We start from the raw sequence: 72,089 nt of genomic DNA, 5'->3' as shown, positions 1-72,089 counted from the left end.
TCGGATACCAACGGTTTTATATGCCTACAAGACTGCAGAGTACGTATAAATGGCTCGATATATAGAGCAAATAGTAATGGGGAAAGGGGGCAACCCTGCCTAGTCCCACATAGAATTCGAAATGGTGTTAAGCGAGACCACATATACGTAAGTTTAGTTTGAGGGTTAAAATATAGAGCCTGTACCCAGGACCTAAACTGCCCTCCAAGGCCAGCATTAGCCAATACAGCCCATAAAAAATCCCACCTGAACCGGTCAAAGGCCTTCTCGGCGTCCAAAAGGATCATACCGAAATCAATTGATTTCTTCTCAGCAAAATCAAAAGCTCCAGTAGCCATATTAACATGGGCAGTAATGTCCCTGACCACAATAAACCCATGCTGATTTTCAGATACTATTCTCGGCATTAGCGGGGCGAGGCGGCTGGCCAAGATTTGAGAGAAAATCTTGGTGTCCGCGTTTATTAAAGAAATAGGCCGATATGATCCGCATTCTGTCGGTGGTTTACCCTTTTTTAGAAAGAATATAATCTGGGTCATACACCATGACTCAGGTGGCTGCCTGCAAATTGTATTACTTTGCTGAGAGGTATAATCATTATATTCCTGCCCCTGCTCTGTCCTAACACTTATCATCAGGTACAAAGCTTGTCATGCTTACCCACTTGCCCCCGCTCTGTCCTAACACTTATCATCAGGTTCAAAGCTCGCCATGCTTACCCCCTCTGCCCTCGCTCTGTCCTAACATTAATCATCAGGTTCAAAGCTCGCCTTGCTTACCTCACTGCCCCAGCTCTGTCCTAACACTAATCAGGTTCAAAGCTCTCCATGCTTATCCCCCTGCTCTGTCCTAACACTTCTCATCAGGTTCAAAGCTCGCCGTGCTTACCCCCCTGAACCCCGCTCTGCCCTAAATTAATCATCAGGTTCAAAGCTCGCCGTGCTTATCCCCCTGCCCCTGCTCTGTCCTAACACTTATCATCAGGTTCAAAGCTTGCCAGGCTTACTCCCTTGCCCCCCACTTTGTCCTAACACTGATCATCCGGTTCAAACCTCGCCGTGCTTACCCCCTCTGCCCCCCGCTCTGTCCTAACACTTATCATCAGGTTCAAAGCTCGCCGGGCTCACCCCTCTGCTCCCCTCTCTGTCCTAAAACTGCTCATCCGGTTCAAAGCTCGCCGTGCTTACCCCCTCTGCCCCCGCTCTGACCTAACACTTATCAGGTTCAAAGCGCGCCGTGCTTACCCCCCTGCCCCCGCTCTGTCCTAACACTTATCATCAGGTTCAAAGCTCGATGTGCTTACCCCCCTGCCCTACGCACTGTCCTAACACTTATCAGGTGCACAGCTCGCCGTTATGCAGCACAATATCCTTGGTGCAACAACATCAACTGTTGCATGGCTAAACACTTATAAGGTCCCAAAAGTGAGCTCTATTGACAATGCCAATGCTTGTTTTCTCTTGCTATTCTCCCAACTGCACTGGCAGATCGAGAACTCCTACCAGCATTATACTTAAGTCATGACTGACATCACTGATGTAATGGAAACACTTTATTTATGTAACGATCATATGATGGAAATGCTGTGTTGCTTTTGGTGAAAAAAATGGGTTTAAAAAGAAGAAAAAAAATGTATAAATAACATTTGAACGTAATTTTAAAAATAGTTAAACTATTTCTATACATAACTTTCAGTAACTGTAATACATAATAAATAAATGTTTTGCGTTAGTTGGAAATGTTTTAATACGCATTTAAAATATATCAAGTTGTTTATTTCGTTCTTTATCTCAAATATATAAAATGTACATTATTAACCATGAAAATAATTTTACATATTTTGTAAAGTTTAATATACTTTTTAAATGTTTTCTACACTTTACCATAGAGAGATTGCCACCCCTCTTTCAGAGACCACCACCTATGAGCGAAAAGGTAATAATACAAACTTGACATTTGTAAATTTGGATCCAACCCCTTTTCCTACTTGAGACATACAAGTCTAAACGTAGTATTTAGGTCACACATGGAAATGTTGAATAGCTGGAAGTAGTAACTTTACTTTACTATGTGTACATTTACCTTTGTTAATAGGCCCCTGAAAGTATGACGCTGTTGTTATGGTATTCAAATGAAACAACAGTATTTTATGAATTGTGAGAGGCAGGAAGAGGCTGAACCATGGCATGCTGCATGATCAAAACATTAGTGGGCGTCTACCTAATAATGTCCAAACCCTTATTCTTCTTCCCAGAAAAGGTTTGGCTGACAACTAGGAACTCTGGATGTTAACCTCCAATAAACTGTAGCAACATGAATTTCTCCTATTTCTTAACAAATCATAATTTATTGTTAAATAATTGTTGAGTGCAATTCTAAGATTTTTAGCTGCTTAGATAGAATATAATAAGGGAAGGCCTAGCCTGGCAGTTCAAGCTGGATTGTTTCCATGGGGAACAGGGTCAAGACTGATTTGCAAATGGCTGGGTCTGAACTAGAATGTCATGGGGAGCAAACAAACGATGGATTTAGGCCCATATCTCTGTACTGGGTTGAATGCTTGACATTGTGCAGCATTCTTTCCATCAACTGTTCTTTTTCATTGATAATTTTGATCACACGTTTTATGTTATATTTTGCACTTTTTTCCATTACAGTGGTTGTTTATAGGCAATGTTATCAAGTGAGTGCTGCCTAGATATGGAACCCACCACTCTTTTCTGCAAACTCTACTAATCTTTCCTCACTTTGTACTAGAGCGCGACACCATATTTAGAGTATGGATGCCCACAAGGGCATGTAGTTTAGTGCTGAATATGAAGGTTATTCACAGGTCAGACTACTTGCACAGGGATATTGTGAGTCCGTAGGCAAGCCCATTTGGGCCAAACAGGGCATTATTCTGGTTTCCACCAGAACAAACACATTTTTACCTGGCATACTCAGCAGTAGAACTGCCTCAAGCTCTGATTTCTTTCACTGACAGATGTTTTTTGTACAATTATTTCACTGAACATTTTGGCTAGCCACTTTTTGTAATATACTCAAACTCTTTAACCTTTACTTTTGCCTTTCCTGTCCCACTCAGGCTCCCAGCTTGGCACCTAAAGTCAACTGTAATTTAATTAATGCAATCTCTTGGCCGAAGCATGTTACACACATTTTCAATCTATTGGAATTCACAGCTATGATAGATTATGCATTACCGAGACCTGGCTAAAAGAGGAAATAGAAACCGAAATCTTAGATTTCATTCCACAAGTCAATTATTTTCTAAAACATGATCACCCATAAACAAAGAGGGGAGTAATACCACCCGTGCATTCATTTAAAAAAAATATTTGCATCCTCTGATACTGTTGACCATATCACACTGATTTCTAGACTAAAGAATTGCAGCATCAATGCACTGCCCTAGCATGGTTCACTTTTTTTCCTATAAAATAGATCACAAAGAGTTTTCTTAGATAAATACGCATCACCATAGGTCTTGATAAACACTGGTGTCCCCCAGGTTACCTTTACTTCATATTTATTCAAAGGGTTATGTTGTTTCGATTTGTAGAGCACAGCTAATCACCCATCAGGAGTAAACAGGAGAGTGGGCTTTATGGAACTCCTAGCTGAAGAGACAGGTGTTTACCTTCCTATGACAGTCGGGAAGGGATGGGATATCCTTATGTGTTGTGGGAGGTCATCGCAGGACATTTCTGTGATGTAGGAGAAAGACTGTCACCGGATTTTGTGGATGCAGGAACTTGTGCGAGGGAAAGAGATGCTGAGCGTAGTGGTCTGGAAGGCTGGCAGAAGTAAAGACGGTTGCTGAGGTACGCAGGTCCGGCGTTGTTTAGGGTTTTGTAAGCTTGGGCGAGTATCTTAAATGACATTATTTATATGTGGGTAGCCAGTGGAACACTCTGAGGTGTGGAGTGATGAGTACCGCAGGGGTTATCCACAATGAGTATGGTGGTGGCATTCTAGATCGTTAAGATCCTTTGAATGGGGGGCATTGGAGATTCCAGCGCAGAGTGCTTTGCTGTAGTCCAGTCTTCTGGTTGTGAAGGCCTGGGTGACTGTTCATCTTGAGTGTGTGATGAGCCACTTGAAGATCTTGTGGAGCATTCTTAGTATGAGGAAACTAATGAGGACACAGCATTCACCTGCTTAGTCATTACGAGTTTGCGGTCTGGGATGATTCTGAGATTTCTTGCGCGGTCTGTAAGTGTGTCATAGTCCGCTTGCCACCAGAAGGACTCCCCAAGGGGAGCTCTTGCTTACGAATATCAGGATTTCAGTCTTCTCAATGTTGAGTATCAGGCAGTTTTCCTTCATCCAGCTGGCCATGATTATAATACAAGTTGTGAAGTTGGTACCGGGGGTGCTGTTTCTGTCAGTGAGGGAGAGGATAAGCTGAATGTCATAGGCTTAGGAGACCATGTTGATCTTGTGGGCTCAAATGATGTATGCGAGGTACACCCTGTAGATGCTGAAGAGGGCTCAGTGGTGTATGGGGTGGCGCTGACCCGTTGGGTTCTGTTGGAGTGGAAGGAGACAATCAGTCTGAAGGCAGGGCTTTGGATTCCTAAACCTTGAGATGAGGGTGGCGTTAGATACGGTGTTGAATGCAGCTGAGAGTTCAAGGAGGAGGAGGGCTGTTTCTCTTCTGTCTATGATGGTCCTGATGTCGTTATTAGCTGCTATGAGGGGAATATCTGTGCTGTGGTTGCAGCGGAATCCCAACTGAGTGGTGTCTAGGAGGTGGCTCTGTTCCTTTTGAGTGGAGAGTGGCATGTTGATCGCTTCCTCCATTTCCTTGGACAGGAAAGGCAGGAGATTGGTCAAAAGTTGCTGAGTTCTGGGCCAGCTGATGGTTTCTTCAGGAGGGCTTTGACCTCAATGTGTTTCCAGTTGTTCGAGAAGGTGCAGCTGTGGATAGATGTGTTGATGATGGAAGTGAGAAAGTTGCTGATGGAAGTTCTACCCAGGTTGTTGATGTGGTGTGGGCAAGGGTCGGTGAGTGCTTCAGAGTGGATGGTTTTCATGATTTTGTTGGTGTCTTCCGTCGTGAGGGGGTTCCAACCATGAGTAGATGTGTTGCGGTGGTGGGTGGTAGAATTTTGATATGGTCTTCTGTGGAGGATTGGGATTTGAAGTTGCTATAAATTTTGAGTATTTTGTTGAAGAAAACATTGAAGGGGTTTTGCAGGAGGTTCTGTGATGGCGGCAGAGGTGGGGTTGGAAAATTCTCTGATGATGTTGAGTTCTCTGGCAGTGATGGATCTGGATTCCAGTCCCTGAGCAAGGGCTAACATCCAGGATTCTTTGATCTGGGCATAGAATTTCCTGAGAGCTGCTTTGTAGGCGGTCCTGGTGTGGCTGTCATGGCTAGTTTTCCATCTTCTCTCCAGCTGTTTGCAGTGGCGTTTAGAGTTTCTCAGGTCCTCCGTGTACCAGTGAGCTTGAGCATGTGTTCTTGCGTTTGTGACTGACCTTGGGGGAGCTAGTGTGCCAGTACAGTCAGAGATCCAGCTGATGAAGACTCTTACTTCGATCTATAGGTTACCGGTCGGGTCGGACTAATTGGATCCGAAAGATGGGGTCCAGTCATTTTCTACTAACTTGTTCCCCCGGAGTATGAGGTTGTTGGCATATTGGGTTTTGTGGGGTGGCGTGTGTTGATGTGAAGTGTAAGATTGAGTCTTTAGTCCTGGGTTAAGGAGAGGAATATGCTGTTGCAGGTACAGTGTGGTTTCTGGGAGGGGCAGGGCAAGGTGGAGCAATGTCTAAATGTACTCTTGCTCATCAGCAAGTATACTATCGCAAAGCAGGACTCCATCTGCCTAGGCTTCATGAATCTGTCTAGTGCCTTTGACAGCATGGTAAGATCTAAATTGTGGGTCTTGTTGTGTGACCTCGGGGTGGACCCAGGGCATGCCCAATTCCTGCAAGCTTTGTACTTCGATCTTTCAGAGTCCGTTAGGTATGGCCCTTCTGGCGAGTGCACCCGCTGTGAAAGGGCGTACGCAAGGGATGTGTATTGGCCCAAATTCCATTTCTGTTGTACATTAAAGCTCTTGAGGCTGCACCCTCTGTCTGTGCTGTGGATGTCTCGCAGGTGGGCAAGAAAAAAGTCCACACATTTCTCTATGCGGCTGACGTTGTCCTATTGGGGAGAACACACAAGTGTCTAAACATCCTTTCCAGGAGTTTGTCAGCTTCATGGATCTCCTGGTTATAGTGACGAATCGTTCAAAAATGTACACTATATTCTGTGGCCCCAGATCTGTGAAGTCAAAAAGCATATTCCTCCAAGGCTTGGTGTGTGGTCTTCGATGCCAGGGGAAACTGGGGTCCCTGCAAATATAAAGCTACCCATTGGTTTGCTAATGCCGCTTGCTGCATTTACAGCTTAGCCTCACATATTGTCAGAAAGCCCATGGCCACCCAGTTGGAGGTCTTCAGGAGCAAATGCCTCCCCATTCTTACGTATGGCAACGGCATTTGGGGGTATTCCAACATCACCGTCCTGCAGACTGAAGAGAACAGTGTCCTGCAACGTCTTCTAGGCGTACCCCGGCTTGTGGCTCCTATGTTGTTCATCAAGAGTTGGGGGTTAAGCATGTTGAAGACTGCATTAAATTGGCCCTCTTGGTGCTATGGTGTGCTGTCTGGGCGGACCCGCAGGCAGGTCTCATGCGAAAGATGATCACGGATTGCCTTGCTTGTGATGAAGGATCAGCCATAGCCTGGTTGCAATACATTACGCATGACCAAAACTCTTTTCTACCCCCTCTGCTAGAACTAAGGTTGACTTAACCTGGGTTACAAAAGCCTTCCAAACAAGGAAAAGGCGTCTTAAAGAAGAAGATAAATTTGAAAAGATTTCTGCAAGGGAGTATGCGAATCTTCAAACCACCTCCAATATGGAGCTGTATTTGTCATGGGTGGATGCTACCTGGGACAGAGTCCTTTTAACCAGGCTAAGTTTGGTATTGTGAAGTGGCACTTGAGCTTCCCTCTGGGCTAATTTGATTCCAGTAACTTGCTACTCTTTCCTTGTGATGCGTCCTCGCACCAGAGTTTGCTCCACTTCACTTTTTTTGCTGCAAATACCACTTGGCACACTCAAAGTTGTTCAGTCCCATTAATTAGAATATGTGACATTAGAAGATGTGCTGGGGCACTGCTGTACCTGCAAGGGTTAAATTCCCCCACACTCTGCAGCAGCATTCGTTCATTTTTAAGTACGGTATCGCCAAAAGGAAAACAACTATTATTTTAACAGATAGATGCTGTTAGAGGGGCAATTGCCTGATGGGTTCACCCTAGGTGTTAACCCACGCAGTATGACTCCCTTTCCTTTTTAACCATAGACCTTTCAAATGTTTTAATATTGTCCGTTTTTACCATGTCATTATTTGCGGTTTTAAAATGTTAAACTGATGAGGTGTGTTTACTGCCGAAATAGAGTATTATCTGATCTGAGTGGTTAATCCAGGCGAGTGAAGTGACTGAAAGCAACTTTGTCACTGGCAGTGAAGATGGGGTCGAGGGTGTGTCCTGCATTTTGAATAGGCCCTTTGACGATTTGGTTGAGTCTTATGTTGGCGAGGCCCTCGAGGATGGTGGAGGAGTTTGGTCGTCAAGATGAAAGTTGAGGTCGCTGAGCAAAAGGAAGTTGTTGGATTTAACGACAGAGACTATGAAGTCTACATTCCTCCTTCCACTCAGCTGATCAGTACTTTCAGTGGTAGCTTTTCATCTGTGCTGATGCCATCCAGCCGATTTTTCACCTCAAAGTAATCAACATCAACCCTTCTATCTTAAAAAATTGCCTGTGCAGTTGGAGCTGCATGAACCAAAATTGGTTAAAAGTTAACATGGAAAAAATAGAAACTCTAATAATTGGAAATGACCTCTCTGCTTGGTTTTCTCTGCTTTGGTTTGATACCCTTATTCTAGGCCAACTGTCAAAAGCCACGGTATCAAATGTCATTATAAAAAGATAATGAACAGTCAAGTTCCTGCAATCATCTAATCGTGTACCTACTATGGGAGCAAACTAAGAGCTATTATATCCCTTCTCCTAATGGCAGTAAGGATCGCAGCAATATTAGAATCAAGATTAGACTGCTGCGATTCTCTTTAACTCAGGATATTTTTTACAAAAAAATGAAACAATACAAATTTAAGCAGCTAGGCTGATGACCCTATAACCTCGTTTCACCTCAGTTAAACTACCCTAGATTAGCTACTCTGGCTTCCAATTGAGAGTAGGAAAGCTTTCAGGACTTTTGTCCCCAAGTGCCTTTCCAGGAATGCCCCAGAATTTTTAAAGGCAAAAATATCCAGATAAACTCCTACCTGGTCTATCCGTTCATAGACTACAAATTTACTTGTACAACTCTCTTTCTCAAAAACATCATACTCAGCTGTGGTGGCTAGTATTCAGCACGGTGGGAGGCTGGAGGGGGCAGGTCGCCGGGGGAGATGGGGGGCGAGGGGGGTTGAGGGAATGGAAAAAAAAAAAAAAAAAACGACGACTTCTGGCGCCTCCTCCTCCTCCCAGTTTTCTTTGCTCGCTTCTAGGGCAGGCAGCCTCTCGATAGCCAATAAAAACTCTGCAGAGCAGCATTATGACTGGTCTCAGCACCGTGGATCGGCGCTCAGCCAGAGAATGGGAGGCTGGGCATGTGCACTTTGTATGAAGGGTGTAATGCAGCCTGCATGGAGAACATACAAAGTGCACATGACTGACCAGCCAGAGACGACCGGCCAAAGCATCATGCGACCTAGGAGTGGGCAAACTACTCCTCCCTTGCCCTTCTCTGTGAGCAAGGCTGTCATGCCCCTACCCAGCTGTGCAAGGGTAAAAGGATAATAATAACGAGTTTTGATTTTATTTTTTCCTTTGACCTGGTCAGTGGAGCGAAGATCCTCCACCTTAGCGGAGGAGCCGACACTGCTACCGAGGACAGGGTCTCACCACCCTTATCCCACATCTTTGTAGCAAGCTACCTTTCTAGCGGAGGATTATATCCTCGCACCTACTCTTTAGATAGAAGCCCAAAACCTCTCTTTTTGCTTAACTTCCTTCTTTTATTGACTACGTTTTTCTCTTACCTTATTTCATTGTAGCACCCAGAGACCTTATGGTGTATGTTGTGCATTGCAAATATTCCAACTCAAACTGTGTGACATAATATGTATGTCCTAAAAACAGCTTAAATATATTTTTTTACTGAGTGTATAAATTAATTAACCTCGACGGAGCTACATTTTTGTTAAACATATTTTAGACATAATATGTATTTCATAAAATGTTCCGAGACGATATTTAATACCCTGCCAATTGAGTTAAGTGATTCCACCAATGGCAGTACTATAGAGGTCCGTCTGGCTTAGTGTTAGCTGTGGCTGAAAGAAAAGTGTTGCTTATTTTGACCCTCCAATGCGCAGACACACGTGTATGTGCCCTAGCTCAAAACGTGTTCACTGATTCAGTGTTGTGTGGGGGCTTAGAGTGGTGGACCAATGCATTGGAGCGGAGGTCCCAAACCAGAACTCCACCATTCGCTGCCACAATGCCCACTGATGCGACTGAATGAGGTCAGTACTGGATACTGGGAGATTTCATGGATACACACCATGGATCCATAACCACTGCATGCCAATAAGACATAAACCTCTCAGCCAGCAGCTGCCAGGGATATGACTGGTTGTTGGGTTCAGCAGGCAGACAGCAGCAGGGGCCACGTACTGAAGTTCTGGCACAGCCCCCTATGTAGTCAGAGAAAGAGTGTGGGTGACATCCACGCTGCAGTGTACGGCCTCTACAAAATCTTTGGCGAGTTTGGAGAATGCCAGCGAGCCACCGACACAAGAAATGGTCTCGATGCCTCCAGGCCACTGGGAAAATTACCTACTGTCCAGAATGGCCATCTGGTTCTGCCCACCACTGTCCAATTAGCATACTCTAACAATAGTCCTTCCGACCTAATGTCATTCGGATGTGTTAGAACAAACTAGTTACATAAACAACAGAGACACTTGTGAATGAATCCATGCAATATAGTGTGCTAGCAAGATGAATCTTGAAATTAACTAATGGCTTCTTCCAGCGAGTTATTGGAGTATAATATGCAATAAAAATAAACACTGCACCTCTTAGTGCCTGCGTTGTCAAAGGAGGAAATGTACACACGGAATGAGCATCATGATTCAGCAGCCATTTTAACAAAGATGGAGGCGAGGATATCGAACTAGTTAGTGTAAGCCAGAAAAAACACACCAGTCATAATGGTTTCAATTGCAATAACTTAAGTTAATGCTATGCACGTATATATTTCAAATGATGAAAACTTTCACAAAAACGTTTAAAAAAAGTTGTTCGTTCAACAGAAATATTTTGTATTTTCTATGCACCCGTATTATTATTATCGAATCCGATTCCTGCTTGCCTCTTGATCTCTTTTCTCCTACTTCCCGCCTGCGCCTTTGCTACCATGGCCCCTCCAGTTTACTCCTCTTTTATAAACGTTCCTCCCCCCCCCCCCCCCCCCTTTATTTTCCTGTCTCTCCCGTCAGTCTTTTCCAACTCCCTTAGCGTAAAATCTCAAACTTGGCAATTCTTTTGCAGCATCAGAAATTAGCTTTCTGGAATATATGTTTGCGTTATTTATACACATGCATGAAACCGCCATGGTTCAAAGTGCTTTTGACTGTGGCAGGGTTTGACTAAAAAGAGTCTCAGGTTACATGGTGTCCTTTGGGTCCACATTTTTCCACTGGTCATCTCGATTTGTGATTACATCACCTTTACTCTACTTATTAAGCCACGCCATTTTATTTCATTTATTCTCGTGGTCTTTTCTCTTATTATGGTTTCCTCCCCTCTCTTCCCCACCATTTCTTCCTTTGCTCTCAACCCCCTTCCCCTTCTTACTCCGACCCAGACTCTCTGGGGCAGATTTACAAGGCCCTTGCGCCACTTTTGCGTCATTTTTCCCATGCTAAAAGGGACGCTAAAGTGGCGCAAGAAGCTTGTAAGTCTGCCCCTCAGTTTCTAAGAAGATGCAGTGCTTTGTGAACAGGACGCAATAAAGTTAAGTACCCCTTTAACATTTTGCCAGTTAGTCTTCGTATTCCATACACTGAATCCATTTAAACCCCGTCCCACTCTATGAAATGTACACAACGGTTCGGCTTGAATGCCAATCGAAAAGTTTCACAAGTTGTACACATTAATTCAATCCTGGCGCCTTTCCGACGGATGAGCTTTTAGTTTTCAAACCTCCGGTTGCAGTCCTCCCAGCACGTGACACAACCTAGCATTACTTAAGCTGCTACACACGTGCTGCTTTCAAACAGCCCCGACTCACCTCTCGGACGCTGGTTTTATACCCCAACGGATGTCCCCGGTAACCGGATTTTTGTTCTCCCTGGGAACAACGACCACTGAGCCTTAACCTTCAACCCCAGGCTCACTACAGCCAGTCCCCTTTCAGAGAGGCCCAGACCTGCCTTCTGATTGGCCAGAGTAATGTTCTGTGTTCCAGGATTGTTTAGCATGGAAGCATTCTTATTTGACAGCACCAATCAACGAGGCTGGGGCAACGGATTTCAGCTTGGCTAGAGCGCCCCCTTACTTTCCTTTTTAGGTAATCATCATAGATGCTTTTAAATTGAGTGGGTCAAGTCCTTCAAGCGTTGTGCATACTCAACATATAGGAAAGAGGAAGAAAAATGAGTACTGCAGTCTAGAATAACGCACCAGGGAATAATATCCTGAGCCCTTCGATGAGGGGGCAGGGGATGCAGCTTTAGTGTAAACCTCCATAGGTAGGGTGACCAGACAGCTCATGTCATTAGGACACCATTTGGTTTTGCATATCAGTGCATTGTGGGAGTTGTAGTCTTGGTTTAGTTTAATTGAGCCAATGAACTAACAAACCTGATGACAAGTATATGTCAGACAGTTTACCATTTTAAAATAACTAGTTTGATTACTTTACTTCGAGGTATAAAGAAAAATATCTATTAGATTCAGCAAACACTTTAGCCATTTAATGTGCATAGGCCTGGTCCGTGTGCACAGGTCTCTGTATGCCTGAAAGGTGCTGACAGAATAACTGCACTACACCTTGTGGATAGAAGGCTTGGTCAGAACAATAGTCTTTTTGCTTACTGGCGCAGCCCAGCTGGAGACCTTTTGCGTTGAGGGCTCAGTGGTAGTCCATATGTAAATGTGCAGTGCAGAACACTATATGCTACCTCCAAGATTGCTCTGTCCATGTGATGTTGCTGAAGGAGTCAGAATCTCTGTTCCTCATATAGCAGGGATGGAAATGCAATACAATTAAAAAAAACACCCTCCATAAGTGAAGGGTAAAGAGTGAGGCACCACATGCAGTGGGCTTGTTCAATCATCTTATTTTTCTACTTTTCTGGTGCCTGCCTGTCAACTAGAGACTGTTTGTTATAGGGTTGTTATAGGGTTGGGCCCAGATGTGGCTGGGCAAACAATGAGGGGTATCAATGATCCGACTACAGTTACCATGGGCATAAATGAGCTGGAAATAGATAATACAATTAGAGTTGCTCCGAGGTGGGGCCCACATTATGTTTGGCCTGGGGCCCAAAAAATCCTTAATATGTTTCCGAAGACAACGCATGAAAACCTGGACATGTCCCAATGGATTAGTGTCTGAAAGCCCATCAGAGCTGTCAGCGGCTTGGTTGAGGGGTACCTCTACTCCTAGTTTGTAACTCTTTCTAGGAAAAAAACAGACAGACAGGCATTCTCCTCAGTGAAAGGAGTGGCCAGATGATGGGCTTTAGAAACACCAAAGGTTTTTTTTATTTTTCAACTAATGCCTTCCCTACAGCAAGAGGAAGTTATGAGGGCCTCTAGAAACCAACAGATTTTCGATGCATGTTTTTTGTTTGTATTGTGTATGAAGACAGCACAAGAGTGTTCAATCTCACTGCTCAACACAGTTGTGAAGTCACAGCCTGACACTAGTACCACAAGTACTGTGACCAGTGCACCGCCTTTCCCCCACTATTTGACCACCCTCCATGCTCATTTGTGTCACGCCCCTTTCTGACCATCTGCCTCCCTCTGGATCCTTTCCACATCTCACATCACCCACAGATGTGTATGAGACTTCAGGGTGACATGGCAAATGTACAGCATACCGGATTTTATGGCAAGACCTGGAGGCTAACATTATGCAACATCCTTTATTGCCACTACTCACAGCAGCTCCTTGAAAGAACTTAGAACGTAAGGAATCCAACACAATATAAACACAGAACCCCAACCCTCAGCCTTGTTTCCTGCTGCTGCTCCTGCAGTTAAGTACTCAAGTGGAGAATGTCAGATACATAGTTTGTTTGATATGTTTGGAGTGTGGAACTGCAACATATGATTTAAATTCATATAAATAAGGGTTGTGCTTTACTTGATAAATATCTGATCATTCATTTTGTGCATCCAACGTTTATTAAAACAACATGACATTAGGAGTGTTTTGAATGGTATTCAGCATTTTTTAAATAGGGTTCTCATGCTTGTTTCCGCTTTTGCCCCGGGTCCATTGGGTGGCAGTAGAGAGTAAAAAATTAGCTAGCATTCGCACCAAGAATTTTTAATTCTATTAAGGACACAGAGGCGAGGATTATGCTTCTCTTTCTATTTATTGCCACTCACAGCAGCCAATCAAAACGTTTTTGTATTCAAAATAAACTACACATCCCATGATGCTTTAGTCATATTGTCACTTCCTCTATGACCCTATAAGAGCCACCATAACTAGTCCTTGAGCCTCTTTCTTTGCTCGAAAGATAAGTCCAACAAGTAATATAAGTCCAAACAAACATCCTCCAACGTGGAAGAAAAACAAGATGCAGACGTGAACATCGCCTTTAGCCAGAAGTATTCCATCTCCATCTTCTTCTCAGAGCCTGAAAAGAAGGAGATACAAGAAACCCGTAACTTCTGCTAAAACAGAAAACTCAATACATACGCCTGGGTAAGTATTACATTACTGTAATCCAACCGGGTGGGATAATCCTCGCCTCCGTGTCCTTAATAGAATTGAAAGATATTGGCGCGAATGCTAGCTAATTTTTTATTCTATTACAGGAGCGAAGGCTTCGTATTATGCTAGTTTAATGCTGATCAAATACCACAGAGGAAATATCACCCACCGGTTTATAATAAAACTGTTTAAAGGTAGACTCAGAAGACCAATCGGCAGAATGCATGATATCCTGAATAGTAGAACCCAACATAAATGTCTTAGAGGCCATGTTGCCCAGAACAGAGTGCGCCCCAAACACTTGGGTATCAATACCTGCCTCTTGCATAACAGATTTTAACCAGCTGGCTATAGTAGCCACAGTAACAGGTTTGTAAGGTTTTTGCAAAGCAATTAGTAATTGCATCACACCATCAGGCCGAATAGACCTGGTACATTCTTCGTAAGCCTTTAGACATTTAATTACACAGAGTTTCGTGTTACCAGGAAAAGCATGATTTTCCACACTTCGTGACATAGTTTTAGTTCTGGAAGTAATGTTAAAAGAAACTCCTTCAAGAGTTAATACTCTACCTGTAATGTCTGGAGCTTCAACATCCGCAGAACGTCTACATACAGAAAGACATAGCAGCATCACTAATTTGGATGAAAGTTGTTTCCTTGTTAACATATTGTTGTGCGGCCATTGATTGAATAAGGAAAAAACTAGAAAGACGTCCCATAAGGAAGAATACTTCTGCTTGGGAGGATTTGCTACTCTAATACCCTTCAATAGTTTACATACTAGTCGATACATCACTACTGGTTTGACCGCAATCTGGGGATGACCAGCCGAAATGGGCAAACAGAAATTGTTGATAAAAAAGTATGCCAGACCCTCAGAAGCCTTATTTGACAAAAAATTTACAACATAGGGTAAATCTGCCCCCACGGGATCCTACGTGCTGTTCCACGCACCAATGAACCCAACCTTCTCAGGCTGAAGAATATCTTTTCATGGTTGAGGGGGCCCAAGCCTGATTAATAAAAGCTGAAGATTGTTCCGAAAATCCTGGCATTTGCCTACGTTGCCGGAAAGTCTCCAGGCCATCAGGGACAACTGCCTCGATAGTACCATTGGGTGCATCTCTCCATGAGGGCATCATTGAAGACCACAGAATCATCCTGGGGGAGTCGTAGCATGCCTCCAATAATATTACGAACCAAGGCTGCGACTTCCACAGAGGAGTCACTAGGGTCACCTCTGCCCTCAGCCGCATTATCTGCGTGAACACCCGGGGAATCAGAATGAAGGGGGTAAAAACATAATTCAGGTTCAGGGACCAATCCTGAGAGAAAACATCCTTTGCCAGAGCCAACGGATCCAGTCTCCAGCTGAAAAATTTGGTCATTTGATGATTCAATCTGGATGCAAACAGGTTGATCTTGCAACTTCCCCATATCCCCTGTAGCCACTGGACTATCTGGGGCTAGAGCTGCCAATCGCTGTCATCCTTAAGATGCCGGGAGTTCCAGTCCGCCACTATGTTCGACTGACCCGGAATGTTCTTGGCTATGACAGAGATCTGATGACTCAGGCAGTAATGCCAAAAGTCCTTTGCTATCTCTACCAGGATGGAGGACCTCGTTCCTCCCAGCTTGTTGATGTACCGAACTGCTGAGATGTTGTTCATCCGCAAGAGGATGAAAAAGGAGACCCGTTTGGGTGACAGAGTCCGGATCGCGAATTACCCTGCTAGAAGTTCTAGACAATTGATATGGAGGTCTAGTTTGCGTAGGGCCCAACGCTCTTCTATAGAAATATTTTCACAATGAGTCCCCCAGCCTCAGCGGCTGGCTTCAGACTCTATGACCACCTCCGCCAGGGAGCCGAAAATAGCTCTGCTGTTCCACGCCTCCACGTGGGCAAGCCACCACTGGATCTCCTCCCGTACCTCTGGGGAAAGAGGGACTAGGTCTGTGTAAGAGAGGCCCTTCTGCAGATTTTGAATCTTTAATCTTTGAAGGACTCGATAATGGAGGGGCCCTGGAAACATCGCCTGTATAGAGGATGCCAGAAGTCCCACTATTCTGGCAATCACTCTCAGTGAGACCATCTGTTTGGATATAGGGAGCACAGCAACTTTTTGATATCCCGAAGTTTAGAGCGGGGAAGACTCAACTGAGCTGTTTGAGAATGTATGACGAAGCCTAGAAAATCTATTTCTGGGATGAACACAGAACTGATTTGGATTCGTTGATCATAAACCCCATTTTTTGTAACGTAGCAATGGTCATGCGTAAATGTTTAGCCAAGGCTAGAGATTGCACGATAATAAGTATGTCGTCCAGGTATACTATCATGCAAACTCCCTGTTCTCTGAGGTATGCTATCACTGGCTTCATCACCTTGGTGAAGCACCACGGTGCTGAGGAGAGTCCAAAAGGACCAAATATTCGAACTTTCGGTTCCGCCATCACAATTGCAGGAACTGGCGATTGGGAGGAAAAATGTGAATGGACAGGCCCAACCAGTCTCCCTGTTTCAGGAGATTCGCCAACAGATGGATGCCCTCCATCTTGAAATGTTTGTAAGTCATGTATGATTGAAATCCTTTAGATTGAGTACCAACCTGTAACCTCCGCCTTTCTTCTGCACCATAAAAATATTGCTGCAGAAACTGTGAGGGCCCTCATCGCAATACGCTATTGAGTGTTTCTGCAGCAATTCTTTGAGTTCGGAATCTATAAAATCGCACTCTAGTTGGGAAAAAGAAAGCTGTCTGAATTGCCTGTACTGATAAGGGGTCTGAAAGAAATCTAGATGAAAACCCTGAATTGTCTGTAATATCCAAGCATCCTGAGATAGTTGAACCCAAGTGTGATAGAAAAACTGAATACGACCCCCCAAGGATAGTAGGAATTTGCCTGGAGCTCTTACCTGAAGATTCAGGGGCTTGGAAGCCCCCACGATATGCTCCTCCTTTGAAACGCCTCTTGTTGAAGCTCTGTCTGGTGGGGTAGAAGGTTCCCCCATGTGGAGAAGTGTGGCTCAGGGGTTAGAGGCGGCAGACCCGGAAGCTGAGATCGGCTCTGGACCAGGGTTCAATTCCCCGCCTCGGCGGGTCTTGGGCTACAAATTCCACGGACTCGATAATTCTCGCTCCGGTGCCTTCTCGACTCACGGGTTCACACTCTGTGACTCTGGGCAATAGCTTGCTTAATCTCCACAACGGCCCCTCATGGCGGAATGCCTGGCTTTCACCTTGTGGATACCCTGCTGGGGTTATCTCACAGGGGAATACCAGGACGGGTTCCCTAAGCAAGCGCCGGGAAACCCACTGCGGGTAGCTGTGCGCTATATAAGCTCAAATACATTTACATTTACATGCAGGGGTGTGGAATTCATTAAAATATCTACTTGTCCATGGGGCAAGTTGCTTCATAAATCTACTTGTCCTGTAACAAAATCCACTTGTCCCTTTGTTGCCATGTGGTTCGGCGACAAATTATGGCAGCAATCTCATTATATAATATCTCTTATATAGCCTCTCTGATTTTCCCAGGGCTCATACCATAGTAGTTTTTGAATACTAGCAATCCCTTTATGTTGCCACGTTTCTGCAGATCTACATACTGGGACTGAAGGTAGAGGTAAGCAATAGTAACAGGATTGGAATGCCCTTTAAGTCTGTGCAAATCTACTAACTTGGATGTTTTAAGGGTTTTCAACAACTCTTCTCTAATCTTTTCCCATACTGAGAAATGTTGGAAATGTACTCCTGACAATGGCAGGCGAAAACCTTCTTCCAGAGTTGGGAAAAAAAGTGGTTGATGGGAAAATGACCTTGCAAACACTCGGGTTTTCGCGTGAGCAAATCTACACATGCATATTTGCTCATGATAAACTGCAGTTCACAAATATTTTCCAGGAGTACTTTTCTTCCTTCTATAAATTCTTGTAAATTCACGAAAGCCATACAGCTGCCCCTAATTTGGTCTGGCGTTAACCACAACCTTTTGTGTTTGTTAGAATTCTCTCTCCCTCTCTCTGTATCGGCTGGCTTCACTTGAGTGACGGCATTAAGCTCTTTCACAAGGAGTATATTGGCACACAAAGAAGTTTTGTTCAGTGGCAGTAAATAATGTGGCAGTGTGTGCTTTTTTTTAACCAATTTCTTTTTGCTTTTGCCAATGTTTGTTATAATGGTGAAGGCCCGACAGCTCTCACATCAAGTAGGCTTTACAAAAACCATGCCAAAGCAAGTCAAGTATTGACCAAACTAAAAAGCTGATCACTAATTTCAGAACTACTGGCTTTGCCAATGCTTGTTTATTTTTATGTTTCTCATAATCTTATTGAAACTGGTTACACTAATTTTCCAATATGAATATTTTTGCGAAATACTAGCATGCATCAACAAATTTTACTAAATGATGCTGCAAAGAAACGGTACCTGAAATGTCACAGTAGTTTAGCAAAATGTTTTTTTTCCTACTTTCATTTTTTAGGAACATTTTATATTGAAAGCAAAGAGTCATTAATCTTGCTCTCAAGCTTCTGCAAATATTTGAATTTAATCAGAGAGCATTCTGGGAGCATTATGCATAGCCTCATATTGCTAAACTTTGAAACAGTGAGTACACATTTTTATACTGTAACCACTGTAAGTAGTGCGATCAGAACTTACATTTACTTGGAGCGCTCACCCTAATAATAAAGGCTTTCAATTAATGAACCATAAATACAAGTTTGAACAGCATTAACATAGGCACACAAATAATAACTTAACTTCAGGCAGTGCCCTTCCCTGGCCCTTAATGTGCTACTGCAAACTGGCAACCAAAGGGTTTCTGCTGCAGGGGGTTGGGCCTACTTGTCCCAAGGACAAAGTACACATTAAAACTTGTCGCCCTTGACCCCAAACAATATGTCCTGGGCCCCACCGGATTCCTGTGCCTCTAAAGTCATCTCTAAGATTTTTGCTAGAGGGCCCACTACATCTAGGAGCTTGTTCTGGCACCCTCGCCAGGCGCGATCAATACCCTTCTTGGGATCTTTAGCAAACTTTTTTAAGAAGGTTAAAAGACTGGAGTCTATAGCCGGGGTTTCTGCCACCTTATCAGAAATATTCGGTCTGGGACACTCTGAGCGGAGTCTGTTCCGCACCTCCTTGTCAAAGCTTCTGCGCAGGTTGTCTTGCAAATATGCCTCAACCTCGTGGGCAGGTAACCAGTCAGACGACCTGGGGTCAACTATGTCAGCTGGGTTCAAATTGAAGGGAGTGGAAATGATATGAGGTGTTTCCACATTTTTTCACTTCTTGGACCTCCTCTTAGGAGGGGACTCATCTGGAGTGTCATTTCCTGTGTCTGTATCAGTGCCCGGGATCTGGGATCTGCCGGTGTCTGGGGCAGGCAGTGAAGAGAGAGCGTAAGAATGAGGCCAGGATTAAGACTGGGGTTCTAAAGCCGAGACGTCCTTGGGAGGTTTGCAGGAGCAGTGAAACCATGACGTTTCGTGAATTTTTCTCGCTGTTTTAATGCAGTAGCTAGCGCTTGCTGCACAGTCCCAGGAACTGCCCTCTCAAGGGCCTTGTTGACCCACTTCTGGACTGAGGCGTCCAGGGCCTCAACAATGTTGTCGTAAGTGGAGCCAAAGAGCAATATTTGTAAAGGAGGTATGCACCCTCCAGGCCCAGATCGTTTTTTTCAGCCAGCTAGGCGTAAAGGTGTTGCTCAGTGGAGATCGAGGGACAAATAGGCAAATTGTAGTAAAGAAAAGGGCAGTAGCGCAGTGCGTAGCCCAAATCCTACTTGGAAATAGCCCAATTGGGCTACGCACGTCAAAACTAAAGGGAAACCAAAAGGGAAATCTCCGAGCGCTCTCGCCTAATTAGGGGAGCCTGTGCACGTGAGAAATGAAATTAATTCACTGCCGTAGGCAGCGCGGTACCACAAGCTCCCAAGCTGGAGTATACAGAAAAGCCGCCCGAGCGGCCGCAAGGCTCTAAACACAGTCCCGCATCGGCGGGAAATTCAAAGATGCTTTGGGCCGGGAAACACACCGGCACGAAAGCGTATAAATCCCCAATGACAGCGGGAGTACAGGGCCTCGCCGACAACACTAGTGCGAGGCTCGCGCTAATCATAAAACAGAATGAAGCAATCAATCACACAAGACAATGTTTGATTAGGCAAAGCAAAGCAAAATAACACGCGGTAGTCGCGTTAAAGCAATTATATAGCGGCGCGTGCCAAATCAACATAAACTTTACATATTCATGCAAAAAAGTCATAAGGATGATGAATGCACTTAACTTCCTGCATGAGCAGCAAAGAAAGAGGCTCAAGGTCTAGTTATGGTGGCTCTTATAGGGTCTTAAAGGAAGTGACATATGACTAAAGCATCATGGGCTGTGTAGCTTATTTTGAATACAAAAACATTTTGATTGGTTGCTGTGAGTGGCAATAAATAGAAAGAGAAGCATAATACGAAGCTTCCGGTCCTGTATTAGAATTTGTTCAGAAAAGCGTGTCGGGCACTCGAGCCGGTCGCACAGTGAGTTCCTGATGCTGCAGAGCATGCAACGACTTCAGCGCATACTGGGGCAGCCGTGTTTAACTTGCTCTAGGTGCTGCCCATACTGGAGTAGTGTGGATGGCATTTTCTTCATGAGAGCTGGCAGGTTTCGAGTGTAGACAGCATGCAGTGTGTACCACGCTCAGAACGGGGGTAAAGATTGATTTTTGGACAAAACAATGTTGAAGGGTATAAAAATAAAGGAAAGCCTGAGATTTTCAGAAAAGGATTGTATTGGTTATTGGTTGCATGATGTAATCGGGTGGCCATCTTTAAAATTTGGAGCGTTTATATACAGTACTGAAGGTCTTAAATATTACATGATGACAGTGACTGGCATTGAAGGCTTTATGGTTTACGTGTTGACAGTTACAAAATGTCAGTTTTAGCTTCTGTAACGGCAGTTCTATTTGTCAGTCAGCTGAAGTACTGTCAGTTGGTGAATTAGAGTTGGTGCCCTTAGTGTTTGTGGTAATGAGAAATTTAATTAGAATTGAATACATTGTAGAGGGTATTTAGACTTTGACTTTTTTGTTAATTAAATTGTGGTAAATATAGTTAAATTATGTTTTTTCAGCTTTTCAGAGGAAATGTATAATAAAAAATGAGTGAGAACAGGTCGCAGATGGGTGAAGAGGTTATGTTAGAGAAGTGGTTAAAGGTGGTTTTACAGAAGATGTCTTCAGAATTAGGCACTAGAATTGAAAAGAAGCTGGAACAATAATGGAAAGTAATATAGCCGATTGGGAAGAGGAAATATTTTGGTCGGCAGGGGAGATGGCCCGGAGCAGCTTCCTGTTGAGAAACTTTCCATAGCTCTTTGTATATTCCATACAAGAAGCACTTTTGATGTGGGTTCGGGGGGCCTAACAAGTGATCCCTGCGATCCATGTCACCAGAAAGAAGGGACATGTGTTGTTTCACCTGAGAAAGTGTTGAGGTTTTAAGCCAATTAAGGCACAACCTCCCTACACTATATGATTTTAACACCTCCAGTGTTCTGATTGTACATTTTACTGGTCAGACCTATTTATTTTAAACCTTTCAGCATTGACCAGGAATCTAGACTGGCTCTCATTAGTGCACAAAGGCCAAGTCAACCATCCCTTTCATTTGGGGTCTGATGAATTGTAAGAACCATTTCGTATCATGGCATCTAGTGTAAACTCAGTATATTGCGGGAAATGCTGCCAATTTTCAAAACATGAGAATGCGGTAATATGAGGTGTGTTCAAATCCTTTATCTTGGCTATTCCAAGACAGTAAGTTGGTACACTGTTTTATGAAGGAATATGATTTGATGTGTTAGACATGCTCTAAACATGGCCTCAGTTCCCTGACCCTGCCAATCTTTTGTCCCCCAAACAGATTCTGTATCTATTGTGTCTTTAGAAAAGTCAAAACCCTGTACAGACAGCTGGGAAAGAAAGGAAGCAGAGTATATCAGCTTGGTATTTGTTAGCATATTTTTCTTTGCAGGTGTCGGTCCAAGTCTATAATAAGAGGGTGGTTCTGATGTATCAAAACCAGGAAAATTAGCAAACTTCTGTGTAAATGTTTGTGAACTACCTTTCTGTGATTTTGAGCAGTGTTCCCATTGGGTGAAATTATAAACAGCACGTAGGATACTTGCTTTGCATAAATATTGGTGACCATAATGTTGATAACAGAACATATCACAGTAATTAGGTGTACCATCATACGATTCATCAGAAGAAAACACAGTTGACTGCTCTAGATCTTCTAGGATGTAATGTACTCTATTCATGTCCCAATCATCAAAAAAGTACTAGAGATGATGATATCATTTAGGGAAATGTTAAACAAATATGCTATGTGTAAGAGTTCAGTAGTACCATACACATCATATCCCACACGATTCTTTCTGGAACTGGAACTGCTGTAATGTTTACTACGGACAGGTCAGTTTGTTCACGGTGCAATGATGCATGTGGTTTCAATACCAAGTTCACAAGTTGTTCTGCAGAGCGTTCTGAGAGATAATGTCCGTTCAGAAGCAGGAGAAATATAGTCACCAAACCAATCCAGAGGAAAAGCAAATCCAATTGTAATCCAAAGGTGCAACCAAGGAGTAACAAAGTATGTCTTTTTCAGTCAAAGAAAGAGAGCACACACTTGTAGCTCGAAAGGGAGTGGCAGTGGCAATGGTGTCTCAGGTTCAGTTGAATCCGATGAGAAGTCGTCATAGTTTGCAAAGTAGCCAGACGCCGTCCGGTCTTTTTTTGGCAGCTCAGCAATTGTTGATGAACTGGGAGATAACTCACTCTGTGGCATAGTCACATAGATGTCGTAATTTTTTCAAATTGAAATTTGCGTTTCTGTACTAGTTGACTGTACATTTGTAGTTGTTTCAACAGGAAGGCGAAATACTTCATAGTTGTTTGCTGTTTCTAGTTGGAGGGGAATCTTCTTTAATTATTAAAGTTTCCATCGGAAGTTTCCGGACAGTAGTGAGAGGAGTGCTATAGCTACCCAGGAGCCCACGTGGCCTACTGTTGTGAATCACCCACATGGTGTAGTTTGATCAGATCAATTGAGACAAACCTTTTGTGTCATTGACTGGCAAGGGGCGGAAGAAGTAAAGTTCTGGTACCTTCAACAGCCAGGACACGTACAGGCACTCTGTTTGATGGCCCAAATTCTTTCTTGTCCACAATTTTCTCCCTGACCAGATCCCAAATCTTGTTTCTGCAACCTTCATTTCATTTCAGTGGCAGTGCGTTTTTCCTGAACATTGCTTTGTGTGTTCCGGAATTCAATAAGTTCCTGTAAAACAGTCAAACTTTCACGGATGTCAACAGTGTGTCTGTCATCACTGTACGGACATTTTCGAGGTCTTGGACCCACATTCTCACTTCAAACAACATTTCATATGGCGTATGACCACCCAGGGATTTTCTTACCATGTTATTGAGTGCCCTCTGGATCCCATATAGATAGGCTTTCCTGTTTTCAGTTTCTATTTTCGGTAAAATCTGGTGGTGTTTTTTCAGTGTTTTCCAGTGATTTCAATACCCCAAAAAAACAGTGCTTTTCAGTGGTTACTCATTTTCGCGCCATAAAAAACAACTGAAACAGTGTTTTACAGGTGTTTATGGATCGCTTTGCTTTTATTATTGCTTGCTTTCTTCATTGATGTATGGTATGTAGACACCGTGCCACAGAGCTTTGGGAGCATTAGGGTCCTCGAATAAAGTATAACTGTTTGTGAATTGCCTCAACCTACTCTTTTGTGCATGTGTCCTTTAATTAGATGTCAATGCTACTCTTGAGTCAACGTCAAACTAATTCTAACTGGAAACTGAAAAACTAAAACAGCAAAGTGAATTAATGACATTTGTCTCGTATTTTCCCAAATGGAAATTCAATCTTATGTTAATTTCTGTGTTTGGAAACTGGTGTTCTAAATGAAATAGTCGTGGGAAAGCACCAAATCATTGAATGCTGTCTTTTCTGAAAACCGGCACTAGAAAAAACAAAATATAACAAGCATTGGCATAGTCAATAGTTCTCGCCTTTGGGACCTTAATAAGTGTTTCAACATGCAACAGTTGATGTTGTTGCACCAAGGATATTGTGCTGGATAACTAAACACTTATAAGGTCCCAAAGACGAGACCTATTGGCTATGCCAATGCTTGTTTATCTTGTCCTATTGATGTTTGGTAATTAAATGTTATTTATTTAAATGTTGCGCATGTGTTTTATATTTGCACTGTAACTTTTGCTGAGTTATCTTGTTCTTTAATGTTTGTTTTTACATGCTGAATAAAGATTTTATGCTGAATCTTTACTGGATTTACCTTACTGTATTAAAATTTACACCGACAAAAAACCCATTATTATTTAAATCTGTTTGCCTTAAAGGCATATATCAACTGAATTTTAATGTTGTCAGGCAGCTCTAACAATACATGAACCGGAGAGAACTAACTGCAATTGGCCAATTGATGCCAATGGCTTGTTTTATGTAGAGCTTCATTGTGCACTTCTGTTATTAGGTACTTTTAACAACGTGTTACTATTATTCAATGTGATGGGATTTCAATTAACGCACTTCTAAAGGATTGCAATTATCACTGCTCAGATTCAAGCCCATAGCACGCATATCGCCACAGATGTCAGCAGTGAGCGTTTCAATCAGTGCGCCTTCTTGCCTGCAGTCTGTGCCTTAATGCCTTTCATTTGACTGCTCCTTGCCAAGAAAAGTCACCTGCGCTTCTTGTTTACCTCGCATGTCCTTTCAGTTGTGCATGCCACCGCGAGGACCACCAGCGCTGCTGTGTGTTCCACCCCAAGCCAGACAGGAGAAAACAACTCATTACACGCTTAGCAGACTGTGCCAGTTCCCCACTGAAGGTCAGCTGCGGGTGCGGGAGATATGTAATGACCAGCAGATCCGTGGTGTGAATCCGGTTCTCCTTGTAACCTCCACGAGCTGGTAGCTCAGTGTGTTATTGCACCTGCTGCTGAGATCTCATGTGATGTATGTGTCCGTGCCTCGAACCTCATTCCCTGGGTGCGGAGTGCAACCGCCGCATCCCTTCACCGACCGCTTCAGGGCTGTTGCCAGACCCCAGGCGGAAGGAAGGCGGGGTCTGAGAGTGTGGGGTGTTGTGGTTAAGGGGGGGCAGGCGGTGGGAGCATGGGCTGGGAGAGGCTGATAACATATTCCAGTCTGTGCTTTGTGAAGTTGCGCTTTTCTCACATGCCAGCCTTAAGCCTTTTCTTAAACTTTTGAATTAACTAAAACCTGGATATTCTCCCAAGAGAGCAACGCGTCATGAACAGAGGCTGTTCATGAAATGAAGTCTTAGGAATGTCACATTCCAAGAACGCACACATGAACAAAAAAAACACAGACAAAACAAACTGCAAAAGTCTTCATTAGCTGCGTCCATTACATGCGATCTCAGTGTGGGCTGGCCATGTTAATCAGGGCACATCGGGGTCCGCGCTATATAAAAATGCATAAATAAATAAATCTTAAAAAAGCGAGGCTCTTGCCCTGTCCCTGAATTAACCGGAGAGGCGTGGCTATGCACCATAAACCAGGGGTGTGGTTGACTGCACTGGGGAGGTGGTGGGGATGGGGAGAAGACACAAGAAATGGCCGGTTTCGATCTCAAGCAGAATCCCACATTGCAATCCGTCATGATTATTTTAGAGAGGGAGGTCTAAAAGCTGGGAGTGTGTCGAGTTAAATTCATTCTTGAGCATTTTGGGTTTTACGTAAAACATTGCAATTGCTATGTGTATGAGCTAATGCCAGACCTTTTTTTCCACAAAAGTGTCTTCATATTTTTCTCGGAACACTCTTCTGTTCATCTGATAGTCACCTCAGTCTGACAATTTTTTATGTGCATCCGCATTCAATTTATATTAAATAGTTGCAAATTATTGATTATATAAATGCGATATTTCGAAGTAGTTCACACGTTATCTCTGCAAACTAATACTTTTTGTGAAACAAGACTGACTCGCAAGTCGTTTCATCTTTGACGTGTTGCACCTTAGAATTAACATAACCTTGCCAGAATGGCGCTGTGGTTCAATAACAAAGGGGCCGATGCTTTCAGATCTGGTAACTGCCGGGCTGGGAGCCGAGCTGGAGATTAGGCTCAGGCGCGCTTTCACTCGCTATTATAAACCAACTAAGTATCTGCTGTGACTTCAGACATCTGGTAACAATAAAATATAACTCGTAGGAGCGTGGAAGCTGCCCGGCCTGACCCCTCAAACCTTTCACATGTTGACAGCTGCAATCGCCGGTCACTGCTTCACCGCCCCCACCCCCCCACCCACACACACGCCCCTCATGCTGCCGCACCTGATTCCATCAACTCCTGCCAGGACTTGAAGTGCAGATTTTGTGCCGTTGAGCAGCTATTCATCTTACTATTTTTAATTTTGAGTGGCCACTAATATGGGGAAAAAGCGCTAACAGCTTTGGGCCAAGTTCACGCTATATTCCGCACTATGCAAGATGAGCAAAGGCAGCAGTGCAGCGGCTGATTGATTGGCTCCAGCCACAATGGGTGCCCTCAGCGGCTAGGAGTAGGGCACAGTCATGAGCAAAGCCGGAGACAGGGTAGCTGCAGGGGCTCTAAGAAGTGCCGAAATAACAACAAAGACTCGTTAAGCAAATGGTCTTTTTAAAGACCTGTTAAGTACGTGGGTGCGGCGGCCGCAGTAAGACAGACGGCAGACAACAAAAGCTCCTCTCCCCCCCCCACGTGAGCCAGGCAGGGTGACTGGTGTTGGCCTGGCCCTTGGGCCATTCACACCTAATTGGGTGACTCACCTTCGGAGCTGCTTTTCTTCGCGAGCCAAAATTGCCGTTTGCATGTAAAGTTTTGGCTCCACCAAGTGGCCAAATGATGCAATAACTCTGAAAATCAGCGACACTCGGTTTAAACCGAGTCAGCTGATTTTCATCTGGTATGGTATTATCGGCTACATTCGGTTTTAACCGAATTCCGAACAGCCTACATATAGATGATGGACCCAACTGCGACCTGAACCTGGTACCCTTGCTGTTTGAGGGATGCTTTAAGTCCCTGTTTTTTCTCTCAACTATCAAATTTTTCTCAGGATGATAGAGGGAGGAGTACCGCAAGGTTACACCCAAACTTCCCATGGCTTTTATAAGCCTAAGAGCTAAACACCGGATCCTGGTTGGAATGTAGTATGCCAATTGCATATGTCCTGATAAAGACTTGCAAATCCTTGATAACAGCTTGGGCTTCAGCCGACCGCTGTGGCCATACCCACAGAAACCAAGCGCCTGAATGATTTGATTTGATTTGATTTGATTTTGGGTTTTGTAGAGCGCATAGCTACCCTAGGGCATCCCAGCGCTAGTGATCATGGTCCTGTAGGCAGAGGGAACGTGAGAGGAGTGCTCAGGGGAAGAGGAGGGTCTTTAGTCGTTTCCTGAACCTGAGGTGGTTGTGTTCTTGCCTCAGGGAAAGTGGGAGGGCATTCCATAGTCTAGGGGCGTTGTACGAGAACAGGCGGCCACCTGTTCTGGACTTCCTAATTCTGGGAATATTTGCAAGGGAGAGGGAGTTAGACCTTAGTTGTCTACTAGACTGTTGTTTTGTCACCAGTGGCCTGAGGATGGGAGGGCCTTCATTGTGCATTATTCTATGGGCAATGCACAAGGTCTTGAAATTGACCCGTTCCTTTACTGGCAACCAGTGCAGGCTTCTCAGGGCTGGCTTGGCCGAGTTCCTCGCTGCGGTTCCTGTGAGGATTCTCACAGCCGCATTTTGTGCACATTGAAGTCTGTGGACTACAGAGGCTGGAGCCCCCAGATATAGGACATTTCCATAGTCTAATCTGGAGTTCACCAGCCCCTGCATCAGGAGCTTCCTGGATTGGAGGGGGAGTAGATGGAGAATCTTTCGTGCCATCTTTATAAGGCCGAAGCAGGTTCCCGCAGTTTTCCTAGCTTGAGTTTTAAAACTGAGATCCTGGTCCAGCCATATCCCTAGGCTCTTTACTTCGGTTTTGGGGGATGGTGGAATTCCCATGCATGGTGGCCAGGGAAGGGGTGTGGGGATTTTCTTTGGGTTTCCCAGGAGGAGTATTTCTGATTTCTCCCCGTTCAGTTTTAACCGGGAATCACACATCCATTGGTGCACCTTTTCCAGACAACTGAATAGATTAGAGAGGGCGTTGTCTGATTGGTTGAGGGAAACGACGAGCTGAGTGTCGTCAGCGTACATTATTGATTTAATGCCAAAAGGCTTGACAACATCCTCGAGGGGTGCCATGTACACGTTAAAAAGTGTGGGGCTCAGGGAAGATCCCTGAGGAACCCCACACTTGAGTGCCTGAGCCTTGGAGATGGAGTACCCATCTGCTACTTGAAAAGACCTGTCTTCAAGGAAGGATGAGATCCAAGCCAATGCGGAATCCGCCACTCCTATCAGCCCAAGACGGTGAACAAGGGTTGCATGGTCCACCGTGTTGAAGGCGGCACTTAGGTCGAGGAGGATCACTGCCACTGATCCTCCTGCGTCCAATATGCCCCTAGCTTCTTCGACTACGGCTAACAGTGCGGTATCGGTCCCCTGTCCTGGTCTGAAGCCTGTCTGAGACTGACGGAGGAGTTGGTTGGTTTCTAGGAACTCAGAAAGATGTTGGTTTGCTACTCGCTCGGCAATTGAATCTACTGACACCAAGAAGTACTTGTAAGCCCCATCAGATTGTAAGGGACCGCAGTGATCCAAATAGATGCAAGCCAAAGGCTTGTTAGAAAGCAAAAGAGGTGTCTGTGGTGGATGTGCTACGGGGAGCCTTTTATCTGCTGACAGATGTCACATTTGAGGACAAAGTCCTTAGTCTGTTTTGTAAGACATGGCCACCAATAGCACTACTTCAGTAATGAAACTGTAGCAGTAATCCATGAATGTGTGGAACCCAGACCCTCATGTGCCGCTAGTATTAACCCCAATATGCGATTAGTGTTAGGTATGGCTCTGTCTCCCACTCCAGGAATCTGACCATATAGAATGCTTTGTGCATATAACTTTAAGGAGTACTTGAGGGGAAATTGTTTCGGCAGGTGTGTGTCATTGGGTGCAGCTTTGACAACAACCATGATGTCTCTGTCTAACCTCATACTAAAATGAGTGATTTCCTTAGCAGCTTCATTAGCCATGGAAGTCCCTGAAACTTGAATGCCAACACGTTAATGACTCAATGTATGGATAACATGAGCCTGTGGCAAGCATTCTTTCAGCTGTGCCACCTGTTCTTAAAGCATCTTGTGCTTTATTGTGCAACACCTGGACTCTCGAAATCCATTCTGGCCCCAATAGTGAAGGTATTCACTATATGACTGGACACAGTAATACGAATCGCAAACTATAAGTGTGGGGAATCCATGATGCGTATTTTGAAGTGCCAGTATCAGGACTATGAGTTCTGCCAGCTATGCTGTATATTCCCCTAGGGACTGATTGTTTGTTTTTTCAGGACGGAACTTTCCACCATGCATGCACCCTTTTACTATTGTACACAGGGCAGAATTTTGGTGCTTTGTCCCTACAGCAGGCTGAGCGGGCCCATCGGTGTAGATTTTAAAATCATATTGATCTAGAGGCATTATTTCAATTGGCAGAGGATATTCTAGTTCATACTGCAAAAATGCTTGTGTTTGTAGTGTAGAATCAAATCTGTAGTCTACATCTGTTGCAGTGAGAGAGTTAGCCCATTGTATCCATCATGGATGTAAAGGTTTGGCATTTGGAATGCACGCTTTGGTAACAGCCTCTAAGGTCAGTACCAGGGTTATGACAACTATGTGTTTTCCCTGAGCTAATGGTCTTGCTCTCTCACTACAGCAGTCTTTACCGCTGTGAGAATTTTCTCAGCGGGTGCAAAATGCATTTCAGCATTTGTGTACAAATGTGATTTGTATGCAATCGGTACTGTATCACCATCATTTTTTATTTATTGATATATTTTTAGTCCTCATTACACCATGGCTAATGCACTCCGGAACGGCCCAGAGTGCAGTCTGTGGTCCAAGCAGTTTCAGACTCATACCTTCCACGGCTCTGGTCTTTGTTTAGGGGCGGTAAACCCCCGCCCCCATCCATGGCTTGGTGTAATCATTGGACCAAATGTCAAAGTTTATGACCAACCTGTAGCCTTATCTTGGAGCCCTAACCTGACCACTTCAAAAAATCCTCCCAAATTTCTGCGGACCGTCGTTGATTACATTTAATATCTAGATTAAATGTCCATTTAACCATTTAACTACATTTAACCAGGCTGTAGGGTTCGGGGTGTTGGGATCCAAGCAATGTTTACAAATCTCTTGCCAAGAGAAGCAAGTAAAATACTAAACCCCTTTGCTTACTGTTTAAAACATTTGGGAGACATTATTCCCCCCGAGAAGCATCAATGTTTCAGTTAAGACTATATTTTCTGCTAAGATGGTCCTTATGGTAGCTTCTACAGTCTTCCAAAATTCTTTTATCTTTGGACATGTATAGAAAACGTGAACGTCATTGGCCCTTAAGTAATTGCATCTCTTGCAACCGGGTACCGACTGTAACACAAACTTGGCCAATCTTTGCGGGGTCCAATTCAACCTGTGGATGACAAAATAATGATGGCGTTTAAAATTAGCTGGTGTTACTGTGGCATAAAGTAAATTCACAGAGTCTATCCAAGGATATTGTATGCTGCCCTCCTGCAATATGTCCGTCCAGATCTCAGAGGGTTCCTTAATTTTCTCTTCCTCTGCCTCCAAAAATTGTCCGTACCATTTTGCTACTTCTTTGGCTTTCGGATTAGCGTCCTGGAGTGGGGCCTGGAAGTCCAAATTACCTCCAACCTCCTCTACAACAGTCAAAGACCATGAAGTGAGCTGCAAGTACTTAAACCTGGAGAGCCTGTTGTTTGTCCTCTTGTTTAATACCTCCCAGGGAATCAATCCTCCCATTGTTATGAAATCTCCCCATTTCGTTATCCCTGCCTGCTTTCAAGGCAAACTTAAAGTGTCTTCCAGGCATTTCGGCGTCCCAGGGGATTCCCAAATTGGGGCAAATTCTGAGAAGTAACCAATCTTTAGTGACTGTCTCACTACAAGCCACAGGCTTAAGGCTGATCTTAAAACCTTTAACCGTACTTTAAAAAACAAAATTGAACTCCAGATTCATATAAAAAAGCCCCTGAGCCCACATCTTTGGTCATTTCCCTCAATATTTGGCCCCAGGTAATATTAATGAGCTCTCCTGCCAACATACGAATATTTTTAAATTGGAAGGCCATACAGTAAAGTCTGAGATCTGGCAATGCTAACCCCTCCTTCTTGAGGCTACTTCTTAGTTTTTCCCATTAGAACCCCTCTGGATGCCCAGATGAAACTCAATATTTTCCCTTGTATTTTATTTTTTTTGTCCTTAGGGAAACTGAGTGGTATGCAGTTAAAGAGGTATGTTAGCTTTGGGAGAACATACATTTTTACTAAGTTAACCCTCCCATAAATAGACACGGGTAAGTTCTTCCACCTGGCTAGTTGTCTGGCTACCTCCTTCATCACTTTCTTCAGATTACGGGAAGGAATCTTGTTAATTTCATCTGCAAGTATTTCATCCCCAAGTATTTCATCTCTGAACAGACTGCATCACCCCATTCTTCCATGTTACAACACATTACTTCTGTTTTTGATAAATTTACTAGGTACCCAGAAAACACTCCGAATTCAGTTATCAGTTGTTCTATCTTGATTAGTGTTTGGGCTGAGTCAGAAGTGTAAATCATCAGATCGTCAGCATATAATGCAATTTTTCTGTGTGAAGGAAGCTGGTGTATGGGGATAATCTGATCATCCGTTCTTAAAATGTGTGCCAAAGGTTTGATATTTATATCAAAGAGGAGAGGGGACAAGGGGCAAACCAGTCTCATCCCTGTATGAATTCTGAAACTCCTTGTCAAGGAGCTATTTAGAAGAATTTTGGCCATGGGGTTTTCGTATAATTTTTGTATTGCCCTAATAAAGTCAGTGCTAAAACCTATTATGGCTAAAACGGCCCAAAGAAATGCCCAGTTGACATGATCAAAAGCCTTGGCGGCGTCTATAGGGATCACCGCCAACGGGATCGATCAAGCAACTGCTAAGTATATATTCCCTATTAATGACAGCATAAGTTCTTGTATTTGTCTCTTTGGGACAAAACCTTTCTGGTCTGCATGTTTCAGCTGGGGGGCCACCTTGCCCATTCTCCCGACCAAAATACCCGTATAAATATTATGGTCCGCATTTAGTAAGGAGATTGGTCGATATGAATTGGCCCTCCTCAGGTTCTTAGCCAGTTTCAGAATCAAGGTGATTATGGCCTCTCTCCATGAATTTGAGATCAGCCCTTCTTCCTTATGAACACCATTTCCGGTACTATCTCCTCAGCTATCATCTTGTATACCTCAACCGGTACAGAGTCGGGGCCTGCTGCCTTACCTTTCTTCATATGTTAAAGTTGTTCTCTTATTTCCCTTTCTGTAATGGGGGCATCAACCCTGTTCTTCCCTTCTGTTGTTAGGGCCCGGAGGTCTACGTTATGTAGCCAACACTTAAAGGCCTCTTCATCTGGGCTCTGATTCCGCATATAATTCTGAAAAAAGTTTAACCAAACTTTCCTGCATTTCCTCCTCTTTGTTCGTAATATCCCCCTCAGGATTAATGACCAACTCCCCTATATGGTTCCTCGCCCTCTCAGCCCTCGCCTTCCAAGCTAATAGTGCTCCAGCTTTTTCACCATACTCGAAATGTTGCATACGATCCGCGGTCCACCTTTCCCTACACTTTATTTCTAATTTGATCTTATAGTTCAATCTGGCTTCCTCCGGGCTTTTTTATGTCTCCTCCCTGTACTGTTTATCCTGCTGCAACCTTCCTTCTAATGTCCCAATCTCCTGCTCCAACTTCCTTAACTCAGCCCGCTCCACCTTGTTCTTAAAAGATCCCTGGCTTTGTAAGACCCCCGAAGATAGGCCTTAAAAGTGTCCCAGATGACACCAACTGGGGCAGAGTGGGCATTAATCTGAAAGAACTCTAAAGTTGCTTTTTTCAAGAGGAAAGCCACATCTGAATCAGATAGGATGGATCTTTTCAACTTCCATCTAGCGTTGTTCCTCATATTAACTTCCTTCAATGCAATACTGACCATGGCATGGTCAGAAATATGTCCTGGGAGTATATGGACCTCTTTTATTTTCTCGGCCCACTCTCTTTCTACCAGCAGGTAATCCAGTCGTGAGAAGTGATGATACTTCTTTCTATGAAAAGTTTAGCCTCTCTTCCCTTGCATTAGATGCCTTCACGAGTCGACCAAACCCAAGTCATATAGCATATGCTTGAGGGCCTGTCTTATCTTTGGCGCTTGGGCCCCCCTCCGACTCGTACATCTATCTAATATTGGATCTAGAAGAATGTTAAAATCGCCCCCTATTATTATTGGAGCCGTTGCCCCAGCTAGACTTAATTGCAGATCTACTATGTGCTGGGGGTCGTCCATATTTGGACCTTAAAAACTGGCACAAACAAAATCATAGCCTAAACATTTAAGAGTGGCAGTGACTATCTACCTGAAATATCAGTATTAGATGAGATCATCTCAAGACGTGACCCTTTCCTAGTGAATATTACAACTCCTTTAGAGTATTCTGCTTGGTCTGAAGCAAGATAGCTCCTTACCCATCTTTGTTTCAGGTATAGCCCTCTGCTCTCACTCGGCGTTAGGTGGGTTTCTTGTATAATAATTACGTGGGCTTTGGATTCTTCGAAGTACCTCATTACCAGCTTCTGTCTATTTTTTGATCTTAAGCCATTTACGTCCCAGGTTGCAATTTGTACCTTATTATCCCTTCCTGCCATTTGTCACCAGTTTTCTTGGACTGAGGATCTCTGATTCTCTATATTGAGAGTGGACCCTGATAATATATCTTATGTGTCTAATAAGGACTGATTTTTTATTTTCTCCCACTTCTCCCCACCCTGTGCATCTTTTCCCAGCCCCCCATAGGGACCCTCCCCAAACTATCAGGCATAAAACCTATTGAACCATCGGAGGAAGAGGACTTATCTATAATTAAAGCCAAACCTCCCTCCCCTCCGGCCCCACCCCTAGTATATGTGACTATATATCTATATTATGTTAATTATATATATATGTTTTTCTTCTTTTGTTTTCTCTCTCTCTCTCTCTCTCTCTCTCTATATATATATATATATATATATATATATATATATATATATATATATATATATATATATATATATATTACCTACTGGCGGTCGCCAGTAGGTAGTTATAGTTAGGACCGGGGCGCGCTACAGCGAGCTGCGCGAGTTCACGCGCGGAAAGCTGATTGGCTCTCGGGTGTCTGTAAACATTCCAAACAGTCCGGAGCGGCCGCCATCTTGTGTCTCGGTAGGATCGAGACACAATAGGTGCCAAAAACAAAGGGGGAAAAGACCCCCCTGACCCCCTAGGTTTGATGTGGGGGCCATAAAACGGCCCGGCGGGGCAAAAACATTTTTTTTGTTTTTTTCGATTTGCGCGGGGGAGTGCCCGGTACGCGCACCGGGGAGCGTACCGGCGAGCGTACCCTGGAGAAAAAAAAGAAAGACAGTTTTTAAAAAATTTAGCATTTTTATATAAATTAGAGGTCGTTCTGAAAAGAACTTTTTTTTAATTCTTTTTGTTGTTTTATATTTTGTTATTGTTTTTTTGAACATTTTTTATTTTTTTGGGCTTTTCTGAACAATTTTATTTTTTTTTAGTTTTTCTGGGGTCAAACAAAACACAGGGAATTGCAAACAGCTCAACTGGAGCAAAAAAAATTAAAGTTGCTTGCTGCAGTGATGGTTGTCTGCAGCTCGATTGAGTAAAGTGATGCTTTGCTCACCATATGAAATTGTTTTGTTGCAATACATGCACATTTTGCAAACCTGGTTTGTACATTAGGGACCATCTCCCTAGCCTCTGCACCCGATGGAGTGGGTTGATTGGAGGTCCTTGAAGAAGAAGGATGGGGAGGGTTCTTGGTCAGTTCCCTGACCTCTGCTGCCGAATAATTGTTCGGGTGCTTCCTCTGCATATGTCTAATCATAGTGTCTCAGGACACCCCTGCGCCGCACGGCCACCAGCTGCTGCGTGTGCTCCTCGCCCCCACTGCTGCTCGCTGAGCCTGCCTCGACTGCGTGTGCTGTATTTCTCTTTCCCCTTGTTGTGCCGTATTTCATCACTTTCTTTGTATATTTCATCATTTGTGCCGTATAATCACAGTTTTTTCCCTTTTCTGCTGTTAACCTTTTCATCCCCTTATTGTTTTTCCATTTGCATTCTGTACCCCAGTGCCGTGTTTGCATTGTATTTGCCCGCCCCGCTCCCCGCTTCCCGCCGCCGTGCTAGCGGCCACGCCCCCTTTTCCTTCTGTGCCCTCCCCGCTCCGGCCTCGCAGCTGCTCCTACCTCCCTCCCACTTCGCCATAAATGGCGACCGCGCGTACGCGCAGCGGTCACGCGCAGCGGTCACGCGCAGCGGGCACGCCGATTGTGCGCCAAAGGTAAGCCCGTCTGCGCCCGTCCTCGCCTGGACCGCGCCCAGCGCCAGGACCCCAGGCCCCCACCGACGATGCAAGACGACCCGACAGACCTATGACGCCGCAGCCCTCAACGCACTGAATGCCGGCCAGAACCCCGCCTGCTGCTGAGCCGCCCCGAAACGCTTCCACGGATCCTTCACCTGCACAACCTGCAAGTTCACCTGCCTCCGAACATGCACAGCGCCAGCAAAGCCAAACCCCAGCCGCGATCTCAAGTGCATCCTGCTCAACACCCGCTCCGTCCACAGACACGCCGTCGAGCTCTGGAACCTGCTCGACACAACATAACCAGACGTTGCGTTCCTCACCGAAACATGGATGAACGCCTCCTCAGCCCCCGACATCCCGAATGGATACAAGATCATCAGGAGGGACCGCGTCAACCAGACCGGAGGAGGCATCGCCATCGCCCACAAGAGCACCATCCGCATCATGACCAACACCGACGACACCTTCACCGCCGCCGAGCACCTCCACTTTCAGATTCACGACGACCCTCAGAGGCACCCTCATCTACAGTCCCCCGGGACCACGCACACAATTCAGCGAAGACATCACTGACTTCATCAGCCCACACGCCCTCCCCTCCGCCGACTACATCCTCCTTGGGGACCTCAACTTCCACCTGGAGAACAACAAGGACCGCAACACCGCCGCCCTGCTGGACAACCTCACAAACCTCGGACTCAAGCAACTGGTCAACACCCCCACCCACTACGCCGGCCACACGCTTGACCCCGTCTTCTCATCCAGCAAGCACATCGCCTTCAGCCACTCCACCGGACTTCACTGGACCGACCACAGCTGCGTCCACTTCAGCTTCAGGAAAACCGCCACCCACCACCACACGCAACAAGTTCCTCACAGAAGCTGGAGCAAGATCACCGCCGACCAGCTCACCACCTCCCTCAGCCAGAACCCACCTGCCAGCACACCGGACCCCAACGAAGCAGCCCGCAACTTCACGCAGTGGCTGACAGCCTGTGCTGACGACCTCGCACCACTGAAGAACCCCCCCCAGCAAACCCAGAAGCAAGAAGGCCCCCTGGTTCACCGACGAACTCAAGGACTCCAAGAAGACCTGCCGCACCCTCGAGAAAGCCTGGCTCCTTGAACGGACCACTGACAACATGACCACCCTCAAACACGCGACCCGCAAGCACCACCAGCTCATCTGCACCACCAAGAAGAAATCACTGAAGGATTGACTGGACAACAACGCCCATGACAGCAAGGAACTCTTCAGCATCGTCAAGGAGTACTCCAACCCCAGCACCGGCAACAACGACATCACCCCTTCTCAAGATCTCTGTGACTCCCTCGCCTCGTTCTTCCACCGCAAGATTGCCGACATCCACAACTGCTTCGGCACACCATCCCCGCACCCTACCGCCAAACCAACGCACCTCGCCATGACCCTCCGCACCTGGACCGCGGTGACCACCAAAGACACAGCCCGCACGATGAACACCATCCACTCCGGATCTCCGACTGACCCCTGCCCCCACCACGTCTTCCACAATGCCGACTCCACCATTGCACCCCAACTCCGAGACGTCATCAACACCTCCTTCGACACCGCCACCTCCCCAGAGAGCTGGAAGCATGCCGAGCTCAGCGCCCTACTGAAGAAACCAACAGCAGACCCCACCGACCTCAAAAACTTCCGCCCCATCTCGCTCCTCCCTTTTCCTGCCAAAGTCATCGAGAAGATCGCCAACAGACAGCTTGCCGCCTTCCTCGAGACGAACGGATCCCTCGACCCCTCGCAGTCCGGTTTCAGAGCCAACCACAGCACTGAGACCGCCCTCATCGCAGCCACCGACGACATCCGAGCCCTTCTCGACAACGGGGAAACAGCGGCACTCATTCTCCTGGACCTCTCCGCCGCGTTCGACACTGTCTGCCACCGCACCCTAGTCTAACGCCTCAGAAACACCGGCATCCAAGAGAAGGCATTGAAGTGGATCATCTCGTTCCTCGCTGGAAGAACACAGAGAGTCCGCCTCCCCCCATTTCGTTCCGAGTCCACCAAAGTCATCTGCGGCGTCCCGCAAGGATCTTCACTCAGCCCCACCCTCTTCAACGTCTACATGAGACCTCTCGCAGCCATCGCACGCCAACACAACCTCAACATCATCTCCTACGCCGACGACACCCAGCTGATCCTCTCCCTCACCAGAGACCCGGACACTGCCAGAACCAGCCTCCACGAAGGGATGAACGACGTCGCCGAGTGGATGAAGAACAGCTGTTTGAAACTGAACTCAGACAAGATGGAAGTCCTCATCCTTGGACCATCACCCTCCGCCTGGGACGACTCCTGGTGGCCCCCAGCCCTGGGCACTGCCCCCAAGCCGACAGACCACGCACGCAACCTGGGCTTCATCCTGGACTCCTCCCTCTAAACGACCAGACAAGTCAACGCCGTCTCCTCTTCTTGCTTTCACACCCTCCGCATTCTCCGCAAGACCTTCCGCTGGATCCCGATCGAAACCAGGAAGACGGTCACCCAGGCCCTCGTCACCAGCCGGCTGGACTACGGAAACACCCTCTACGCCGGAACCACAGCCAAGCTACAGAAAAGACTACAATGCATCCAGAACGCCTCAGCCCGACTCATCCTGGACATCCCTCGACGCAGCCACATCTCCAGCTATCTGAGGAACCTGCACTGGCTCCCCGTCAACAAGAGGATCACGTTCAGGCTCCTCACCCACGCACAAAAGTCTCTCCACGACCTGGGCCCCAAGTACCTCAACGACCGCCTGACCTTTCACACACCCACCCGCCAGCTACGGTCCGCCAGCCTCGCCCTCGCCACCGTACCACGCATCCGAAGAGCCACCGCCGGAGGCAGATCCTTCTCCTACCTGGCGGCCAAGACATGGAACTCCCTCCCCATCCACCTTCGGCTGACCCAGGACCACCTCACCTTCAGGAGACAGCTCAAGACCTGGCTGTTCGAGCAGTAGTGGCCCCCTTCCCCCAAGCGCCTTGAGACCCTTCCGGGTGAGTAGCGCGCTATACAAGTGTTTTGATTGATTGATTGATTGATTGATTGATAGTGTGGTTCCCAAAAGAGTATTTTTTGTTTGAGTTCCCTCTTGACAGTTGTTGGTGACAGATGAGGCAAGTCACCTTAGCTGCATTCACTTTTTTTGCACCCCTTGGCATCTTGTAAAACTCCCAAATAAAATGTTCCATGGGTCTGCATGGGGGATTGTCCTCGGGCAGATATTGCATCTCCTCCTGCTCCTCTTCGTCCTCCTCTTCTTCTTGACCACCAATGTGTTCTTGTGGTGGTCCTTGTGGTGGTGGTGGAGGTGGTGGTGGTGCAGATGCACCTGCAGCTGCTACTAGTGAAGCCATTTCTCACAGAATGAATGCAGGTCTTCTTCACTCAAACAACAAAGTGAAAATGAGGTAAAAAGGTGGGGTCTTTCATCATTTGGAAAACAAAACTGTTGTGAACCAATCAAAAGTGTTATTTTCAGGTCTCATGACCTGGGCTTTCTCATCATTTGGAAACTAAAAGTGTTCTGAACCAATCAAAAGTGTTATTTTCAGGTCACATGACCCGACGCACTTACGCTACGCGCCCCGGTGCGTGCCCGGCTCTTACGTTGCGCGATCGTATGCGCTCGGGTGCTTCCGGGTGCACTTACGCAGTGCGTCATATGACGCATCACGCGGCTACGCGATACGTCACAATGTTGTTTTCGTTCACGGGAATAGCGCTAACGGGACGCTCACCGGTACGCGCCCCGGGGCGCGCCGAAGCACTGCGCTTACCGGTGAGCGCATCGGTACGCACCCCGGGAACGCTCCGGGGCAAAAAAAATAAAAAATCTATTACATAATTGTACAATATAAAATTTGTTATAAAAAATATTACATTTCATGCCTATAGAGATTTGCTATTAGAAAACCTTTGAAATTCACTGAAAAAACCATAGGTTTCACACCAGTTATAGTTAGGAATTAGCATTTAAAAAACCTATTATATTCACTGAAAAAACTACAGGTTTCACACCAGTTATAGTTAGCTGGAAGTTTTACTCGCATAAAACCATTGAAATTCCCACGTTATAGTTAGTTGGACTCACTATAACTTGCGCGTGCAATGCACTGCTGATGACGTCACATATTACATCACTCATGACATGGTCAGTGAAATCACTCATGACATCACTGATGACACCATCCTTGTGACAGAGTGACAGACCTCCTTTCACTGTAATGTAACCAATGAAACACATATTCAAAAATAGAAATTAAAATTTTCAAAAAAATGGAGATACCCATACCAGTTACAACAACCAATTCAATAATTCCACCATCTATATAAACATCCACTCATTCATCAACAGTTCTATATAGTCACTCATACATATACTCACTCATCATATGTAGGGATACACCTATACATCCTGTTACACACCAACAGTCATCCAAAAGTTACTCTCACACATACTCACACATGCAAGTAAACTATTGAACATCCATTTATTTCCATATACAGCTATACACACACTACCACCTTACTTCTAAGGAAACTTACACATACTTACTCTCTTAAACAATCACTTATAGAAACACATACTTATTTAAACAGGAACTCTTACAATCTCTTACTCTCACATATACTCACTTATATACATCAATACTCACATATACTAGATTAAAACATATGTAGTTACTGATAAAGACACTAGTGAGACAGTCATTCACTCACTAACACACACATATACACACTCATCCACCCATACAGTCCTGCACATATGCTGTCTTCAAAACACATACAAAGAGAGAGTTAGTCATTCATGCATTTATGTGATAAGTAATACCCCCACCAAACCATACAAACACTCATACCGATACTAAAAAAACCATCTAATAACCCATATACCTACACATGTAGCTACTCACCAACCCATGCAGCCACTTATACACAAAGTGAAACACTAATACATATATTTAAATATTTAAACATTACTCACTAATATATGTATTCACTAAGATACACTTAATAAGCCAGGTAACCAATCAATTTTTTTTAAAAAAACAGTCATTTAGACACTTATTTAAACATTTATTCTTCCATCAACTTTTACATATACATATATAAAACATATTTATTTTCAGAAAGACACATATTCACTAGATGGTGTCATCAGTGATGTCATGAGTGATATCACTGACCATGTCATGAGTGTTGTAATATGTGACGTCATCAGCAGTGCATTGCACGCGCAAGTTATATATATATATATATATATATATATATACAAGAATATTTCTTGGGACAGAGACCGATACTAATGGCAGATCACAATCGTATGTTGTTGTCTATGATTTCATTCTGTTTACATCACAATTTCTTTATGTTTAACAACAGATACTACCAGCAAGTCAGGGGTGTAGCCATGGGGGCCTGTTTCTCTCCCAGTTATGCCTGCCTTCATATGGGCTATTGGGAGAGACAGGTCCTCTTTGGCGAACACTCTGACATTGCCATGCGGTCTATTGTACGCTGGTATCGTTTTATAGACAATGTGATCCTAGTTTGGAGGGGCACTCGTCAGGAAGCTGAGCATTTTATTGAGATTCTTAACTGTAATAACTATAACTTGCAGTTCACTTCTGAAATCAGTAGGGAACAGGTACATTTCCTAGACATGACAGTATCAGTTGGACAGGACAAACTTGAAACCAAGTTATACAGGAAGCCCACAGCAGGCAACACAATACTCCACGCCAGTAGCCACCATCCTTCCCATCTCATACGCAGCATTCCCTATGGAGAGATGTTGCGTATCAGACGGTTGAGTAGCACTGAAGCTCAATGTCAGCTAGCTCAGCAGGCTAGCAGGACTAGAATTTTGGCAAGGGGGTATAATCCTGGGCTTATTGACAAGGCTATTGCTAAGGCCAATACGTTGTCACGAAGCGAAACCTTACAATGTAAGGTCACTGTCGTGCCAACCACCTCCCAAGATCAGACAGTCAGACTGATCTGGGCCTACAACAGGCAACATAGGGTGCTTAGTAAGATCATTTTCAAACACTGGGGTCTAATCAAATGTGACCCTATCATAGGTGACAAAATTCCAGCTACACCATCAATCACCTATAGAAAAGCATATTCGATGCAAGATGCATTGGTTAAATCTAGCCCAGAGGTTTTATCCAGTAAGAACTGGCTAGATAAGAGCAAAGGCTTCAGGAAGTGCTCTTCCTGTAAAGCGTGCCAACATGGGCTTAATAAAACAGAATATGCAGTCCCGTTCACCCCCAGTGCACGCAAGATCAAGAAACAACTGACTTGCAAAAGTGAATTTGTGGTTTATGTGCTGGAGTGTCCGTGTGCCCTGCGGTATGTGGGTAGTACCAAGCTGCAGGTGCACAAGAGGATACTCCAGCACATAAGGGCCATCAATACCAGTGACCCGGCGTATCCGGTGGCCCGCCATTTCAAGGAGCACCACAACAATGATAGCACCCTGTTGCGCTACTATGCCGTAGATAGTGTGGGCCCATTGAGAAGAGGAGGAGACAGGGAGGGAGCCCTTAGGAGGTTGGAGACCAGGTATATACTGGAAATGGATAGCAGAGCCCCGGGGGGGTTGAACTCAACGGAAGACTTTTACACCTGTCTCTGATCTATCAACATGATTTAATTTAATTTTCTGTTCTGGTTCCTCCACCCCTAGAGTAAGCCATGAGTGACAACTTTGTAGGATTTCATCATTTCAATCAGAATATTCATTTATTGTGCTTATCTGTCCTGGTGTTTAACTAGACATGGTAATATGATACTTCCAGCTTATCTTATGTCCTGTGCATGTCTAGGGCTGCATATGGCCCATTTGTGTAGTGTAGCCTAGGCTTAGGCTACATGACTGTTTAACAAACGCTAAGTAGTACTCACAATGAGAAAAAGAATCAAAGGCAAAAACACAAAAAAACCATATAAAATGATAGAAAAAGTAAAAAATTGATTCACATTATTCACTTTCACGTCAAATGCCAATGTGCGATTGTCAAATAATGGATGCATGTCTCAACATAGGTGAATGGGAAGAGAGGCTGCGATATTCTTGGACTTTTCAGAAAAAGGATGTCTCCTCTCTTCTTCATTTGCCCTAAGACACAGACATACTGCGAGCTTGTGCAAAATTTATATTTGAGTCAGGATGCTGCGATCTCAGGGACCAGCTAATGCATTTATGCATCAAAGTGTACGGATTACCTGATTTCTCATCCAGTGTATATAGTGTATATTCAGTGTATATATATCAACTATTAATGTATGTATATATATATATTTTACACTCTGATTTTAACATTGTGTTGTTGATGATATATATGATTGTTATTTATTGAAACCTCAATTATTTACATGACACTATTTGCACTTTCCTGACTTTTTGCACGTTGCCGATTTTGCACTTGTTTCCAAATCATTTAAGGGATTATCCCCAAATGAGAATTTTGGAATGTACAATGTTGATAGCACTTTGCATTTGCACTTTATTAATATCTTGCACATTGCGGAAATGTCAATTACAAACTAGACTAGGGATTATCCCGTAATGCAAGTAGCAGCAAACGCTATAATGTTGTCTGTGTCTATTATTGTGAGCACCTTGCATGTGACCATATTCCACAAATGGTTGTACATTTTGACTGGCATTTGCACTTTAAATGTTGCCCACTCCCTTGCATGCGTCATGTGACCAAAGCCTCTGTGAAGGCCGAAACGTTATGCTGAGGTGTGCCGTTTTCCTAATTGAATAAAAACACTGCTCACCTGCATTTGGGTCTCCTCTCTTCTTCTGCACCGACGGTATCCAGGACTGGACTCCAGGCGAGAGAAAGCTGAGATTGTTTTCATATATATATATATATATGCAACATACACGCTGAAATGCATCCGCCGCCACTAACCTGTGCATCCTTGTATTAAAGAGCCTCTGAAGGAACCCCCTCTGGCCCCGCTGTTTCTCTTCTGGGGAAGTTGTTCTGGGATATATATATATATATATATATATATATATATATATATATATGACAGCAACGATCCTTCAGCAACCAAACATAGGAAATGAAGGGACAGACCACAGGAATCAGGCAGGAAGGTCTTTTTTATTAACGCCCTGCTCTGCTGCGACGCGTTTCAAGCACAGCCGTGCTCTTGCTCACACCAAAGTTTTTAGCAGCAAATGAGGCATTTTAAACTTAGTTTCAAACTGCCCGCCCACCGTGCACACATCACGTGATATGCTTTAGGCAAAGAACATAGAAAACATACTTGTGCTTTTGCCTCTTATTGTAAAACTGCAGTACTGTTTATATATACCTTCGTAATTTTGTAAGGCATACACAAATTTAAACAATTTACTAATGTAAACAATGGACTAATATAGCTTTTTATACTCCTGATCGGCTTAAATATATATATATATATACATATATATATATATATATAATGGTACACAGACAAAATATCGATTTTTAAATATCGATATACAAAAATATCGAAGTTTAAATATCGATGGGACAAAATATCGAAGGTAAGTAATATCGACAGTCTTAATATCGATATTAGTATGATATCAGTAATATCGAAGTTGTAAATATCGATGTCAATACTATCGAAATTAATAACTTCGATGTTACTAATATCAATTTTTAAATAAATTTAGTGTATATTATATTGTATTTATTATGTTTTATTATTTATTTTTAATGTAATTTAATTAAATATTGTCTTTTACTACTGTAGCGGGTTGTGGGTTTATAGGGGAATAGGGTGGGAAGTAATTTAATTATGTTAAATTAATTATTAATTAGTAGGAATTATTAATTTATTAATTGAGAAATAATTTTTAATTATTTTTAATTAATTGATTAATTGATAAATATATTCTGTAGCGGGTTATGGGTTTATAGGGGAATAGGGTGGGAGGTAATTTAATAATAATTAATTAATTGATATATGTTTGTACATATTTTAATTAATAATTAATTGGTAATTAATTTCTATTAATTAGTTAATTAATTAATATAATTTTGTACATATTTATAATTATTAATTAGTTAGTAATTAATTAATATTAATTATTTAATTACAATAATTATAGTAATTTTTTTATAAATAATTTATTGTTATTCTTAATTAATTAATTAGGAAAAATAATATTAATTATTAAATTAAATTAATTACAGCAAATGTGCTAATATATTTACTTTATTGTTATTGTTAATTAATAATTAATTGGTAATTAAATAATATTAATTAATTTTGGGTAAAGGTGTATTTTTAGGGTTCAGGGTCAGTTTTCAGTTTTTGGGTAAAGGGGTATTTTTAGGGTTCTGGGTCAGTTTTCAGTTTTTGGGTAAAGGGGTATTTTTAGGGTTCAGGGTCAGTTTTCAGTTCATGGGTAAAGGGGTATTTTAAGGGTTCAGGGTCAGTTTTCAGTTTTTGGGTAAAGGGGTATTTTTAGGGTTCTGGGTCAGTTTTCAGTTTTTGGGTAAAGGGGTATTTTTAGGGTTCTGGGTCAGTTTTCAGTTCATGGGTAAAGGGGTATTTTTAGGGTTCAGGGTCAGTTTTCAGTTTTTGGGTAAAGGGGTATTTTTAGGGTTTAGGGTCAGTTTTCAGTTTTTGGGTAAAGGGGTATTTTTAGGGTTCAGGGTCAGTTTTCAGTTTTTGGGTAAAGGGGTATTTTTAGGTTTCAGGGTCAGTTTTGGGTTTTTGGGGTACAGTGATATTTTTAGGGTTCAGGGTCAGTTTTGGGTTTTTGGGGTACAGGCGTACAGGGTAAAAACAAAAAAATATTACATTAAATCAAATAAATTACATGAAAAAAATTAAAATTACATTAAATTATTAAGTGTTTTATTTATTTTAAATGTACATGTATTAGTTTTAATTTTGTTTTAATATTTTTATTTAATATTTGTAAAATTATATGTATTTTAAAATTATTTTTACATTATTATTAATACATTTAAAAAACGATATTTTTGATTCCGATATTTTTGTACTACGATATTATTTTTTCGATATTTTTGTACTTACCTTAATGAAGATAGGATTCCGATATTTTTGCTGTCGATATTTTTGCTCCGATATTTTAGCATTTCGATATTTTGTCTGTCGATATTATGTCAGACATTATATATATATATATATATATATATATATATATATATATAGATATATATATATATATATATATATATATATATATATATATATATATATATATATTCACGCTCCGTTTGCCCAGCAAATTGAGTTGCACTCTGACACAGGCGAAAGGTGGCAAACCTTTATTTCCAGTATAAGCTGACAGCTGCCTGCTGTTTCCAAATCCAGTCTCTCCCGTACGTTATGCCTGACGCGTTTCTGGAAGATACGACTTCCTTCATCAGAGGCTTTCACAGGGTCGATGTGTGCTTTAGGACTCTGTTCCTCTTAGTCCAATGCGACTTTACACGCCCCAAGATGGGCGGGTTCCTTAACCAGCAAAGCATTGTGGTATACAGAGTCCTGTTATTTCACACACTATTTCTGGAGAAAACAGTTCGCGCCCTTAGATGGGCCCCAACCAACAGTGCCAGCTCTCATCCCTAGCCGGTGTCCCACGATGCGATTCGGAAACTTCCTAGTTGCGTGGCCCCCACAGTTACTTGGGGTGGCGCAACTCGGCGACTTGGGCAGCCGCCTAGTATTCCCGCTCCGTTTGCCCAGCAAATTGAGTTGCACTCTGACATAGGCGAAAGGTGGCAAACCTTTATTTCCAGTATACTGGAAATAAAGGTTTGCCACCTTTCGCCTATGTCAGAGTGCAACTCAATTTGCTGGGCAAACGGAGCGGGAATACTAGGCGGCTGCCCAAGTCATGGCACTCTGGAAGGTCCCCTTTGTGGCTCAATCCCATCGCCCAGCGAATCTCTATTTGTCAGCAATTACATCGCCCACCCTAAGGTGGGCGATGACACAGGCGAAAGGTGGCAAACCTTTATTTCCAGTATACTGGAAATAAAGGTTTGCCACCTTTCGCCTGTGTTATCGCCCACCTTAGGGTGGGCGATGTAATTGCTGACAAATAGAGATTCGCTGGGCGATGGGATTGAGCCACAAAGGGGACCTTCCAGAGTGCCATGCTCACTAATGCCCTGTCCATGAATAGCCACCCTTTTTCAGATTCAGGCCGAGCCCACTCTACTAGATATTTGAGTATTGCCACTTGAAAATAACGTGCAATACATGGGATGTCCATGCCTTACTCCTCAGGGGGCCACCAGCTATGTGCGCAGCTCATCCAGGAGGGTTGACCGGCCCATACAAAGTTTTGGAAGGCCTTCTGCAAGCACTGTAGTGTCCATGATGGAGGCCAGATCTGTAGCATTTAGAATTTGTACAGAATCCCAGTGAGCACAGTCATCTTCACGGCTGCAACTCACCCATCCACATGAGTGGATACAAGGGCCAACGCTCTAAGTCTGCTTTCACCCTCCTGTGCAGCTCATGATAGTTAGGCAGGGCCACTTCCTGTATTGAGGGAGCCAGTTGAATTCCAAGGTTAAGGAATTGATTTTGATGGGATCTCATGATGAGGTGACTCATCACCCCACCCGACACGATAGCGGTATAGTGCAGGAGCTAGCGCTAACACCCACTCCTTGGCTTAAGAATGGTTAACTGATTCTGGAATAAGGTCGGAGAAAGTAGGTAAAATTACAGTTTCCCCGTTTGGGCATTCCATTATGAACTCAGGTGTCCAGTCTTTTTCAGCCAAAAGAATGTCATACCCATACTTCAAGTTCTCCCAAGAGACAGCCTTCATTTTTCTGGGTATGTCCGCCTCCAGTTGGAGTGTAATTTCGTATAAACGATGGGGAACACTTATCCTGGTATCAGGTGTTTCTATCGTTATCTGCTCACTCAGCGCTACTGCCAACAGATAATCTATCAGGTTCCAGTGAGCTATTGTGACTTGTGCCACGCTGTCCATCATTGTCACTGCCTGGCCCCGTTCAGAAGCAGTGTCCTCAGTAGCCTGGGTATGCCTTAATTTAATTCCAGCTACTTTCTTCATCTTGAATTGAGCGTTAGTGTTCTTTGGTTTGTCTTCTTTTTTAATGATGTATTCTGATAAGCTATGTGATTCCTTCTCCGATTTCATGCTCTCTTCTGATCTGCGCTCTGACCATCCACTTCTCTCCGATTGTGTATTGGATGACTCCTGAAAGGAACGAGAGGAACGTGTATCAGTATCTTGATACCTGTCAGACTTTCTAGTGTTATCACAGTTCCTACAATTTTACTTCTTTTCAGTGTTCTTTTGTTGAGAAGACCCACCCTGTGAATATGTTTCGCTTTTATTTTTTTGTTTATTGTCCCATTTCTTCTTGGAAGAATCAGTTGCTTGCTTAGAGTTATCCTTTCTATGGTTACTCTTAACATGTGGTTTTCCAGGTCTGGATCCATAATTAGCTCTACCTAGCGTAGTATACGTTTTTTAGATAATTTTAGGCAATTCCTGTGCAGAATTGAACTTCCTTAGGCATAGCGGTATAGCTAATGCTGCTGCCTTCCCTTTTATATTACTTAACATAATGGCTGATATAGAGGCAAAAGTTCCCATCATTTTCATTCCCAAGTCCGGGGTAGGTGCTGCCCCATACTCATTTTGTACCCGTTTCAGTACCTCAAGCATGACAGCCAGTGAAGGGGTACCATGAGGTCGGTATAAACGGCAGCAAAGACATTACCCCAAGTTGCGCAGTCTTCCACCGGAGGGGTATCTCCATTGGCAAGCAAATAGTTAGTATTCTGGGGTTTTCCTGATGTCCCGTATGGAGAAAAACCGCTTCAGGCTAGCTTGTTTTTTCTGCTATTGTACAAAACAAGTTCCTAGGCAACTATTATTCTACTCAGCATTATGTAACATAATTGCTAAATGGTACTGAAAAAGGCTGTGTGTGCACTAGTATAATTTATAAAAACCTTTTATTCATTCAAAATGTCTAAAAAGTCTATGATGAAAAATGCCTTTGTAGTCACATGGAAATTAAGAACATACTTCACAATCTCATTGTCTTTCAAAGCATTAAAGTAACAAAATCAAATTTCATGTTGGCAGTTTCGACAGTTAAAGTACAATTTTTTGATACTTTGGATACAGTAATCTCAATTATGAAAACACTCTACAATAGGACCATAACTGCATCACTAATTAAAATAAACATAATTATCAAGAATAATTAAATCAAATGTTTGATCAACGGAAAAAGAAAAAAATATTTCCCAATGAATGTATCCATGTTGAGAGACAATAGAGTGGCTTTAATCGTAGATGGATATCGTGGAAGCAAATCTATGCGCGTTACGGCGACCCAAGTGCCTTCATCAGGAAAACCACAAATACAACTTGCATAAAAACAAAAGTGTACACTCAGCCTTTAACATAACTAATAATTAATAACTGGAAAGAGGGAAAAGACTAAAGACTGGTAAGTATTCCTGAAGATAACATTTTATCACCGAAAAGAGTGTGTAATACTCATAGTTGTGACAGACAGAAAAAATATCCGGTAATAAAATCATAAATAATGGCAAAGAAAAAAGTAAGTGCACTCATGGACGGTGGGTGAAATTATTAGTCTTACAAATTAATTAAAAGGTGAGGATAAAGATGTGAATGCTTACCAGATCTTAAACCCCAATAGGTAAGGATGTCATGAGTGAAAAGGATTCATATGGAACAAACTAGAAGATAAATAAATATATAAATATGTAATGACCCGGAAAAAAGGTATCCTTAGACACATGTCTAAGAAAATACAAAAACATTTCCTTATGTACTTCTTGTAAGTTATAATAACCGATCAGGATGAGGTGAGCACTGGAGAAAATGATGAGGGGACTGGTGGGATTATTTCCCATAACGGCATTCAGTGTTTGTGGGCTGATACCCGTGGCAGTCAATTGTGGTTGTGGGGCTTGAGCAGTCAGCGCAGGGTTAACTGTTAGAACTATTATGAACTGTGTAAGATTTCTGTAAATTTTTACGAAATCTCTGTATAGTGTACACAATTCTACTGCAGTTAAAGTACAAGTGTTAGGATGCGGTATGTATACATCTAAGACTGGCCGTGTCGCTCCTTCTTTGCTTAGTGGACCACATCTCACGGAAGTCGCGTAAGGGACGTACGCGGAGAGGCACAGAGATTAAACCAATCTCCGTGCATCTCAGCATATTTCCGTTACGCGCTGCCCACCGGCCGCGCACCCGCCTCCCGCCCGCAATATTAAATGACTTTAAGCCTAAAATAAGATGTAAAAAAGAACTTACCTTATTGCGGGGTCATCTTCCTTGTTCAGCTAGCCGTCTTCTTGGAACTGCGCATGCACGGGAGCCTACGCATGCGCATTCCTGGCGAGTGTGCGGAGATTTGCCCCATTTCTCCGCCTTCATTGCGAAAGTCGGAAGGGGCAAATCTCCGCACATTCCGTGGGCGGAACTGAGCTGTCCGCCCACCCCTACTCTTGGTAAGAGAGAGGAATTTCTATGTCTACATATGGAGTGTATTCCTCTGGTGTTTATCTTATTATTTCATTATTAATATTATTTTATTATTATTATTTGTAAGGCACAGCAAATCATCCCCAGGGTGATCTCTTGGTGCCTGAGTAGCAGTCACCTATGAAAAAAAAACAGTTCTTAAAACATCCATGTCTCAAGCAGTATCTTCAATGTAGGTATGAAATATTTGTGTGTTAGCATCTGCAGCTGGGAATTTAACCCAGGAATAGAATACCTCTCTTCTGAATTCTTTGTGTGCCTCAACCACGGAGGTAACGTCTGCACTCGTTGCCCGGAAACCATATTGTAATCATTTTTGAGTAACCGCATATCTGCAGTCTTCTGCTATATTTAGTGCTCCTTCTTCCTCAATGTTTTCTTCAGTGTCAGACATTGTTTAAAGACAAAGGAATTTAAGTACATGAATTTGTGGAGATAGGGTAAGCACAATGTGGGAGGTTTTATCCTATAAGCTTGAATGACCTACAGCCAATTCATAAAGAATACCTACACAGCTGAGACGGATTTCCCTAACACCAAAGACATCTCTGGTTTGGAGGTGAGTAGGAGTCAATGAGAAAGCACAACTGAACTGCTCAAGGTAGATCGTTAAATAAGAACCCAACCAATGTTGACAGCGCCATGTCGTGTAGTCCCCACTAATCTGTAGGATCTGTCTGTTTGTTGGACTACATAAATGTTGGGTGAGGTGCCTAGACTAATTCTAAGCACCCCCGCAGGATATGTTGGCCTAGATACCAGCTAGCTCACAGTGCCACCATCAGCCCCCCTGACCTGAACAGGGTGCTAATGGTTTATGGCAACCACTGAACATGACAACCCTGACCCCTAGGGGATCATGGTAACAGATTAGAACCCTCTCGCTCAGTCACTCATGCCAGGTAATACACACTGGAAAGTTTTCAATATATTTATTGAACCAATGTTATTCTTGTATAGAATACATGTGCTGCGATAATCAGCAGACAGAAGAAGATGAAAGTGATTACAAGCACCAAAATAGTAAATAGCAGATACAGTTCACCTATTGTGGTAAGATAGTGTATGAATGCAGTGTATCTATGCAGGCATACTCATACTATGCAATCCCTACTCTGTGTGTATCTAGAGTGCATGTAGATGTAGAGCCACGAATCCCTCCGAGGGATAATCCAACCCCATTACCTGGCGGAAGAGAATTTAGGACCCTGTCTTGGTCACTAATTGGACACCCCTCACTGAGATGTCAGACCGCTGCGTGGTGAAGTCTCAGCATGCAGGGGCCCTCAATGTCAGCTGAAGGGCTTCCTCTGCTAATCCTATGAGATGCTTATTATTTATAATAAAAAGCATCCTTGCGATGTACGTAGAGATTATCAATGTTATGGATATGTAGCTAGCCCTGTCACCCTGTGGATGAAGATAGAACAACATTTGTACATTGTGCATAAAGGCCTTGTACTTGGTATTCGAGGCATTGTGATAATGTTATGCGAAGCCTGATGTATAAACAGAAGTAGTTTCAGAGAAACGAATCCAACAATGTCATGCATGCAAATATGTGCAAAAGATCACAGTAGTAATGTTATTGTCTGGAAAGATAACAATATAAAAAAGTGTGCAGCTAAGTTACATGGGCCTTAGCCTGGGCACATTACAACTGTACAAATGGGCTCTACCTAAATGCCCTGCTCTTCCAATTCTAAATACTGCTCAGAGCCAAAATCTTATAGAAGGACAATTCCAACAAGACCAGCTTTCCAAGTACTTCACTTGCTCTCAGTGACCAGATGCTCCACGTTCCAGGCATTAAGCTTTTAGGGCCATTTACAAGAAGGGCCTAACCCTTATTCATTAAAACTGTAGGGAATAGTACCCTATGCTCCAGACCTGCACTTTATGTGACTGCCCATCCATGAATGAAGCATTAGTGGAACCTCCTTCTCCAGACAGGTAGCAACATTGTGAAGTTTTATCCCGGCACAGACTAGAAACATTCAACACCACCTGAAATTCAGGAAGGCAGTAAAGACATGGCTCTTCCTCAATTAATTGATGAAAGATCACCCTAACCAACAGAGCATGTACCATTATTGTCCAAATGTATGGATGGATGGTACAGGATTTTGGATCACATCCATTCCAGAAAGGGAACCACATTTCCCACAAGGGTAGATCAAACAAAAAAAACAAGCACAGGTATCTTTCACTCTGCTTTGGTCCTCTCCAAGCATGTGTACTCACTTATTCACTGCAACACAATAAGAGCTGTGACTGCCAATCATACATGACACCAAAACACTTTTCAAAAAAGCCACACATCTCTAAGCTTCACTACACAACCAAGCTTAGCAACATATACCATAATAGGAGCACAGCTTTGATCATCATGCACACGGAAACACCCTCACATAGGCCGCACTACAGCCCACACCCTTCCAACCAACCACAACTAACGTAGCATGCTGCACATCCGATGCTAACTCGGTGTCTCAGGGGTATGAATTACTCTATACAACTGCCCAATTGGGAAGTCCAGCCCTTGGAAGAGGTGATTAGGGCATTTTACATCCATACAATTATTTATGATACCAAACATTTATGTTATAAAGCTCAACATGGCTGTATAAAATATGGTTTTGTAGCCTCGGAAACATTAGTACACCTGCAACGACATTTCTATGCACAAGAAGGGTATTTATGTGATAAATAAGGCCACTCACAGACATTGTAGAAAACTGTGGTCTTATTCTACTGTCATGCACCGACGACACTCAGATTGTTGTCTCCTTGCCGTCTCAGGAGAATCGTAGTGCAGAGGCCCTGATCAGCAACCTCACACAAGTATCTTCCTGGATGAATGCTAATTCCATTAAGCTAAATGGGGACAAAACTGAGGTTCTGCTGGTGCGCAACCTCCCCCACCTTTGTACCCAGAGGCTATGGGTACTGTTCCTACTCCAGCTCCTGTAGTCAAGAATATAGGGGTCTGGATTGATCACAGGCTGCCTAGGAGCCACCAGATCACCAAAGTGGCTTTCACCTGTGTTGGTATTTTAAGATGGCTCCAAAAACTTCAAGGTTATTTTCCTGTCTCTGCCCAAAGAACCATTATCCAGGCCTTGGTCATTTCCAGGCTGGATTACAGAAACATTCTTTACCTAGGTATCACAAAGGGCATGCTCAAATGGCTCCAGATAGTGCAAAACGCTGCTGCAAGACTCCAACTTCACCCCCTAAGGTTTCCTCCACTGCCAGCCTGCTCCACAGGCTGCCAAGTGAATGTTGAGTTCAGTTCCAAGCATTATGCTAAGTGCATACATGTCTATTTTTGGGCCCATCAATCTCAGATCTCTGATGTTAGCATATATACCTAGCTGGGCTTTGCATTCAAGCAATCTTGATCTTGCTGTAATTCCCAGAATTAGGAAAACATGTCAAGAAGGTCGTGCCTTTTTCTTCATAGGCCCGAAGCTGTGGAATGCCTTACCCCCTGATTTGAGAGCATGTCGTTCTATCACGGTCTTCCACAATAAGTTAAAAACCTGTTTGTTTTAACACTGTTTTAACTATGTTAAAAGGAAAGGCTTGTTTTACGGTTTCGGGTACCTTACTGTAGCTTCCCACTTGGAAACCAATTTTTGGGTAGCCATGCTCTTTACAAATATATATATATATTCACTGAAAAAACCATAGGTTTCAGCCACGTTATAGTTAGGAATTAGCATTTAAAACACCTTAGAAATTCACTGAAAAAACCATAGGTTTCACATGTTATAGTTTTCTGGACATTTCAGTCATACAAAACCATTGAAATTCCCCTGTTATAGAAAGTTCAGCTAATTATAACTCGCACGCCCGCAATGCACTGCTGATGACGTCACATATTACATCACTCATGACATGGTCAGTGACATCACTCATGACATCACTGATGACATCTCAAATGACATCACTGGTAAGTACAGCTAAATTTACTTTTCAGGAATAGTAGTGAGCTGAAAGATGCAGCACTGAAGTATCACCTGATAACAGGTGAGTAAATTGGAATTCGTAGTTCGACTGATTTTTGAGGAATTTTTGTAAGTTACAAAACTCCACACTTAGAAGAATGTCCAAGTGAAATCAATCAATGTTAGCCTATGGAAGGAAATTCAAGTAACTGTAACTACGATTAGAATTACTTTTCAGGATCAGTAGTGGGCTGAAAGATGCAGTACTGATGTCTCGCCTGATAACAGGTGAGTAAATCCTAATTCGTAGTTCGGCTGATTTTTGAGGAATTTTTTAAAGTTCCAAAACTCCACACTTTGAAAAATTTCCAAGTGAAATCAGTCAATGTTAGCCTATGGAGCAAAATTCAAGTTACTGTAACTACGATTAGAATTACTTTTCAGGATCAGTAGTGGGCTAAATGATGCAGCACTGATGTCTCTCCTGATAACAGGTGAGTAAATCGGAATTCGTAGTTCGGCTGATTTTTGAGGAATTTTTTAAAGTTCCAAAACTGCACACTTTGAAGAATTTCCAAGTGAACCCAGTCAATGTTAGCCTAGAAAGGACATTCAAGTTACTGTAACTACGATTAGAATTACTTTTAATGATCAGTAGTGTGCTGAAAGATGCAGCACTGAGGTCTCTCCTGATAACAGGTGAGTAAATCGGAATTCGTAGTTCGGCTGATTTTTTAGGACATTTTCAAATTTCCAAAACTCCACACTTAAAAGAATTTCCAAGTGAAACCAGTCAATGTTAGCCTATGGAAGGAAATTCAAGTTACTGTAAGTATGGTTAGAATTACTTTTCAGGATCAGTAGTGGGCTGAAAGATGCAGCACTGAGGTCTCTCCTGATAACAGGTGAGTAAATCGGAATTCGTAGTTCGGCTGATTTTAGAGGAATTTGTTAAAGTTCCAAAACTCCACACTTAGAAGAATTTCCAAGTGAAACCAGTCAATGTTAGCCTAGAAAGGAAATTCAAGTTACTGTAACTACGATTAGAATTATTTTTCATGATCAGTAGTGGGCTGAAAGATGCAGCACTGAGGTCTCTCCTGATAACAGGTGAGTAAATCGGAATTCGTAGTTCGGCTGATTTTTGAGGACATTTTCAAATTTCCAAAACTCCACACTTAGAAGAATTTCCAAGTGAAACCAGTCAATGTTAGCCTAGAAAGGAAATTCAAGTTACTGTAACTACGATTAGAATTATTTTTCATGATCAGTAGTGGGCTGAAAGATGCAGCACTGAGGTCTCTCCTGATAACAGGTGAGTAAATCGGAATTCGTAGTTCGGCTGATTTTGAGGACATTTTCAAATTTCCAAAACTCCACACTTAGAAGAATTTCCAAGTGAAACCAGTCAATGTTAGCCTATGGAAGGAAATTCAAGTTACTGTAAGTATGGTTAGAATTACTTTTCAGGATCAGTAGTGGGCTGAAATATGCAGCACTGAGGTCTCTCCTGATAACAGGTGAGTAAATCGGAATTCGTAGTTCGGCTGATTTTAGAGGAATATTTGTACATTTCAAAAATAGACACAGAAACTTTTCTGGTGAAAACCACACAATAGATTCCTATGGAAGGAAATACAAGTTACTGGTAAGTACACTTAGAATTACTTTTCAGGGTCCGTACTGGGCTCAAAGATGCAGTACTGACATCTCTCGTGATAACAGGTGAGTAAATCAGAATTCGTAGTTCCACTGATTTTAGAGGAATATGGTGCTCAATAGTGAAGGACGGGGCGGGGCCTGAGGTGACATGTGTGCAAACACGGCCTGTAGCGCGTTTTAGATTGGGGAATGAATTCCTCTTCAATCCTGAGGTCCCCTGTGAGCCAACTAGCCCACCAGGTACCTCCAGTATGCGCCAGGGAGCTATGTTGCAGAGAGGTGTTCAGAGGGCACGCCCTCTTTTTACAACACACTGCAACGCAGCCCCGTGGCGCTTAATGGAGGTATCGGTTGGACTCGTTGGCCCCTAGGGAACCTCTGGATTGAAGAGGAATTAATTCCCCAACTTAAAACGAGCCACAGGGCATGTTTGCACACATATCACCTCAAGCCCCGCCCCCACCCTTTACCACTGTGCAAACACGCCCGTAGCGTGTTCTAAGTTGTGGGATTAAGTCTCCTTGCATACTGGGGGTCCCTGGAGGCCAACTAGCCTACCAGGATCCTCCAGTATGTACCAGGGGTCTGCGTTGCAGAGAGGTGTAAAAAGGGGCGTGGCCTCATTACACCTCTCTGCAATGCAGCCCCCTGGCGCGTTTGCAGAGGGAGAACGAATTCCCCTTGCATACTGGGGTCCCTGGGGGCCAACTAGCCCACCAGGAACCTCCAGTATGCGCCAGGGGGCTGCGTTGCACAGAGGTGTAATGAGGCCCCGCCCCTTTTTACACCTTTCTGCAAGGTAGCCCCCTGGCATGTTTACAGAGGGGAAACTAATTCCCGTTGTATATTGGGGGTCCCTGGGGGCCAACTAGCCCACGAGGACCTCCAGTATGTGCCTGGGGACTGACGGCCTCATGCATCATCGGGACATTTTGCGATTCCTTATTTGCGAAAAATAGGGAATCGCAAATAAGGAATCGCAAAATGGGATGCATCAATTTATTCGCATAATGTTTGCGATTCGGTGCAAATCGCAATTTTTACCGAATAGCAAGGATTATGCGAATTCTAAATTGCGATTTCGCAATTCCCATTGATTCCTATGGGCCAAAAGGCCCATAGGAATCAATGGGAAGGCATTGACATTTTGCGAATTTCTATTTGTGATTCGCAAAATGTTAATGCATTCCATGGGTGCAGGGGGGGGTCCAAATGACCCCCGCACCCCTGAAATGCATTTTTAAGTGCATGTTTCACACACATATGTCCTAAGGACATGTGTGTCTGTAACATTACAGTGTTTAAAATGCAATTTTGAGCATTTTTAAACTTTTTCGCAAATTACCACAAGGTTCACCCTCGTGGTAATTTGCACCCCCTAATTGCGAATTCACAATCTAAAATGCAATCATGCATTGCTTTAAAGGAATCGCAAATTTGCAATTCCTCAAAAGCAATCGCATTTTTGGAATTCGCTAAAAATAGCGATTTTCCCAAAAATGTTTGATTCATCCCAAAAAGATATTTAGGAATCTCAAACGGCCGAATTTACCGATTCGCACCGTTTGCGACTCCTAAATACCTTGATGCATGTGGGTGTGAGTTGCAGAGAGGTGTAAAAAGGGGCGTGGCCTCTTTACACGACTCTGCAAGGCAGCCCCCTAGCACATACTGGAGGTTCCTGGTGGGCTTCTTGGCCCCCAGGGACCCCCAGTATTCAAGGGGAGACGGTGCATTTGCAGAGTGGTGCCTTTATGTTTTTTTGGGGGGATCGGCAGGGTAAGCTACCCTGCGCGTATCCCGGGATTATTTTAAAATAAACATTTTTTTGGGCCTTGGGGTCCTTGTGGGACCCCCTGAGAAGGTCTAGGGGGCCAGGAACCTCCAGTATGCATCAGGAGGCTGCCTTGCAGAGAGGTGTAAAAAGGGGCGTGGCCTCTTTACACGTCTCCTGCAAGGCAGCCCCCTAGTGCGTTTGCAGAGGGGGAACTAATTCCCCTTGCATACTGGGGGTTCCTGGGGGCCAACTAGCCCACCAGTAACCTCCAGTATGCGCCAGGGGACTGCATTGCAGAGAGGTGTAAAAAGGGGCGTGGCCTCAATACACCTCTCTGCAAGTAGCCCCCTGGCGCATTTGTAGAGGGGGAACTAATTCCCCTTGCATACTGGGGGTCCCTGGGGGCCAACTAGCAACACAACTAACTATAATTGATATGAAACCTATGGTTTTTTAAATGAATTTGCTAGTTTTTTTTAATGCTAATTCCTAACTATAATGTGTGTGAAAACTATGGTTTTTTCAGTGAATATATATATATATATATATCACCTCCTTATGGCTCCCTCCTTTCCCAGGTCGGCGCTACAATTGTGGTCGCGTCGCTCCCGCAGTTGAGCCCAACTGCTTTCTATTCCACAAAATTTCTCCCCCTCGAGGCAGAAAACACGGAGTCGCATTCAAAACAAATTCCAGCACAGCGCAGCAGTTAAGTTTCCTTCGTGATTTTATTAATCCATGGGGTCAGAAAAACAAAAAACCAACGCGTTTCGACAGCGTCCGCTGTCTTGTTCACGGTTAGTTTGTGTGTGTGACTCACATTGTTTTGAAACATTTCCTGATACTGCAGGCACCGCCCACTGGGGTATATCACAACAGGCATTATGGGAATTGTAGTTTTTTGGAATTTTGGTATTTACACAACTAAGGCATTTCTAAGACTTAACAAATACTTGTCCTTTCCCAATATTTACAATTACCAATTTCATGCCTCATTTTCCAAACAAGAAAGAGAAGCCCTAACCTCCCTAAAAAATGACCAATCCTTCGAAATAAAAGCAGCGGACAAAGGGGGAAATATAGTCCTTTGGAATAAAAGCTTGTATGTGGAAGAAGCCATGGGACAACTGAACAATTCCACATACTATGAAAGTCTTTACTCGAACCCACAAGACCAAATAAAAAGGGACCTGGACAAAAATTTAATTCAATGGGAGAATGAGGGTCTACTAGATGCCGACGAAAGAAAATACCTAACAGTGGATTTTCCAAGAACGTCAACCTTGTATTTTCTGCCGAAGATACATAAAGATGCCACTAAACCGCCAGGGAGACCTATTGTGTCAGCTAATGGATCCTTATTGGAACCCTGGTCGAACTTTATTGACTTTTACTTGAGTCCGCATGTCAAAATGCTGCGTTCATATATTAAGGACACAACCGATTTTCTCGGTGCTTTGGAACAATTGACCTGGAAACCTCACTGTTTTGTGGAAAATATATATATATATATATATATATATATATATATATATATATATATATATATATATATATATATATATATATATATATATATATTACGCTCCAGTTCCACTTAGGCACAGAGCTCTCTTGAGGTCTCTTGAGGACGGGTGCAGTAAATGGCCACAACCAATGGAGAACCATTTACCTGTTTAAAATCATTGACTGGACAAAGGGCGTTGTTTTTAGCAAGCTGAGGAAGGCTTTTACGCCGAAACGCGTCCTTGCAATAAAGAAACTTTGAAAGGGGTTCCCGTGAGTACAGAGTGTTTCTTCATTGGAGCCGGAGCGTGTATATATATATATATATATATATATATATATATATATATATATATGTATATATATGTATATATATGAAACAAGAATCTTCAAACAGCACACTCCTGCTGTGGAAACGAAGACACGGACCCAATGGCTGCAGTAAAGGAGATTTTATTGGAAACCTCTCTGGTTACGCGTTTCGAGCAGCTTGTGCTCTTGGTCACACACCGCGCACCAGGTCAGCAACAAATTTATACCATTTTTTTGAAGTGATGCTCCACCCATTTCTGTGAGTCACATGGTGTAGACATAAAAAAAACACGTTTTTGTAATTTAGTATACGTGCACACCTATTTAAACAAATATAAAAACAGTGAGCTAGGCACTGAAACAAAATAACTGCATGAATGCAAATACCCTAATGTATAACATAATTAACATGTACAGCATAGAAGTCCTATGTATGATTTATCTATGAGTCAATATACAAAATAATTTATATACACCTAGAAAAATATACTATCTATATACATTGTTCAAAGTGTGTGAAAAAATATATATATGTACAAATATATACTCTATCTCTATTTACAATTCTACATATATTATATACAAAATCATGACTCCTTAAATCAATATCATAATATTAGGGACTTATCCTAGATGCATGAATCATACTAGTATGAATTAATCACGACTAAGATATATACATGTACATTATGCGTGCCATCACTCATATACCAAAAACCCAATTGTGATTCCTACCAATAAGAACTGAAGTGAAAATGATTTGAGCTAATAACAGAATACTGGTTGATTTCAAAAAATTCATTAATCAACAATTCCTATATACAGTTGGTACAGAGAGATAACTATTTACAGGGAGCAAATGCATATCAAGATCTATACAACTAGAGAATCTTGACTGGATTCCTATACGGTGCCACGTCGGCGCCATCAAGTGTCAGTTGTTACGTTCAGAGAGACCTTGAAAAGAAAGTGTGAAAAAGACCACATGTGAATATTCTCTAGATATAATACTAGAAGTTGTTATCAAATAACCAGAAAAAATGCGATGATAGACAATATTACAACAGATGTATATATATATATATATTTATATATATAAAACCCTGGTCAATTTGATCAATCTTTTCACTTCGCCAGAGAGAGGAATGTGAAGATTGTGGTGAGGAGAATGTAACGAGGGTGGGTGGCTAAGTAACACACTGAGCATAAAGGAAGAAGCTTGAAATCCTAGTTTCCCCTGTTGATCAAATTGTGTGCTTGCGGGGAATGAGATTTTGATATCAAGTTATGATCAATCAGCTAACTTATCTCATTCGTCAATTTTGGACCGTTGGTATCTGTCATTGAGTAAAAGACAAACCCCGCATAGGTTAGATAAACCCCATAAACTGACGCCACTCTGAAGAACCACTTACAACTGATAAAGTTTGAAAGTTTTATATAAAAATCAAATTTAAATGCAAATACAATCCTCTCAGGATAAACCTCAAAGTATACAAAAGAATACAAAATCAATTCCAGAATCAGCAATTTAAAGCATCGATGTGAAGTGGTTCCTTTGCGTCATCTACAGAAAGAGAAAAGTATCAAGTTAAATCTGTCCCTATTCTATACTAAGTGACATCCCTACTTCGCAAGTTCCTAACCTAAAAAGGTGTCAGCAGTTTGACTCCCAAAGAAGTTCAAACTCTCTTAGCCTCTAAAGGTAACTTAAGTTTAAGAAGCAGTACCCTCTCTGCCTACCCATCCGCTCTCTAAGGGTCCTCGGCCTACTGTTCTCTTGCGCTCTGCTCTCTCTCAGCGCATCTGCTCAAGTCATCTACCCTTCGCCCTTCTCTCTGAGCTCCCTCTGAGCAATTCGCTTCGCTGTTCCCTTCGCTAATTGCCAATTGCTATCTTCACCCCGGGGTGCTGTCCCTAAAATACACAATCACAGTGTGGGTGAAACGCCCCTTGACGCCCACGACGGACTTTCCCCGATGATGTCAGCTTCTGGCTTCTTCCATTGCTTCATCTCTTTGCGTCGTCCGTTAAGTTGACCCTTCTCCTTAGATGTCACCTTCGTCTTCTTGTTGGCGACTTCTACTGACACTTTCAGATCAAAAGTCATATGAACTTAAACAAGACTTTAACTTACAATTGCGATTCTTTGACCCTTCTAGGTCCTGTGAATGGTCATTCAAAACAAGTCTCAAATTCCAAGCGTCTCTCCTCACGTTTAGGCAATAAGCCCCGTCCGGCATTGTCACCTTAAATCTAACAAGTGCTAGACTTCTTGGCTCTCACGTCCACATCAAGCTATTCACGACTCCTGTGAGTCCACTAAATTACACACATTGGACTGCACTCCTACGAACCCTTGGTCAGTCAGGTTAAAATCACAAATGACCTAAACCCCTCTAACATTCTTACAAAAAGCCTTCTACACAGTATAACCTTTAACATATATATATTCGTACTTAGCAAAAGTCCTTTACGTATATGTGAATACATTGTACATAGAATATAGACTACGTAAAGTATAACTTTATATTCTCATTCGCTATATCGTGTTATACATGTTCTACACATTTCTTCACGTTTCATTTCTCGCCGCTTCTCCGGTTTAAGATTACACACGTACATGAATTCTACTTTGCACGTTCTACATTTCGTAAACATTTCTACACCATTTCTACATCAGCCCACTACGTATACGGGCCTTCTAAATCTAATACATGTCCTAAAGTGAATACAGTTACATTTCCTATATTACTTTGGATTATATCGGTTATCTATATGCTATAAGTGTCAACTTCACATTACGATATACATTTCATTCCTACGTTTATACGATGTGCTTGTAAATATGGCCTATACATAATTTTTATTCAAATTTGCGCTCTCTCAGTCCCCCCTTTGATGACTTCTAGGAGTCATCACTAAATGCAATTTGAATAACATCTCTAAACAGGACTAGTTACAATATTCCCTCTTTTCATCGTTTCGAGTGCTCTTAAGCTTTTGTACTGTTGATCTTGTAAAGCAGCTAATCTCCTTTCTTGCTCTCTCATTGTTCGTTGTAACCGGTTCGACCTATACCATTTATACAATTTTACTAAACCTAACAATGTGATTATACAAATTAATACTATCAATACAGGTTTTAATATGTACCATACTATGCTTTTACCAAGGTTGGCAAACCAACTTCCAACCTTTCCTACTCCATGACCGACTTTTTCCCAAACGTTTATTTTTGATAAATCTTCGATCTCTTGATGAATCTGTGTAATATTCTGTATGACTTTCTCAAGTGGTTTTGAATTATCAGGAATATAAGTACAACATTCCTGGACCTTCAAAGCCTTACAAACTCCGCCTTCTTTTGCTAGCAGTACATCTAAAGCAAGTCGGTTCTGAAGAACCATTGCTCTAATCGACTGCATCTCGCCTTCTACCAACATTAATGACCTTGCAGTACTTGCAGACAATCTATCTACAACTGTAGCCAGTCTCCTGATCTTAACATCGTTAAGTATTAAACCTAACATAGGAAACATTGCTCCAAATACATCTCCTACTACTTCTGCATCTCCTACTTCCCTTTTCGCTCTCCTCGAAGCCTTTCCTTCTATGATCGCTATGTCCTTTGCATGATATATTTTGGGGAAGACAATTGCCAAGTAACATGAACCATACCAATTGTCAGGTAGTTTTACATAGGCATTTCTTCCACATACAAAATACACATTCGGAATAGCTTGCATTCCTTTCATAAAATCTTTCGTATAGTACTCTAAACGAAAAGCATGTTCGCAATTTACTTCACCTACAAATACACTCTCATAATACGTCTTGCTTCGAGTTAAACATAACTTTCCTTTCTGCGTTCTATCCAAAGCTATTGGACCATTGCTACCTTTCTTTTTATGTGCCTTCTCTTCTTCTGTCCAATCTGTTTTCCATTGTCCTGACATTTTCAGAATCTTCTGCCTTCTGTATCTATCATCTACTTGTCCTATGAACTTCTTCTCTACCTCTGACACTTTGCAAGTCAGATTATTTCTACGTGCATATGAAGTATCTAGTGTATCCCATGGAAGAAAGAATTTGGCTAGTCTATCCTCCTTTTTATAATAGTCCCACTCATTCATTTGTTTATAATTCGGAACTTCAGGCAGTACCGAATCATAATTTGAAAAGTAGTACTCAAATCCTTCCCTACCATAAAATATACTAAGCAGTAAACTACATGTTATCCCATAAGTCAGTGGGAGATGATGATATCTAATGCCTTCGTCTACAGAAGCCGGCAATTGCATACAAACATAGCAATCTTTGGCCTCCATGGCATCGATATACTCGTACAATAGTTTAGCATATGCGTTTGACCTAAAGTTTCCCTGTGACTCGTCTATGTGTAACCTACGAGCTTCATCTGCTAGTAACGCCTTTTCACGTACAACATTGCTCTCTTCGTTCTTCCCCACAAGAGCAGGTCTCAAAGTCGTTACAGGCTTTACATCTGCTGTTTCTTCATCGCTTTCATGTCCTATTATGTATGATATTGTCACTACTGTAATTATGAGAAAAATTACTACTGCTATCAGTGTACCTACTATGCATCTAGCTTTTCGGTTTGGGTTGCCGTTCTCCATGTTATCAACCAGCGTAGCTCCTTCTTTTGCGAAAAAGTTTTTCTTTTCCAGTCTTTATTTGCTTTCTTTGCTTTCTCAGTCTGTAAAGTGCTCTTTATCAACAAAGTCTCTTTTTCGCAACAATGTCTTTTTCTTTTTTTTTTTTTTTTTTTTTTTTTTTTTTTTAGCAACAGACAACCCTAACCCTTCTCCGTCCTCTAAATGTAATCCCTAATTTTATTCTTCTTTCCACTCGGCGCTAGGTTATCTTCTTCTTTATAGCTTATATACAAAAGTCTTTTATGCATCAACAATTATTCTCGCACCTGCAGCTTTCACAACAATTTCTAATAACTCAAAACGAATGACTTTTTCTTCTTCCTCTGGAATTTGATGACCAAAAGTCGGAAACTGTAATCTATTTAGCACTAGATCTTGAATTTGACTCAAATATGGGGGTATGGGAAGTGTGAAAGTCAGTAACCCCTCAGTCTCGAGTCCAGGCGTCAACATCCATATCTCCACTGCCACAAATGGATCGTGATCGATTACTTTCACTTTCTTCACTCTCCCAGATTTCTGTCCCCAAGACATCTGCTAGATAAGTCCACTCTGGGGTGGCGTACCTTCTGCAGGGCACACGTACCCTTCTCGATCTCCTTGGACTTTCAGTTCCTGAGTCTGTAGTTTCCTCCTCCTGATCCGATTCTTCAGCGATCGGGACAAGAGCTCTTTCTTGATCTGCTTTCAAGCTTGGCCTTCTCCTTCTCTCCGGCCAACTAGCTCCGTCACTCCTTGTCCTCCCGCTCCTTGTTCTTGGACTTGTCTCTTGGTCACTCTCTGCTTGTTCAGTATCTGATTCGATCTCCCAATTACTCTCTTCTCCTGAGGCGACTTCGGTCCCACTGGTATCCTGACCTTCGTCGACCTGTTCCGTCTCAGTCTCAACCTCTTCGCTCACCTCCACAGCTTGGCTTTCCCCCTCTATGGCCTCTCCGCTTTCCGCTGGATTCTCATCCGAGAGAGGAGCTGTTTCTTCTAGAGGTGTTGGCACTCTTCGGGTGTGTGAGGCGTGTATCCAGTTTGGCAGGCCTCCACACTTTACTGCAGTATTCGTCACAAGTATGACTTGAAACGGTCCTCTCCAGCGCACGTCTAAGCAGTTCTTCCTGACGTGTTTTTTCACCAGGACCCAGTCCCCCGGACTCAGGTCATGGGAGGGACACAGAATTAACGGCATCAGATAGTCCCTTACAGTAGTCCAAGATCAAATCGTCTGTGATGTTCACTAGGGCTGCAGTCGGAACCGATGGCAATCTCATGGCTCTCCCTATTAGCACTTCATGAGGAGAGAGACCTGTTTTTCTATCTGGTGTGCTACGTATGCTCATAAGAACCACTGGAAGTGCGTCTGGCCAACTCAGGGATGTTGCTGAACAAACTTTGGCAAGTCTGGACTTGATTGTACTGTTAATTTGCTCTACAATCCCTGAAGCTTCTGGTCGATAGCTGCAATGAAGTTTCTGATCGATACCCAAAGCTGAACATAGCATCTTCACTATTTCGCTGTTAAAATGAGTTCCTCTGTCCGATTCCAAAGAGGATGGCACCCCAAACCTCGGTATTAACTCTCTAAGTAACAGTTTCGCTACTGTAAGTGTATCGCACCTACGTGTAGGGTAAGCCTCAACCCATCTAGAAAATATGCAAACAATCACTAAAACGTATCTGAGTCTATTGCATTTAGGCATTTCTATAAAATCAAGCTGCATTCTATTGAAAGGCCCCCCAGACCTTCCAATGTGACTCAATGTAACTGGTGTTCTCTTGCCCACATTTAGTTGCTGACAGATCGTACATCTCTGACACACTGCTTCTGCCGCTACTCTAAACTTTGGGTTAAACCACGTTTGTCTGAATACTCTCACCATAGCATCTCTACCTATGTGCGCTAATCCATGCAATTTCCTTGCCATTGGACTAACAAGTTCATTTGGTAAAACTGCCCTCCCATCGGCAGATATCCAGAAATTCATCTCACTTCTGGAACAACCAGCTGTTTCCCAACTCTTTTTCTTATCATCTGGTGCATTTTCCTGAACACTTCTTAATTCATCCCACGTATCTACAGTATCCAACAACATTGTCAATTCAGTTCTTTCCTGGATTCCCCCCACTTTTACATCAGTGTGAGAATATCCCTGTTCCGCGCAGTAACGCGCTACTTCATCCGCATAGCGGTTACCTAGTGATACAAAATCGACATTTTTTGTATGCGCTGCGCATTTGACCACTGCAATAGCTGTTGGGCCTTGCAATGCCTCTAACAAAAGTCTCACGAATTCTCCATTCCTAATGGGAGAACCTGAGGAGGTCATGTAACCTCTTTGCCATAACTGCCCGTAATCATGAACTACCCCGAAACCATACTGGCTATCGGTGTATATGGTGATTCGAAGTTTGTCGCCTGCTAGACAAGCACGCGTCAAAGCAACAATTTCAGCTACCTGAGCGGAGTGTACTCCTTCCAGGCAAGCGGCTTCTATTACTCTCGTAATTGTGCAAACTGCATAAGCTGCTCTCAGCTGACCGATATTGTCTCTTACACATGAACCATCAACAAAGAAAATTTCATCGGGGTCAGTCAATGGCTCATCCACAATATCGGGTCTCGGTTTGGTGCATAGTTCAGTCACATCAAGGCAGTCATGATCTGTACAAACTTCGTCATCGATCTCGTTTGGAAGTGGCATCAAAGTTGCAGGATTCAAGACGGAGCATCTTTTTAGGGTCACATTCTCGGCAGCCAGTATGACTTGCTCGTAGCGTGTGAGCCTGCTATTTGTCAGATGCTGAGTCTTAGTCCTGGTCATTAACAATTCTACAGAGTGCGGTACGTACACCACTAACTGATGACCCATTACCACACTTTAAGAACGTTCAATGCTGACACCCGTTGCAGCTACGGATTTGAGACATCCGGGCAACGCTGCGGCTACTGGATCTAATGTAGCCGAAAAGTACGCTACCGGTCTACGCGCATCTCCATGTATCTGGGCCAAAACTGCTAACGCGCATCCCTCTCTTTCGCAGCAGTAAAGCAAAAATGGTTTTGTGTAATCAGGCATTCCTAAAGCCGGGGCACGACATAAGTCCTCCCTCAGCTGCAAAAACGCCATCAAACAATCTTTGTCCCATGGTACCGGATCGCTTACTTCCTTGTGCGTCAGTTGTAATAAAGGTTTTGCCTTCAGTGAGAAGTTGGCTATCCACTGCCGACAATAACCGACCATACCTAGAAACATCCTGACTTCTCTTTGTGTTGTAGGCGCGTTCATTTTCATGATCGCCTCTATTCTGTCTGGAGACACCTTCCGCTTTCCCTTTTCAATCCTATGGCCCAAGTATTGCACCTCAGTCATACAGTATTGCAATTTACTTGGAGACACCTTGTGTCCGTTCTCGGCCAAGTGATTTAACAAGGTTATGGTGTCTTCTCTGCAAGCTTCCTCCGTTTCTGACGCAACTAGGAGGTCGTCTATGTACTGGACTAGAACCGAATTCTTGGGCAGTACTAGACTTTCAAGATTTCTTTTCAGTAGCTGGTTAAAGATCGATGGGCTTTCTGTATACCCCTGAGGGATACGACACCATGTTAAAACGCGATCTTCCAGCTTAAAAGCGAAAAGATACTGACTCTCTTCATCTAAAGGAATCGAAAAGAAAGCCTGGCACAAATCTATCACGGTAAACCATTCAGCTTGGAACGGTATCTGAAATAATATCACTGATGGATTCGGTACCACTGGACAACATGAGACAACAATATTATTAATCTTCCGAAGATCCTGCACTATCCTGTATTTTCCACTAGGCTTCTGCAAACCCATAATCGGGGAGTTACATGGACTACCCACGATCTCCTTCAGTATTCCCTGTTTAATCATGGATTCGATCACAGGCTTTATTCCTGCAATCGTCTCTGGAGTCAACTTGTATTGTGGAGTTCTTGGATACTCAGCATTGGGTCTTACCAAGATTTTTACTGGTTCTACTCCTTTGATCAGTCCTATTTCTTCTCCAGTGAAATCCCACACCTCAGCTGACACTTTCTCCCTCAAATCCTGTGGAAGCTCCTCCACTGTTAAGGTAGGATATAGTTCCACGCACTCTTGCGAGTTTACAACCTTAAAATCGGCATCCTCATCATTGGTCTGCACTTCTACTCCTTCAGGTGTGCAATGTATTGTGCAATTCAGTTTACACAATAGATCTCTTCCTAGCAAACACACAGGGCTAGAATCACAGATCACAAACTGATGTTCGTCACTGTAATTCCCTATCTTTACTGACACTGGTTCGGTCAGAGGATTAGTCATCCTCTTGTTTGCGACTCCTACCACCTGAATCGTCTCTCCCGATATTGGCAAACCTGGGACTACCGCTGATCTCAACGTAGATCGAGTGGCCCCTGTATCCACCAAAAAGGTTGTAGGACATCCAGCTACTTCAGCCTCTACGTATGGTCCTCTCTGATCTACTTCCAGGGCTGCTCCTAGAGTACAGTCTTCCTCCCTATTTACCCGTTGCCCTGTAAGAGGATCAACGTAGTAGCATTCTTCTCCTCCTACAAACAATGGCATTTGTCTATAGGTTTTCCCTCCATTTGTAATGCGAGGTGGTTGAGGAAACGGGGCTCGAGGAGTCTGAGTCCCCCCTTTGATAAACTTTCCCTTCGGGGCTGCGGCTCCCTTAACCACGTTATTCTGTACCTCTTCCTCCTCTTGTTCTAATTCCCCTGTCTCAACATTATAAGGACACTCGCATCTCCAATGTCCCACTTCGTTACACTGATGACACCTCGTTGTCTTTTTCAGTGTCGCGATATCCATTCTCGGTCTCGGTCTTTCTTCCTCATCTCTGCTCTGATTATTCTGTTTCTTTGCTTGCGTTCCTGTTCCCTGTTGCCGCTGTCCACCCTTTCCAGCTGCTTGCATTTGTACCAGCATTAACTTTTCCTTGAGTTTCTTTGCCTTTGAATCTATTTCATCGCTACAGTACCTTGCATACCTCAAAATTTCGTCTAAAGGTTTGTTCTGCCAACAGATCAGATGCTGTTGTATCATCAGGCTTATGTCTGGTCTTAATCCTAAAACAAACTTTGACACAAACTGTCCTATGTCCTTAGGATCCATTACGTCTAACCCACTGTATTGTTTAAATGCTTTCAGTAGCCTCTCATAGAACTCGTGAACTGTCTCTTTGGGCTCCTGAGTTGTTCGATCTATCTTAACCCAGTCTATGTCTTGCACTGGCACTTTCTCCTTTAGCCATGTTATTACTCTTTCATATTTTTCCATGACTCTGTCTGACGGACCATTCGTCTGGGTATCTCTCGGAGGCTCACAAGTAGGCCATTCAATACTAAGTTTGCATGCCGTCCATAAATCTCCGGGTACTACGATATCGAACAATGTGTTTAAATCGATCCACAGCACCTTAGAGATCTTCACGAACCTCTCTACCTGCTTGTACCACTCAACGGGATTTTCTCTAAGCTTTGGGAAGGAATTGGTAAATGCCGCCAAATCCCCCCTACTCCAGGGTACGTGAACGTAGTTTCCGTTCGCGATTTCTCGCAAAGGGAAAGCTTCCATTCGCATTAGGTCTGTGTCCTGGGACTTCACAATTGTACTTCTTCTGACAGATCCCTTCTTAGACCATTTTTCCTCCCATCTATCCAGATCTCTCCATATTCTGATACACATGACTAGTTCCCGTATGTGTACTCTTAGTCCAATCGTTCTACGTTCATCCAAATCTAGGTCTGTGCAATTTAGCCTATGATTGGGCTGCAAGGCTTTGGTTCGTGACAGGTCTATCATATACCTATTTGCCAAATTAGATAAATTTTCATGAGCTGACCTCGCTCTCCGAGTAACATCCTTGGATAAGAACAATATTTCATCTGGTGCGTACAATTCTAGTCTCTCTATTGCCACTGTGCCATCAATTATTTCATCTAAGTCTGACTTCAAACTCATTACATCAATCCGTCTTGCTTTTATTTCAGCTCTCAGTATGTCAGTCCTAGGTGGTTCGCTCATACCCCTCTCACCTCCACTATGCGCCCTACGCCTAAACACAGGTGAGTTATGAGGAGTTTTCTTTCCATCCCTTTGTTCCCACCTCTCTAGATCCCAAGCTTTTCCATCTTCCCGTGGGGTGTGGTGGAACATTGCTCCATCCCCCATCCCTACATTGCGCCTTTTCGGCTCGGTTTCTCCAGATACGAGATAGGATCCACCGTTCTGTTCTAAATCACTGTAACTCGCTTGCTGTCTGGTGTCGCTCAATAACCGATAAGGTCCTTCATGGCCCTCCATGCTCCCGCGATCTCGTTCTTGATCACCAGAAGTATGGCGGGACGTTTCGCGACTCCCTATATTCTCATGACTTCGCCCATGATCACCGGATGCATGGCGAGACCCTTCACGACTCTCCATGTTCCCGTGATTCCAATGTTGCACTGTTTCACCCGGGGTATGGTGAGTGCATCTGAAAGTATTACGGTACTCCTGCGTCCTTCGTTCCCCCTCACTAAAGGTGACACGAGGCACTTCGCCACACCCTGTACTCCTGTCATCGCACATTTGCCTATTGCCGCTGATAGTAGGACAATTATTTCCTCTGCTTTCCTGACTCCCTCTCTCCCACTCCGGGCTGCTTTCGCCAGCTCCACAATGAGAGAGGATCCGGTTATCCTGATCTCTCCACTCTGCTCCTGTTTCTAAACTTTTACTCCGAACCTCTTCGGCAGTATCCCATTCTTTCAAGTATTCCCTTAATTCCTTATGGGTTTTCGGTTTTGGTCCCCTTAAGTCCATTGGCCCTCTTTGACCCCCTTGTTCTACCCAGGGACCTATTGCGGCATCTAATGGGGTACTCCGACTCATCGGTGCTAGTATCTGTCTCTGAGGATTCATCATGGTATTCCTATTCTCCATCTCTGCCCTTTCCCTGTCCCATCGTGCCTGTTCCTCCTGCTGGACCCCTTCTGGGTTGTAGATTGACACAATAGGGCCTATGGTAACCGGTACTTGTAGAGCATCCGGCATTTGGTAGGACCTTGCATGTTGCGTTTCTGGCATTTTCTGGACCACGAATCTTCCCACTACTCTCTGTTCGGAACTAGATTGAGGTACTTCCTCCTCTTTCTTGGCATCCCACTCTGTTACTGGGATCGATTTATATTCCCCCCATCTAGCTCCGTCCTCTTGTGGTAATATGGGACTTGCGGCCCCTCCGCTGTACGGAGGTGGTCTATCTGTCAATAGCCTCTCTATCAGATCCTCTTCTGTCTCGCTTTCCTCATCTTCCTCTAGAGGTTTCCTTTCTCCCGTAACTTCTAGCATCGGGTACAGTTTGTCTGCTTCTATCTTCTGCACCCTCCATTTCTTAGCTTCCTCATCCCATTTGGCATCCTGTACTGCCTTTACTGATCGTCTCACTCTTTCTTGGCGCCTCTTTACGCTCTTTTTGTGTGCTGTTCTAAACCATACACTAAGTGCTTCGAACTGTGTTGGCCTCGGTAGAGGTCTTGTTGCAAGCATTACCGTTTTTAGTTCGTTCAACACATCTAGCTTAAACGTTCCGAATCTCGGAAACGTCAGTTCCTTACTCCCTTCGGTTAGCTTATTCCACTCGGAGATCCATAGTATCGAGTGCAAGCCTACATTCACTGCCATATGATAAGCTGGTGTGCCTTCTGGTGGAGCTTCCTCTCCGGCATATAAGTTTCTTCTATTCCTCCTAAAGAGTGCTCTTAAACTCTTAAAACACTTCATTTTCGATAATCTACAATTTTCCCCTTATTCTTCCTCGTTTACGTCCCGATGACA

This window comes from Lissotriton vulgaris, chromosome 1_1 (assembly GCF_964263255.1).
Source record: "Lissotriton vulgaris chromosome 1_1, aLisVul1.2, whole genome shotgun sequence".
NCBI lineage: Eukaryota > Metazoa > Chordata > Amphibia > Caudata > Salamandridae > Lissotriton > Lissotriton vulgaris.
This window is presented reverse-complemented; position numbering follows the sequence as displayed.